At 35.7% G+C, this 72,089-nt stretch overlaps 1 protein-coding gene and 1 long non-coding RNA gene across 2 annotated transcripts; both read left to right on the top strand.

Moving 5' to 3' along the window:
- The first annotated feature begins 47,433 nt into the window (after nt 1-47,433).
- On the top strand, nt 47,434-67,077 carry LOC117980039 (uncharacterized). The gene is made up of 3 exons (XR_004671166.3): nt 47,434-47,834; nt 50,036-50,064; nt 66,962-67,077. It is a non-coding gene; the product is annotated as an uncharacterized LOC117980039 (long non-coding RNA).
- On the top strand, nt 47,829-49,697 carry TRAM1L1 (translocation associated membrane protein 1 like 1). Its single transcript, XM_003830046.5, has one exon. It carries the CDS (start codon nt 47,858-47,860, stop codon nt 48,965-48,967), a length of 1,110 nt encoding a protein of 369 aa, XP_003830094.1. The 5' UTR covers nt 47,829-47,857; the 3' UTR covers nt 48,968-49,697.
- Nucleotides 67,078-72,089: the final 5,012 nt, after the last annotated feature.

The following is a 72,089-nucleotide window of genomic DNA, read 5'->3' as shown; positions in this document are numbered from 1 at the left end:
GCTATATTTTCAGCAGTCCTGAAACTAAAATGTCCCTGTTAATAATTGATTTTTGCTAATTCCATTGTAATAAAATATGGATAGGAGAAGGAGATAATAGAAAACTTTTTGTAGTTTCTATCCATTTTTTCGGTAAATGTGAACTTCTTTTATAAAAGTCTGTTAAGTAAAAACAGGTGCTCATACAAAGCAGTAAAAGTAGAATGCAACCCAAGTATCCTTTTGTTCAAGACAATCATTTCTTATGTTATTTAGAAAATAGATATAGAAAACTGTCTGTGATTTCTGCCTTTATTTCATAAACATAAAACTTCTTTTAAAAATTATATTAATTTAAAAAGTCATATGAAATGGTAACTTCCAATTTTATCGAAAGCAGAATGTTAATTATACTTTGTTCATGACAATAATTTATGTTATTTATTTTTCTTTTTCAAAATCTTATAAAACATTAATATGTAAATAATAATAATCAGGAAATATATTTTCAACAGTCTAGGCTCTTTAAATTTATAAAAGATATGTGGCAAAGTATATTATCTGGAAGGGCAATCAGCAAGAATTGGGGAAGAAGATAGGTGTCTTAGGGAATAGGTACGCATATTAGAAACATAAGGACAGTTTGAAAATTCTTCATATCAAACAAAGCAACACGGGGTGAAAAATGCCAAAGACAGTGAAAGTCAAAGATAGGTTTGAAAAGAGACTGAGAAAGGGGACCAACTGTAAATAGTAGATTACACAAATTTGGCATTAGAAGAGACAAGTTGATAATTGGGGCCTTAATGAGTTGTCAGATAAGCAGTTTTTTTTTTTCCAATTACAAGGTTATAATAGCTATAATAGAGAAGAGAAAGATAACAATTCTAATAGCAGTCACTTATATAGTGTTTCCCATATGATGAGTACTATTATAGTTAAATACTATATATAAATTATCATAACACTGCCATGATAAATATGCTACAATAATTCTCACTTCACTGAGAAAATACAAAAGCATTAGGGGCTTAAATAAGTTGCTTAAGTCAACACATGTAGTAAGTAGCAGAAGTGGAATTTAAGTCTAAGCAAGCTAGCAATATTATTTAACACAAATTCAATGAATTCAAATTAAAATATTATAAAAGGAACTTGCTCAATCTAGTGAATATTAGAAAGTAAATACTAGCTTTGGCTGAAAAGTAAAAAATTGCCTTTCCATTAATCAGGCTGGAATTACAGAGGCAAAATATTTAAATAGGCTTTCACAAAAGAGGGCATCTAAATGACCATAAACATGAAAATATAGTCATCAGGGAAAGTGTAAAGGTAAAAATGAAAAAAATATACCACATCAAGCATTGACAAGCATGTGAAGCAGCAGAGTATCCCATGGATCGCTGTTTGGTGTACATGTTGGTAGAACCACTATGGAAAATGGGTAGTACCTACCATAGCTAAACATAGCAATCACAATTGCCAACAGTTATAGTCATAAGTATATAGCAAATAGAAATCTTTACATAGATTTATCAAAAGAACAATAATATTTTTAAAATTATGATTTGTAAATAGTCTAAACTAGAAAGAAATTGAATGGACCAATGAATTGAGGTGGACTCATACGATGGAATACTATGTGGTACAGAAATAAAAAAGAAATGTATGCTACACACACTACCAAACATAACTTTCACAAGCATAATATTGAGTGAAAAAAAATCAGATACATAAGAATACAGAAATTTGTTTTTCTTTTAAATAAAACTACAATACAAAGGGAATGCAGTGTACTAGCAATGTTCTCTGTCTTGATCTGGGGCTTGTGGACAGGATATGTTCATTTTGAAAAAATTGACCAAGATACAGATTTATAGTTTGTGCAAATATTTTCTATTTATTACACTTTAATTAAAATGTATTTAAAAATAAAAAGCAAAGATAAAATTGTATGAGAATTAAAAATGTTCTCTTATTAGAAAACTTTTAATGGGAATACAATCTAAAATTAAAGAATAAATGATACTACTATCATTTGAAGTACACTGTACAATGTCCTTCATGAGCAAAATAACTTGACAAAATTAAAATTCACTAAGTGTATGAAAGTACAGCATAGTTTATAAATAATATTATGAAATATACACTTGGATGAATATTTATTATTTTTCTCTTGTAGATGGTAACATTGCCATGAACAAGATTCATTGTGTTAATCAAATACAAATGCTTGTGATGAATACACAATTTTAAGTCAGAACTTGCACACATAAACAAACATATACCTCAATTAAATGGTGTGGCATTGAAGATAATTTAAATAAGAAGATAATGAAGCAAATCTCTTTTAAAAGTAGAAGAAATTATTCTGAAAGAATTATGAGTTCATTTTAATTAAGAAAAGTGTTTTCCATATTAATAAAAATTTTATTATGTGCAATTCAAAATGTTATACATAAATTACCCAAAAACAATTGGAAAGGGGGAGATTATGCTCTTCAGTATTTCTTTGTCCTAGGACTTAAAAAATATATTTTAATCTATTTAATATCTCCCTGATCTTAATTTATAAGGTACCTAAACACCATGAGTCTTTCATATTTAGAAGAATAACAAAACAGTCTTTGGAGGGCTACAGTAACCAAAACAGCATGGTACTGGTACCAAAACAGAGATATAGATCAATGGAACAGAACAGAGCCCTCAGAAATAATGCCGCGTATCTACAACTATCTGATCTTTGACAAACCTCAGAAAAATAAGCAATGAGGAAAGGATTCCCTATTTAATAAATGGTGCTGCGAAAACTGGCTAGCCATATGTAGAAAGCTAGAACTGGATCCCTTCCTTACACCTTATACAAAAATTAATCCAAGATGGATTAAAAACTTAAACGTTAGACCTAAAACCATAAAAACCCTAGAAGAAAACCTAGGCATTACCATTCAAGACATAGGCATGGGCAAGGACTTCATGTCTAAAACACCAAAAGCAATGGCAGCAAAAGCCAAAATTGGCAAATGGGATCTAATTAAACTCAAGAGCTTCTGCACAGCAAAAGAAACGACCATCAGAGTGAACAGGCAACCTACAAAATGGGAGAAAATTTTCACAACCTACTCATCTGACAAAGGGCTAATATCCAGAATCTACAATGAACTCAAACAAATTTACAAGAAAAAAACAAACAACCCCATCAAAAAGTGGGCAAAGGATATGAACAGACACTTCTCAAAAGAAGACATTTATGCAGCCAAAAGACACATGAAAAAATGCTCATCATCACTCGCCATCAGAGAAATCAAAACCACAATGAGATACCATCTCACACCAGTTAGAATGGCAATCATTCAAAAGTGAGGAAAAAACAGGTACTGGAGAGGATGTGGAGAAATAGGAACACTTTTACACTGTTGGTGGGACTGTAAACTAGTTCAACCATTGTGGAAGTCAGTGTGGCGATTCCTCAGGGATCTAGAACTAGAAATACCATTTGAGCCAGCCATCCTATTACTGGGTATATACCCAAAGGACTATAAATCATGCTGCTATAAAGACACATGCACACGTATGTTTATTGCGGAACTATTCACAATAGCAAAGACTTGGAACCAACCTAAATGTCCAACAATGATAGACTGGATTAAGAAAATGTGGCACATATACACCATGGAATACTATGCGCCATAAAAAATGATGAGTTCATGTCCTTTTTAGGGACATGGATGAAATTGGAAATCATCATTCTCAGTAAACTATCGCAAGGACAAAAAACCAAACACCGCATGTTCTCACTCATAGATAGGAATTGAACAATGAGAACACATGGACACAGGAAGGGGAACATCACACTCTGGGGACTGTTGTGGGGTGGGGGGAGTGGGGAGGGATAGCATTAGGAGATATACCTAATGCTAAATGACGAGTTAATGGGTGCAGCACACCAGCATGGCACATGTATACATATGTAACTAACCTGCACATTGTGCACATGTACCCTAAAACTTAAAGTATAATAATAATAAAAAAATAAAAAATAAACAAAAAAGCTTTTATAATCTGAATGCCAATTGCACTATATTATACAAAGATAATTCAGATCAAGAGCCAGTCAACTTTTTTCTGTAAAGGGCTAGTTAGTAAAGATTTTAGGTTTTGCTGGTCATACTGTTACAGTATATCAGTCCCTTCTCACACCACTATGAAGAAATACTGAAGACTCGATAATTTATAAAAGAAAGGTTTAATTCACTCACAATTCCACATTGCTGGGAGGCCTCAGGAAACTTTCAATTATGGCAGAAGGCAAAGGAAAAACAGGAACATTCTTCACATGGCAGCAGGATGGAGTGAGTGCAAGCAGGGGAAATGTCAGATGCAATAAAATGATCAGATTGCATGAGACTCACTCATTATCACGAGGAGAAGTTGGGCACAAGCACCCCATGATTTAATTACCCTACTGGGTCCCTCCCTTAACATGTGGGGATTATGATAATTACAACTCAAGGTGAGATTTAGGTGGTGACACAGAGTCAAACAATATCATTCCACTCCTGGCCCCTCCCAAATCTCATGTCTTCACATTATAAAACACAATCATATCCTTCCAACAGTCTTCCAAAGTCTTAAACTCATTCCAGCACTAACCCAAAAGTCCAACTTCAAAGTCTAATTTGAGAAAAAAATAATACCTTCCACCTATGAGCCTGTAAAATCAAAAGCAAGTTAGTTACTTCCTAGATACAATGAGGTACAGACATTGGGTAAGTAAACCCATTCCAAATGGGAGAAACTGGCCAAAACACTGGGGCTATAGGCCCTATGCAAGTCTGAAATCCAATAGGGCAGTCATTAAACCTTAAAGTTCCAAAATGATTTCCTTTGACTCCATGTCTCACATCCAGGTCATGGTGAAGCAAGAGATGGGCTCCCATGGTCTTGAGCAGCACTACACCTGTGGCTTTGCAGGATACAACCCCCCTCCTGACTGCTCTCATGGGTGGCATAGAGTGTCTGTGGCTGCTCCAGATACATGGTGCAAGCCATCAGTGAATTTAATATTTTGGGTTCTGAAGGATGGTGGTCCTCTTCTCACAGCTTCACTAGGCAGTTCCCCAGTTGAAACTCTGTGTGGGATCCCAACCCCACACTTCCCTTCTGCACTGCCCATCAGAAGTTCATGAGGGCTCCACCTCTACCACAAACTTCTGCCTGGACATCCAGGCACTTCCATACATCCTCTGCAATCTAGACAGGAGTTCTCCAATCTCAATTCTTGACTTGTGTGCACCCACAGGCCCAACACCATGGGTATGCTACCAAGGCTTGGGACTTGCACCCTCTGAAGCAATGGTCCAAGCTGTACCTTGGCCCCTTTTAGCCATGGCTGGAGCTGAAGTAGCTGGGATGCTGGACACAATGTCCCCAGGTTGCATAGAGCAGGGGGGCCCTGAGCCCAGCCCATGAAACAATTTTTCCCCTTTAGGCTTCTGGGCCTGTGATGGGAGGGGCTGCCATGAAGTTCTTTGAAATGCCCTGGAGAAATTTTCCCCATTGTCTTGCTGATTAACACTTGACACTTCGTTACTTATGCATATTATTTCTGTGGTGGGCTTGAATTTCTCCCCAGAAAATGAGTTTTTATTTTCTATATCATAATTAGGCTACACATTTTCCAAGCCTTTATGCTCTGCTTCCTATTGAATGCTTTGCCATTTAGAAATTTCTTCCACCAGATACCTTAAATCATCTCTCTCAAGTTCAAAGTTCTACAGATCTCTAGAGCAGGGGCAAAATGCCACCAGTCTCTTTGCTAAAGCATAACAAGAGTGGTGTTTACTCCAGGTCCCAAGTTTCTCATCTCCATCTGAGACTACCTCAGCCTGGCCTTCATTGTCCATGTCACTATCAGCATTTTGGTCCAAGCCATTCAGTGAGTCTCTAGGAAGTTCCAAACATTCCCACATCTTCCTGTCTTCTGAAGCCTCAAAGTCTTTAGGAAGTCCCAAACTTTCCCACATTTTTCTGTTTTCTTCTGAGCCCTCTAAACTTTTCCAACCTCTGCCTGTTACACAGTTCCAAAGTCACTTCCACATGTTTGGATATCTTTATAGCAGCACCCCACTAGCTTGGTACTGGTGCGCTAAATTACAGTATTAGTTTGTTTTCACACTGCTATGAAGAAATACTAGAGACTGGTTAATTTATAAAGGAAAGAAGTTTAATTGACTCACAGTTCCACATTGCTGGGAAGGTCTCAGGAATCTTAAATCATGGCAGGAAGCAAAAGAGAAGCAGACAGCTTCTTCACAGAGTGGTTGGACAGAGAGAGTGCAAGCTGAGGAAATGCCAGATGCTTATAAAACCATCAGATCCCTGACACTCAGTCACTATCATGAGAACATCATAGGGAAACTGCTCCTATGATCCAATTACCTCCACCTGGTCTTGATCTTGACATGTGGGGATTATGGAGATTACAATTCAAAGTAAAAATTGGGTGGTGACAGAGAGCCAAACCTTATGACCCAATTACAACTACTCAATTCTGCCACTGTAGTGAGAGAGCAGTTCCAGATAATACATAAACACATAGGTGTGTCTGTATTTTACAAAAAGCGGATTGTAGGTAAAATATTTTCTGCAAACTGTAATTTTCCAACACTTGATTTGTGAGATGAACATAATGCAAACTCTGGATTATTTTCTGTGTGTAAAATCACCTGACCAAATTTGACACAAGTTTGATTTAAACTGCAAGGGCCTTGAAGCCCTGGCTTTCACTTGAAGTCAAATCACAGCACTCTAACCTGAAAAAAAAATGTGTATTTGTTAAATTAAGAAAACAAGTGACTAAAACAACATTTTAATTATGTGTGATCTGTATTACTACACACTTGTGCTCACAGGTAGATGAGGCAAAGTAGGAAGGAATATACATCTGCTTATGCCCAAATCGATTCTGTGATAAATCAGTAAAATATTGAATTTATCTTCTTAAAATTTTTATTTGAAAATTTGGAACTAAATGACAATGTTTCTCTCCATTTAAAACATTTCAACAAGTTGTGTGCAATTCAGAATTATTCAATTATTTGTATTGCATAAAACACACCAATGTTTCAGAGTGTCAATAGTACTAAATTTGTGTTTTATATCAAGATATTATTTATAAATGTTAAACATTTATATATAGCTGCTTAATTCAACTCATATAACTTATTTTTAGAATTTTCAAATATTTTAAAACATATTTAAAAACAATGTTAATATCTGTTCCCAAGTATAAATGCTAAACTTAATAGTTTCATAATTTATTTTTAAAGACATGCTAAGTTTGTAGAAAAGCTTTTAATTCTTTTTGTTGTTGTTGGTTTAAAAAGGAAAACTTGTGAAGACAAAAGTCATTAAGAACAGTAACAAAAAGTATCTTGGAAACAACTTGCCTCCAAAGAAGCTCTTCTATTTTCATTTTTCACCATGTTGCTTGAACATTAAGGAGCCATCTGGCAGTGAAGGGGCTCTCTGCAGTCTGTATTGCAGGTACTTAATTGTCTAGGACAGTCACTTATCAGTGAAATAAGCTCCTTAGTGGCCTGCAGCTTCAGCAGTTTCCCCAAATAGTAAAAAATAATTACCACTCTTCCAGTGGTAGTTGAAGTGTATTCAGTGCTGTCATGCCAAGTGTCAAGGTTCCAGCCACTGCTGAGGTCTGGGGGAGTGGATGGATGGGTGGCAAATAGCTGAAAGAACACTCAGTGGGGGGCTGTAGGCAGGTGAAATATGGTTTTATTCAGCAGCTCTCTCAAACTGTCCATCTTTATCTTGGCTGCCTGCTCCAACTGCAGCCTCTCTTAGCAGCCAGCTCTGCAGCGCCTGCTGCTCCCACACTTAAAGTTGCATTCCCTGGCACACTTGCTGGCTATTGGCTCCCCACTGTCCACCTGCAGGATGGATAGCTCTCCCTCACATGGTCAGCAGATTAACTTTTTCTCTCTGGGCGCATGCAGCATGTACAGTATCAGCAGGGTAGTTACACCTTTTACAAACAACAGTGGCTCCAAGCCAAGTGAGGATTCTCCCCATGTTATGGCTACATAGCTGTGATTATATAATGCATGGAATTGTGCACCTGCACTCCAATCCCACTGAGTCATGCAGGATGTTTACCTTGGCCTATTCTTGACTAAAGCACATCCATTTACCTTACAAGCCCTTAATTTGGGAGGATGACATTAATTAATATCATACAATTGAAGATTACTCCCTGTGGTAGGCAGAAAAAACGGTTTCCTATAAGATATCTCTGTCAAATCACCTAAACCTGTGAGTTTTCTTATTTGGAAAAGCATTCTCTGCAGACGTGATTAAGTTAAGGATGTTGAGTTGAGACAATAATGGATTATCCAGGTGGACCAAAATATGATAGGAGTCCTTGTAAGAGAAGGCAGAGAGAAATTTAAGACAGGAAGAAGAGAAGACATAGAGGAGAAGATTATATAAAGAGGGTAGTGATTGGCCTGGTGGAGCTATGAGACAACGAATGCCAAGAATTGAAGGTAGTCACCAGAAGCTAAGCTAGGAGGGAGGAATGGGAAAGATTCTCCCTGGAGTTGCTCAAAAGAGCACAAATCTGCCAACACCTTGATCTCAGACTCTGGCCTCCAGACTGTAACGTAATAGATTTCTGCTGTTTTAAGCCACTAATTTATGATAATTTTTATAGCAGCCATATAAAACAAATAGTTCCTAAGTATTTTTAAAACAGAGCATATTTTGTTCTAATTATCAGTTATTTATCAGGGGACCTGCCCCGATAATCATGTAGGTTCTTTTCTATTTCCCTAAGTGTCAGCCAGCTTGAGAAATAAAGGGACAGAGTACAAAAGAGAGAAATTTTAAAGCTGGGTGTCCGGGGGAGACATCACACGTTGTTAGGATTCATGATGCCCCACAAGCTACAAAAACCAGCAAGTTTTTATTAGGGAGTTTCAAAAGGGGAGGGAGTGTGCGAATAGGTGTGGGTCACAGACATCAAGTACTTAACAGGGTAATAGACTATCACAAGGCAAGTGGAGGCAGGGCGAGATCACAGGACCACAGGACCGAGGCGAAATTAAAATTGCTAATGAAGTTTTGGGCACCATTGTCATTGATAACATCTTATCAGGAGACAGGGTTTTGAGATCAACCGGTTTGACCAAAATTTATTAGGTGGGAATTTCCTCTTCCTAATAAGCCTGGGAGTGCTATGGGAGACTGGAGTCTATTTCACCCCTGCAGTCTCAACCATAAGAGACAGGCCACACCCAGGTGGGCTGTTTATAAGCTGATACCTCCAGGCACTTATTCTCTTTCTCAGGGATGTTCCATGCTGAGAAAAAGAATTCAGCAATACTTCTCCCATTTGCTTTTGAAAGAAGAGAAATATGGCTCTGTTCTGCCCGGCTCACTGGTGGTCAGAGTTTAAGGTTATCTCTCTTGTTTCCTAAACATTGCTGTTATCTTGTTCTTTTTTCAAGGTGCCCAGATTTCATATTGTTTAAACACACATGCTCTACAATTTGTGCAGTTAATGCAATTATCACATGGTCCTGAGGTGACATACATCCTCCTTGGCTGACAGGATTAAGAGATTAAAGTAAAGACAGGCATAGGAAATCACAAGGGTATTGATTGGGGAAGTGATAAGTGTCCATGAAATCTTTACAATTTATGTTTAGAGACTCAGTAAAGACAGTCATAAGAAATTACACAAGTATTAATTTGGGGAACTAATAAATGTCCATAAAATCTTCACAATCCACGTTCTTCTGCCATGGCTTCAGCCGGTCCCTCTGTTTGGCATCCCTGACTTCTCGCAACAGTTAGTTAATATTTTTATCTTCTTTCCATATTATAGTTTTACTATGACTTCTGATATAGCTAATTAGGAAAGGCCTACCAGAATTGCAGAAGAAAAATAAAACTTCTAAAATGTGGTCAGTAAAAAAAAAATAGGGCCGGGCACAGTGGCTCACTCCTGTAATCCCAGCACTTTGGGAGGCTGAAGCGAGCAGATCACGAGGTCAGGAGATAGAGACCATCCTGGCTAACACCGAAACCCCATCTCTACTAAAAAACTACAAAAAATTAGCCAGGTATGGTGGCAGGTGCCTATAGTCCCAGCTACTTGGGAGGCTGAGGCAGGAGAATGGCATGAACCTGGGAGGCGGAGCTTGCAGTGAGCCGAGATTGAGCCACTGCACTCCAGCCTGGGCAACAGCATGAGACTCTTTCTCAAAAAAAAAAAAAAAAAAAAATAGAAATTCCAGGAAGCCAAGATTCTATAAGTCAAAGATTTTCAAATGCATAAACACAGTGAATTACTCATAAATAACTTTAGAAAAAAGTTGAAATTACAAAACTAGGAAAAGCCTATTTAAGATAATAAAGATAAATCTCCCTGTTTCATCCAAAGTAAAATACACTTGCCTCTATAATTTAAATAATAATTTCAAGAAATACATTTTAATATCTTATATATGGCTAAAATATTCACTGTAGGTAGGATATAGGCTACATCACTCCAAGTGTACAACAAATTAATGTTATATTTGTTTTTAATGGTACAGTTTGAGTATCCTTTACCTGAAATGCTTGAGACCAGAAGTGTTTTGTATTTCAGATTTTTTGGTTTTCAGAATATTTTCATGTACATAATGAGATATCTTAGAGGTGAGATCTAAGCCTAAATATAAAGCTCATTTATATTTCTTATGCATATAGCCTAGAGGTAATTTTATATAAAAGTTTTAGTAATTGTGTGCATGAAATAAAGCTTGTGTACATAGAACCATCAGAGAGCAAAGGTTTCACTATATTCACCACCCATGTAGACAATCTGTGGTTTTTTTAAGCATCAACATCATTCCTGACTTTGAACTTATGTGCTATTCATGAGTGATCATTTTCATATACTTATTTACAGATAAGTAATTAACAGTTAAAAAAAGGCATACAATTAATAAAGTGAAAATTTGTCTTCCGGGTAGCTAAGCAACACAGCAGCATCACCAGAATACTTAGATCAGCTGTTAACAGCAACAACAAACAAGCCAGGCTTTTAGTTCCTACGTATAATGCAGTGTTTTAATTTAAAAGGTTTATGTACATTATATATTATTTTAATTTTTTAGGTGAGAAAAAACATCAGATGAAGTGGAGGGACCAGAAAGTGAGTCTTCTAGGCATGAGGATCCGTTCTCCCGGATGGCTTTTTAAAATGTTTCTTCCAGAATCATCTGCCTCATTAATAACAGTTTTCCTTAGAAGTCTCTCTTTGATTTATAAATTGACATATTTTTGTTTTGATATGAATGCATGCAGCTCTATTTCTTAAGGAGCCCATTACACGTTTTGACGTCATTTATACTTTTACTGCAGTTTTAACAACATCGTCTTCATCATGGCTATTATCATGATCACCTTGATTCATAATCATTTTGACTATTTTTGATTAGTCAATGAATAAACCACTGGAGCTTAATTTCTAATGTTAAAAAATTTTTTGATATCCACATCTTCAAGCTTACTGATGGATTCTGAAGCTATATTTTTTGCATATATAAAAGGTCAGACATCATTTTACTCTCACTTGATGTATGAAATCCTAAAAAGTCACTACCTTGTTCATAATTATCACTGAATTTAGTCACAGGTCAGAGGTTGAGCAAGACATGAACAATTGTGTTTTTAATCACTGTGTTCTAAGCATTGCCAACAGAATATATCACATTTGTCTTGTTAAAATCATTCCAAGGCCAGGAGTGGTGGCTTACACCTATAATCCAAGCACTTTGGGAGGCCAAGGTGGGCAGATCACAAGGTCAGGAGTTCCAGTCCAGCCTGGTCAATATGGTGATACCCAGTTTCAACTGAAAATACAAAAATTAGCTGGGCGTGGTGGTGGGCGTCTGTAGTCCCGGCTACTTGGGAGGCTGAGGCAGGAGAATTGCTTGAACCTGGGAGGCGGTGGTTGCAGTGAGCCAAGATCATGCCATGGCACTCCAGCCTGGGTGACAGAGCTAGACTCTGTCTCAAAAAAAAAAAATTTTTCAAAAACTTTCCACACCATGCCTCTGTTCACTGATGCTATCATGTTGTTCAAGAAAGTGTTTCCTTATTTAATCGATCCAATGATACCCTGGTCACATGGCTGAATTAATGAAGTCACATTTGAAAGAAGGTGCATGGCATAAACATTATTTTTGATGAGAAGTAATAACAGAACCTTACAGTTGTCATTTAATCTAACTTTCCTGCAGTGAGCACAAGACTGTTATCAAATGTTTGTGAAACTAATCAGACAAAATTTCTCTAGTGATCTTGCCTTTTTGTTAGCATAACAATGGACTGTTAAGAAACTTGGCTGGGCACCTTGGCTCATGCCTGTAATCCCAGCACTTTGGGAGGCCGAGGTGGGTAGATCACCTGAGGTCAGGAGTTCAAGACCAGCCTGACCAACATGGTGAAACCCCATCACTACTAAGAATACAAAAATTAACTGGGCATGGTGCACACCTGTAATCCCAGCTACTTGGGAGGCTGAGGCAGGAGAATCTCTTGAACCTAGGAGGTGTAAAAAACAAAAAAAGAAACTTATTCTCTGAAAATTTTGAGGACCCAAGCTTTTGCCTATCACAGCATGTTTACCCTCATCCATGCCTGTTGCATTAGCACATCCCAGCATAGTTATTCTATTTTTGGCATTCTTCATTTCTGTTGGCTTTTTCTCATCAGCTGTAATCAGTATCTTTCTGAGACAATAACACCAAAAAAGTGGTGTTTCATCAGTTTTATTGACTTGTTCTAGTGTCAGATTTTCATCAGTGATGACCTTAGCAAACTCATCAATGAATTTCTCTGCTGCTTCAGGATCAGTAGATGTTTTATTATCCCAAATCTTTCAAAATTTAATGCCATGTTTTTTCTTACATTTCTTCAACCAGTCTGATGAATATTCAAATTTCTCTTCAATTAGATATTTTCTTGTTTTATAATCAGCTTACCATCAAGTGCTGGTGTCCACTGTGATGCTGACCAATTCATTCTTTCAATACACTCTCAAGATCTCCAGTTTTAGTTTTATGCAGTGTTTTTCTATTTTTCACTGACTTCTGTTCATCACTTTTAGCAAAGAAATTCAACAGTTTATCCTCTGTTTCTTCAGGTCATATATGATGGTCATTCCAACATTATACTTTTCTGTGAGATGTTTCATGCTTATACTACTGTTCAGTTTCTTCAACAGCTTGACTTTCCGTGATGTAGATAAACAAAAATGCTTTCTTTTTTTCTTATCACTGTTACCCATAGGGATATCTGCAGCCTGTTTTGACATTTTCAACCATACCTTTATACCCCAGAGCAGAGAAACAGAAAAAACAAAACACAGTGAATAGTGCATGTAGGTCTTGGACACATGTGAGGCATTATGGAAAATGCACCAATGGTACATCCAGCCTGCACATGTATCATGTTATTATACTCTGTGGGCTCACACAGGGGAGTCTGGGTATGTGCAGAGAAGATGTATTGCAAAAGAAGGGGGATGGGAAGCTGTTCTTTCTACTAGGGACACTGAATAAACGGTGTTGCATATAGTGTTGTTCAACTGCATTTTGATTGGAATTCATCATATGAGGTCAGGTGTGGAATTTTCCACTTGTATTTTCATGTCAGCACTCAAAAAGTTTTTGATTTTGGAAGACTTCAGATTTCGGATTTTCAGATTAAGAATACTCAACCTGTATTAGAATAATTACTCAATTAAATCAGATTTGTTTAATTCCTAATTATTTTATACCATTCATATTTTTTCATTTAACATTTTTTTATTGATATATAATAGTTGCACATATTAATTGAATACATTTTTAACATTCACCACTGAGTTTCATCTCATATACAAGTAGGATGCTGTCAGACATGGAGTCCACGACCTGGAGTGAGAACTTCCCTGATGCCTTTTGGCCAGCCGAATGGTGCATTTTCTGGGCCCACTCATGGACCAATCAGCATCCACGTCCTCCATTCTGAGCCCATAAAAACCCTGGACTCAGCCACACTCAGACACACGTTGGGACTACCTGCCTGCAGATAGGACCTACCCACTTCAGGTCTCCTCTCCACTGAGAGCTGTTCTATTGCTAAATAAAGTTCTTCTCTGCCTTGCTCACCCTCCACTAGTTTGTATTACTTTCTGTTTCCTGGACGTGGGACAAGAACTTGGGACCTGCTGAAAAGAGGGCATGAAAAAGGCTGTAACATTTTCCTGGCCAGCTCACTAAGCTGCAGGCGGTGACATGCTCCCATTCACTGGACTGTGGGAGTGAAGAGTGGCAACCTTTCTGGAGGTGCAGACATTGGACTTCTCTGAGCCAGAGCTGTAACACCATAGCCCTCCTGTCCTCTGCTAGCATTGGGTGGCCACCTCACATGAACAGAAGTAGCAGCAGGGCCAGGCCAGCCCAGGACCCATGGGCTGGAGCAGGATGGAATTACTAAATGAGCTGTAACACAAATAGGCTGAAACATACCCATTCACCATTTGCTGTGCTGCAGGTGGTGGGAACGAGAGAGCTGTAACATGCTGACCCTGACAGGTATATAGAGGATTTACAGAGTTCAACATAGGTGTTTGAATCTCCTGGAAGGATGTTATGTTACTTTTGAATCAAACCCTGACTACTGCTAAAGCAGGCCACCCTGCAAGCAGCAGAAAATTTTGGGGATGAGCTTTGTATATCATATTGTGCCAGGAAAGGAAATGGGCCTTATCCAGTTGGAAGAATAGCAGTACCATTGAAGGACACCCTAAATGAGACCCCAATGATAAAATGGGAGAATGGGAAAGAAAACACTTTCAGGTGTACATACTAGAGTGCATACAAAGGACTAGAACTAAGTCTCTCAATTATTCCAAACTATCCATGATAGACTGGGGATCAGATGAGAACACCATGGCCTCCTTGGGAAGGCTAAGAAGGGCTTTGGTAAACCACACCTTTCTACCTCTGGATTCAGTTGAGGGACAACTAATCCTAAAGGATACTTTTATTACTCAGGCAAACCTGGATATCAGGAGGAAGCTGCAGAAGCAAGTCATAGGACCAGATAGTGCTTTGGAGAACCTCCTGAAAGTAGCCACCTCAGTCTTTTACAATAAGGATTGGAAGGAAGCCTGAGAGAGAGGGGAGACAGAAGAAAAAGGAAGAGGCTCTAATGGCTGGCTTGCAGGCTTACAAACCCCAGAATCCCCAAGATGCACCTGTTAACTGCTACAAAGTGGCAAGCCAGGGCACTTTAGGAAGCACTGCACAGGCCACATGAGGAAGCCACCTTTAACTTGTCCAATTTGTGATAGGACCACTGGAGGGTGGACTGTCCCTGGAGATGCAGGCCGCTGGGTCCAGAGCCAGTCTCCCAAACTGCCCAGCAGAACATCAGTTCTGGGTGGATCTGGTGGTTCAGACCACCATTACCATCCAGGAGCCCTGGGTGATTCTGGAAGTTGAAGGGAGGAATGTGGACCTCCTCCTGGACACTGGAGCGGGCCTTTCAGTTCTCTTCTACAATCTGGGCCCCCCACTTCTCTCAGCATGAACATGAGGGGCATCTCCGGAAAGCCTTTAATCTGAAATTTTTCCAACCCCTTAGTTGTAGTTGAGGAGACCTCTGGTTTACTCACGCCTTTTTAATCATGCCCAAAAGCCCAACTCCTTTGCTATGCAGAGATATCTTAGCTCATGTAGGAACCACCATCTTTTTGGCTTCAGGGACGACTCTTTGTTTCCCTCTAGTGGAGACCAATATTAACCCAGAAGTTTGGGCAACTTCAGGGAAAATTGGCTGAGCCACAATCACTATACCAGTTTGGGTTCATCTTAAGGATCCTACCTCCTTAGCTAAACAGAAACATATCCCCTAAAACCAGAAGTTAAGAAAGGGCTAGGAGCTAGCATCGATAACTTGAGGTTGCAGGGCCTCCTTAAATCCTGCAACAGCCCTTATAATACCCCGATATTGGGGGTACAAAAACCCAGTGAGGACTGGAGACTGGTCTAGGACTTCTGCCTCCTTAATGAGGCTGTGGTTCCAATACACCTGGCAGTTCCCAGTCCCTATACCCTGTTAACTCAAATACACGAGGGAACTAAATCATTCACAGTCCTGGACTGAAAGGATGCCTTATTTTGAATACTGTTACACCAGACTCCTGGTATTTGTTTGCATTAGTGGATCCCTTCAACTAGACCACCCAGCTAACCTGGATGGTGTTACTTCAGGGATTCTGAGATAGCCCCCACCTGTTTGGGCAGGCATTGTCAAAAGATCTCTGTGAGTTCCTTTATCCTCAGGGTAGTTTTACAATGTGTAGATGACATTCTCCTTTGTGCCCCAACTGAGGAAGTCTCTCAGGAGCACAGTAGGGTTCTTCTTAATTTTGCAGATAACAGAGGAAATAAGGTCTTAAATCTAAGACTCAGCTCTGTCAGCCTTCAGTGAAGAACTTAGGCCTAGTCTTGTCAGAGGGGACCAGGACACTAAGCAAAGAAATGTTCAAGCCTGAGTCCTCCTTTCTCCTCCCCAAAGCCCTCAAACAACTGAGGGGATTCTTGGGCATTACAGGGTTCTACAGCTTATGGATATGGGTATCCGGGTATGGTGAAATAGCTTGTCTCTTACATCACCTAATAAACGAAACTCAGGCAGCTAAAACCCACTCCCTAATTTGGAAACCAGAAGCTAAAAGGGCCTTTGACCAATTAAAACAAGGCTTCTTTGAGGCATCAGCCCTTAGTCTTCCCATAGGGAAGATGTTCAATCTTTATGTATCGAAAGGAGATATTAGATTACCAGAAAGATGTTAATGAAACATATGGTAAACATGGTTTCTCAGAAAACTTTGTTGCCAATCATATTTCTAACATGTTATTGTCCTTTTTGCCAGTTTGGTTTATTTATAATCATAACAATAAAAGGAATAAATTGGGAAACTACCATACATTTTTTTGTTTCTGATATGGGTAGTATTTCCTAAGGGAGGAAAGGTAAAATTTTTGCATTGAATGAGTGATGGCTATCACTTATCAGATAAAACTAAATACTTTGAAGAACTATTTTGTGTATATTACTTCCATGATTTGGCTCTGTGTCCCCACCCAAATCTCATCTTTAATTGTGTTGCCATAATTCCCATGTGTTTTCAGAGGTAGGGACCCAGTGTGAGATCACTAAATCATGGGGGCACTTTCCCCCATACTGTTCTTATGGTACTGAATAAGTCTCACAAGATCTGATAGTTTTATCAGGGGTTTCTGCATTTGCCTCTCCCTCATTCTGCCTTTGCCTGCTGCCATTCATGTAAGACGGGACTTGCTGCTTCTTGCCTCCTGCCATGATTGTGAGGCTTCTCCAGCCATGTGGAACTGAAAATCCAATTACACCTCTTTCTTTTTAAAATTGCCCAGTCTTGGGTATGTCTTTATCAGCAACTTGAAAACAGACTAACACAGTAAATTGGTACCAGTAGAGTGGTGCATTGTTGAAAAGATACCCAAAATTGTGGAAGTGACTTTGGAACTGGATAAAGGGTAGAGGTTGTAACAATTTGGAGGGCTCAGAAGAAGACGGGAAAATGTTGGAAAGTTTGGAACTTCCTAGAGACTTGTTAAATGGCTTTGCCCAAAATGCTGATAGCAATATGGAAAATAAGGTCCAGGCTGAGGTGGTCTCACATAGAGATGAGCAACTTGTTGGGAACTGGAGTGATGACTCTTGCTATGTTTTAGCAAAGAGACTGGGGGCATTTTGCCCCTGCCCTAGAGACTTGTGGAACTTTGAACTTGAGAGAGATGATTTAGAGTATCTGGCATAAGAAATTTCTAAGCAGCAAAGCATGCAAGATGTGCTTTGGGTGCTGTTAAAAGCATTCATTTTTAAAAGGGAAAAAGAGCATATACGTTTGAAAAATTTGCAGCCTGACGATGTGATAGAAAAGATAATCCCATTTTCTGAGGAGAAATTCAAGCAGCCTGCAGAAATTTGCACAAGTAACGAGAAACCAAATGTTAATCCCCAAGACAATGGAGAAAATGTCACCAGGGCATGTCAGCGGTCAACACGGCATCTCCTCCCATCACAGGTCTGGAGGCCTAGGGAAAAAAAAAAAAAAAGTGCTTTCATGGGCTGGGCCCAGGGTCCCAGAGCTATGTGCAGCCTAGGGAATTGGTACACTGTGTCCCAGCCTCTCTATCCATGGCTGAAAGGGGCCAATGTAGAGCTCAGGCTGTGGCTTCAGAGGGTGGAAGCCGCGCCTTGGCAGCTTCTATGTGGTGTTGAGCCTGCAGATGCATAGAAGTCAAGAATTGAGGTTTGAGAACCTTTGCCTAGATTTCAGAGGATTTATGGAAATACCTGCAAGCCCAGGTAGAAGTTTGCTACAGGGGTGGGGCTGTCATGGAGAACCTCTGCTAGGGCAGTGCCAAAGGGAAATGTGGGGTTGGAGCCCCGACACAGAGTCCCTATGGGGCACCACCTAGTGGAGCTGTGAGAAGAGGGCCACCATCCTGCAGACCCCAGAATGGTAGATCCACTGACAGCTTGCAGCGTGCAGCTGGAAAAGCTACAGACACTCAATGCCAGCCTGTGAAAGCAGCTGGGAGGGAGGCTGTACCCTTCAAAGCCACAGGGTCAGAGTTGCCCAAGACCACAAGAACCCATCATTTGCATCAGTGTGACCTGGCTGTGAAACATGGAATCAAATGAGCTCATTTTGGAGCTTTAAGATTTGACTGCCCCATTGGATTTTGGGCTTGCATGGGCCCCATAGCCCCTTTGTTTTGGCCAATGTCTCCCATTTGGAATGGTTGTATTTACCCAATGTCTGTACCTTCATTGTATCTAGGAAATAACTAGCTTGCCTTGATTTTACAGGCTCATAGTGAGAGACAGGAGTAGCTGGATTTCCTAGGCCGACTAAGAATCCCTAAGCCTAGCTGGGAAGGTGACCTCTTCCACCTTTAAACATGGGGCTTGCAACTTAGATCATACCTGACCAATCAGATAGTAAAGAGAGCTCACTAAAATGCTAATTAGACAAAAACAGGAGGTAAAGAAATAGCCAATCATCTATTTCCTGAGAGCACAGCAGGAGGGACAATGATCGGGATATAAACCCAGGCATTTGAGCCGGCAAAGGCAACCCCCTTTGAGTCCCCTCCCTTTGTATGGGAGCTCTTTTTTCACCCTATTTCACTCTATTAAATCTTGCAACTGCACTGTTCTGGACCATGTATGTTATGGCTCAAGCTGAGCTTTCGCTTATCATCCACCACTGCTGTTTGAAGCCATCTCAGACCCGCCGCTGACTTCCATCCCTCCAGATCGGGCAGGGTGTCTGCTGTGCTCCTGATCCAGCGAGGGGCCCATTGACGCTCCTGATTAGGCTAGAGGCTTGCCATTGTTTCTGCACAGCTAAGTGCATGGGTTCGTCCTAATCGAGCTGAACACTAGTCACTGGGTTCCACAGTTCTCTTCCATGACTCACGGCTTCTAATAGAGCTATAACACTCACCGCATGGCCCAAGATTCCAGTCTTTGGAATCCGTGAGGCCAAGAACCCCAGATCAGAGAACACGAGGCCTGCCACCATCTTGGAAGTGGCCTGCTGCCATCTTGGAAGCAGCCTGCCACTATCTTGGGAGCTCTGGGAGCAAGGACCCCCCAGTAACAATAGGTGGAAAGAACTTGCCTTATATCAGATAAGACTTCGGACTGTGGTCTTTTGAGTTAATGCTGAAATGAGTTAAGTCTTTGGGGGACTGTTGGGAAGGCATGATTGTTTTTGAAATGTGAGGACATGAAATTTGGGAGGTGCCATGGGGTGGAATGATATGGTTTGGCTGTGTCCACACCCAAATCTCATATTATTTGTCCTCCCGTAATTCCTACCTGTTGTGGGAGGGACCTGGTGGGATAATTGAATCATGAGGGAGGTTTTCTCCATACTGTTGTCATGGTACTGAATAAGTCTCACAAGATCTGATGGTTTTGTCAGGTGTTTCTGCTCTTGCATCGTCCTCATTCTCTTTTTGCCTGCTGCCATCCATGTAAGATAGGACTTGCTCCTTCTGGTCTTCCAACATGATTGTGTAGCCTCCTGAGCCATATGGAACTGTTAAGTCCAATTAAACCTCTTTCTTTGGTAAATTACCCAGTCTCAGGTATGTATGTATTGGCAGCATGAAAACAGACTAATACAATTACCAAAATGTCTGCAGGACTATAAATTTTGAATTCAAAGTATGAGGCTAGATTTTATGATTTGCATGTTTATATTTAAGCTTCTTATTAATGAAATAAACATTTTCTGTAAGTGAAATGAACACCCAGAACATGTCCTTCATATTTTGCATAAAGCTGGTGTAACCATTGTATCATCAAATAAGCATATCTCCAATTCACAAAAACATGTATCGTTCATTTACTTTCTTCTGAAAACACTACTTATTCTACCCAATTTATATGGATTTCCAAGTAGCAAAAGTGATCTTCTATGTAAAATTTATGTATTATCTCTGAAATTATTGCTTTGAAGCACACAAGATTTACCCCACCCAATTTTAGCATAGAACTCAAATAAGAGGTAATAATTATCCCATAATTGTTTTTACATAGAATACTTTTAAAAATATTAAAGTCAACCATTTCCATTATTGTATTTTTTATCTTAATTTATTTCACTATTTTAAGACATATAGTTGTACTAATTGGAAGTGACATACATTTCAAATATTACCTAGTTTGTTATTATTATTATTATTAGTATTATACTTTAAGTTTTAGGGTACATGTGCACAACGTACAGGTTTGTTACATATGTATACATGTGCCAGGTTGGTGTGCTGCACCCATTAATTCATCATTTAGCATTAGGTATATCTCCTATTGCTATCCCTCCTCCCTTCCCCAACCCCACAACAGTCCCCGGTGTGTGATGTTCCCCTTCCTGTGTTCATGTGTTCTCATTGTTCAATTCCCACCTATGAGTGAGAACATGCGGTGTTTGGTTTTTTGTCCTTGTGATAGTTTGCTGAGAATGATGGTTTCCAGCTTCATCCATGTCCCTATAAAGGACATGAACTCATCCTTTTTTATGTCTGCATAGTATTCCATGGTGTATATGTGCCACATTTTCTTAATCCAGTCTATCATTGTTGGACATTTGGGTTGGTTCCAAGTCTTTGCTATTGTGAATAGTGCTGCAATAAACATACGTGTGCATGTGTCTTTATAGCAGCATGATTTACAGTCCTTTGGGTATATACCCAGTAATGGGATGGCTGGGTCAAATGGTATTTCTAGTTCTAGATCCCTGAGGAATCGCCACACCGACTTCCACAATGGTTGAACTAGTTCACAGTCCCAACAACAGTGTAAAAGTGTTCCTATTTCAAATGACAAAGGGGATATCACCACTGATCCCACAGAAATACAAACTACCATCAGAGAATACTATAAACACCTCTAAGCAAATAAACTAGAAAATCTAGAAGAAATGGATAAATTCCTTGACACATACACTCTCCCAAGACTAAACCAGGAAGAAGTTGAATCTCTGAATAGACCAATAACAGGCTCTGAAATTGAGGCAATAATTAATAGCTTACCAACCAAAAAAAGTCCAGGACCAGGTGGATTCACAGCCGATTTCCACCAGAGGTACAAGAAGGAGCTGGTACCATTCCTTCTGAAACTATTCCAATCAATAGAAAAAGAGGGAATCCTCCCTAACTCATTTTATGAGGCCAGCATCATCCTGATACCAAAGCCTGGCAGAGACACAATAAAAAAAAAAGAGAATTTTAGACCAATATCCTTGATGAACATTGATGCAAAAATCCTCAATAAAATCCTGGAAAACCAAATACAGCAACACATCAAAAAGCTTATCCACCATGATCAAGTGGGCTTCATCCCTGGGAGGCAAGGCTGGTTCAACATATGAAAATCTATACACGTAATCCAACATATAAACAAAACCAAAGACAAAAACCACATGATTATCTCAATAGATGCAGAAAAGGCCTTTGACAAAATTCAACAACTCTTCATGCTAATATTACCTAGTTTTAATTATTCTCTTTAATTTGTGAAAATTCTAAAATGTTAAGCAATTTATTAATGCTACCTGATTAATTAATAATAATTAATTAATAATAGAACCATTGTAAGACCTTTGGATTTATCTCTCAATTTAATTTTTTAAATGAACATTATGGTGATCAAATTCAGTACAATAAAAGCTAATCATTTTAAGTGAAAGCATTTTAAAATAAAAACATTTACAGCTCTAAAAAGTCTGTGGTCAGTTAAAGGTTTTGCAAATACTTGCACCACATATTTTTAACAACCACCATAGTCAAGATACAGAACATTTGTAGCACAAATAAAAATTCCCTAGTAATTCTTCCTCAATTCTCACAGCTAACCACCCCAGGCAACCCCTGTCTTGTTGAAAGACACCATGCCCATTTTTCAGAATAGATGCCTTTTCTATAGATTAATAGAAATGGAATTATGAAGTATGTATTCTCTGTCTGTGGCTTCTTATGTGCAGCATGATAATTTTAGAAATAAATCCATGTTGTTGTTTGTATTTTTTGTTAATTTTACTACTAAACAAAATTTAAACTTGTTCATATAGCACAATTTGTTTATGCATTCAACTAATAGATGTTATAGTCAATATATTGCTATTACGAATTGCTGCTATAAATATTCATATGTCAGTCCCTTTTGTGACTACATGTGTTATATCTTCTGAGTAAATGCTTGGTGAAGGAATTGCTTAATACTATGGTAACTTTCTAGTTAACTTTAATAAGAAAGCCATGAAAAGTTTTCCAAAATGGTTGTATTATTTTACAATCTCACCAGAAATGTATGAAAGTTTTCCTCTCATTATATCCTTGCCAGTGTTAGAATTTTGTTCTTTAAAATGTCTGATGTTTCATGAGGTATTTAGTGGAATCTAATCATACTTCTAATTTTGAATTATCTGCTGATTAGTGGTGTTGAGCATTTTCCCATGGACTCACGGCCCATTTCTATGTCTTTGTTTGTTTGTTTAAATCTTTTCTTTTTACACCAAATCACATTGCTTAATTTGTTTTTTTTTTGTAATTAACTTACTAGAGTTCTTTATATATTCTCAATATAATTTAATTGTCAAATATCAGTATACCATATTCTATCAGTTTTTGCCTTTTCATTTTCTTAATGGTGTTTGTTGAAGAACAGAAAATTTTGATGAAATACAACTTATTGTATTTTTTCATAGTTAATCCTATTGTGCTTTATTCACAATATTTTTCCCTAGTCTAAAACTACAAAGGTGTTCTCCTATAAATATTTTTTAATTTAGGCTGTTTATTTTAAGCTTCTAAATTAATAAGCCTATGATAAATTTTGATTCTATTTTTTCTTTGTATGGTGTGAGATAAAGGTCCAGTTTTTATTTTTATAATTTTTATTTTTCATATGGCTATCAAGTAGTCTAATACACTTTGTTAATAAACAAGGCAAAAAATATTCCTTTTAAAAAATATCTCCATGAAATATTAAAGCCACTTTTGTGGAAAATTAAATGACTATGTATATCTTCACAGTAAGCCTTGAAATCAGGTACTTTAAGGTTTCTGTTTTCTTCATTTTCAAAATTATTCTAGGTCTTTCACATATGCTAAAAAATTTATAATCAAAGGTTAAATTTCCACAAACAAAATCTAATGGGATTTTGATGGTGATTGCCTTAAATCTGTAGATCAATTTCAAGAAAAATGACACTAACAATATTGACTTTTTTGATCTATGAACATGGCATCTCCCTTTCTCACAGCAAGATTATGCAGATTACAGTTTACAGGTTTAGACATATTTTGTTAAATTTAAACCCAAGTACTTAACATTTTCTGATACCAGATTAAGTAATATTTTGTCTTAAATTTTAATTTTTAATGAATTTTATATAGGAAAAACATATATTTTTGTGCATTGAGGTTTATTCTTGCCATCTTGATACCTTTAATTATATCTAGTAGTCTTTTGCTAAATTTGGTAGAATATTTTTACAGAAATAATTATTTTATCTTCTAATAAACAACCCAAATACCCCTGAGCTGATGATAGATAAATAAAATGTGATATAGCCGTGTAATAGAATACTATGTAGCAACAAAAAGAATGAAGTATTAATAGAAGCTACAACATGGCTGAACTAAAAAACATAAATAGTGAAATAAGCCAGGCAAAAAATAATACATGTTTTATGATTTCATTTTTAAGAAATTTTCTGAAAAGCCAATTCGATAAAGACATAACATAGATACACGGTTTGAGGGTGAGGTGGGAATGATAACTGCAGATGGGCAAAAGACTTCTTTTTGGGGGTAATGGAAATGTTTTAAAATTATTTGTGGTGATGATTGCACAATTCTGTACATACAGTTTGCATAAATAAATATCATATGTTTTATATATGTTATTAATACTATTATTTTTTAAAATAAATACCCATCTTGTGTAAACACTAGCTATTCTGGTTTGAACATATATAATCCTTTTGCCTAGCTTTTGTTTGAAAATGTCCTAAGCAATCTTTGGAATTTCATATTTTATTTAGCGTGAATCGTTGTATGAACTACTAACAATTTTTCTATTTTTTATGACTTCGCTTTATTCTTCAGTTGTTATTGATAAATAATATAGCACTCACAAAAGTATAAGATTAATAGCAAACATCTTCAACTGCAGTATTTTCACATTGGCACTAGTTGGAATTGTGATGTTTGTGTAATTACCTTACTGTCATTATTGAGCTTAAGTTAATTCAATGTATCTAAATTGGCAAGGGAGCATTTGCTTGAACTGGAAAATAAGTAGAATCACCCTGATGAATACAAGGCATACAGAAAGTGTTTGCAAGTTATATCAAATCATTGTGTTTTACATCTATTGAAAGTGGATGGAGTCCAATTAAGGCATTGGGGCATCAGCATGAATCAGTAGATCTTCAACTTTCGTGTACATCACAATTACCCAGGAATTTATTTTTTCTTAGATACTTAAGTTCTACCCAAGGAGATTCTGCATCATTATATCTGCCATGGAGTCTCTTTCCTAAATTTTAAATGGTATACACAATTTTAATTAATAATAACATGAAAATTTAAAGTAAACTTACAGTAAAACACAAAAAGCTATTAATAGAATGCATGTTTGTCCCTGACTCACATTTTAAACATAGTAAAATATTTCCAGTTAGATGCACCATTAAGAAGGATTTAGAAATTGGAAGACACTATGGCACTGTACCATATTTCTTTACACAATTTCTAACAATTTAATAATTTGTTCTAAGGATATAATCAGAAACAGGTTATCCACAAAGAAAACTGTATGATGTTTAATAGAATGCAACAGCTTAACAAAAAAAAAGAAAATAGGGAAACCTAAATGCATGAAAATAAAAACATGTCAGACGAACCATCTTGCAGTCTTGAAGAGCAAATATGTTAGCCACTAAACTCTTCTTGAATTCCAAACAATTATATAATAAAATACTGCGTATGAGAATATGGAGCTGTCTTCAAATGCTGATTCAGCTTGCCTTTACTAAAACGGAAAACTTCCCAAAGCTTAATTAATTTTTCCATGGGAATAAGAGTGATGATTATTTGAGTCTTAAATAAAATGAGATTTGTAAGGAAATTAAGTTATTTTCTGGTATATAGTTACTTGTCATTACATGTTAGCTATTCTTATCTGCTTTCTTTGAGACATAATGTTTTGAGTGTGTGTTGGGAGCATATGTCTGGAGAGAGAGTGAGCTAGAGAGAGAGATGGAGAGGGGCAGAGACAATAAGGAGCTACACTGAAGATTAACTGTAGATGCATTTAAAACTTAAAATAAAAATACATATTTCTGCTTTTTATTTTTCCAGGGTCTTAAAAAGTATAAAATAATGCTGTGAGAAAATTTAAACCTTTATTTTTAGAAGAAAAATTGGAGAAAATTGTGTTTCCCTGAGAAACTTGATAATTGATGATAATATAGTAGTGAAGATAAGCTTTGTATATCTTACATATACAAGATATATATATCTTGTATATCTTATATATACAAGATATATATATAAACTTTGTATATCTTATATACAAGATATATATATATATATATCTTGTATATATAATCATTCATGCAAGGCTATGCAACATAGTTCAAGAACTGTTAGATTTCTCTTTTCTATTTATTTAGTAAGTATTACATTGCTTATTTTTAAATTCCTTCCTTGAATGGCAAGAAGTCATTTATAGTTCTACAGAGAAGCAGACTGGTATAGTAAGACCTCCAGAAGCTAAAGTAATATTATGAAAGGATTTTGGTATTTTAATAATCAATTTGTTTTGGGGACCTGAATAACTGCACACAACTCCCTAAATCCATTTATACACTCCACTGATTAGGCTAATTTGGAACTGTGTTCAAATATCAGCAATTTGAGCATGTAGAAAACAAGATATTTTTGTTTTTAAATATCCTAAGGTGTCAAAGAAGAAAACAAGCAAAAACATAATGTTGATCAAGTATTTTTGAGTTTAAATATTACATATCAGTTTGTATGTGGATGGAAGACTTAGCCATTAGCACCTGTGAGCTGTTATGAAAGTTGGTTTCAATAGTCAGGTTTAAGGCATTCCCTAGAAAGTCAGCTTTTATCTTATACAGGAACTTGGGATCAGGTTGTGAATGACTTCCACATAATTAAAAATGGGCACTTCTGGCATTAGACAAGGAAGAAGTCCTATAACATTCTAGGTTTAGGATGTGAATCATATGCTTAATTCTCTTATTACACTTAAACGTACTGGTCAACATTTATAAGAATAAAAATAAAAGATAAAGGGCTTCCATTTCTAACCATGTTAGAGTAACAGAGCCAGGACTTATATTTCTGCTATTTGCAACTAGAATGCTGGAAAAAATATGTGAGAAAAATATTTGCAGACCTTGGACAACAAGCAGCACAAGACTTCTGTAAGCCTTCTCTTACCCTGCTGGATGACACACTCCAGAGTTAGGGAGCAGAGGTGAGAATCCCCAACACAACACAGTGATCTGCATGGTGATCCCCCAGTTGAGGAGATTAGAATTCAGGGAGGCTGAGGTGGCTATAAGTTGCAAGGCAGAGCTCCGGAGAGAAAGATGCAATGGTGAAAAAATGCACAGGGATCCCTACTGAGTCAGCTGAATGCTAAGCCATATGTGTGTCAGACAAAACTCCATAAGGCAGTGCAAAGATCTCACAAGGTGTCAGGAGAGATACTTACCCAACTAGAGCAGAGAGTGCGAATTCATCACCTGGGGCATTGAAGGAAGATTCGAGAAGTTGCAAACCTCAGCAATAGGGACAAATTATCACTAGATTCAAGGCTACTTTACATCCAAACATTAAAATTGTTAAGGCAAGGCTCTAAAGCAAGGGTGGACACATTTTTCTTAAAGGATAACTCAGTAAGTATTGTAGGCTTTGTGGGCCACATGTGATATCTTTCACATTTTCTTTGTTTTTTATAAACTTTTAAAGTATGTATTTATTAGTTTCTTAGGGCTTCTGTAACAAATTGCCAAAAACTGGGTGACTTAAAACAATATAAATCTGTTCTCATACTCTTGAGGCTAAAGTCCAAATCGAGGTGTCGACTGGGCATGCTCTTTCCCAAAGCTCTAGGGAAGAACACTTCCTTGCCTCTTGCTTCTGGTGGCTGCTGGCAATTGTCATTCCTTGGCTTGTAAATACATCATTCCAATCTCTGCTTCTTCTTCACATGGACTTCTCCCATGACTCCATGCATCTGTGTCAGAAGAAGTGACCAGTGATTGGATTTAGAGCCTATGCCGATCCAGTGTGACCTCATTTTAACTCGATAATTCCATGTGCAAAGACTCTATTGTCAAATAAGGTCATATAAATAGCTATCATATAGATATGAATTTGGGGGCAACACTACTGTAATAAACATTTTTAACATAAAGGCTGTAAAAAATAGGCCACAGAGTAGAATCAGCTTACATTCTATAGTTTGCAAGTATAAATACTGTAACTTCAAACCAAACTTACAGTAAACAAAAATACTCTATTTCCTACTATTTCAGTTTACTATGAAAAGGACAAATATGAAAAAAAGTCACTTTTAGGTTTCTGCACATTGTATCATGTGGCATACCAGAGGCTGCTATCCAATTAGGGAAGCTAGGAGCAGAGGACAGCAGAGTGCACACTAATCATACCTGACTAGGCAAAAGTCACCACAGTTTCAAATGGTTAGTATTCTTATTTTTAGCGCAATACTATCAAAGTATGTTTGTATATTATAACACCTGAATTCACCGCTAAAAGATTCAACAGATAAAAACTTCTAACACCACGGTAAAATAATAAAATTTTATTCCTGCAGTTTCACTAACAGATTCAGGATTCCGAGATGATATCAAATAGCGATAATAATACAATAAAAATGAAAGCTAATACATGCTTTTCGACAACAGTCTCTAACGTTCACTGTTCTCTTCTCTCTTCCAAAAAGGCAACTGGTTCCCCAGCCACAAGTTTCCACTAATCATTTTTTTTATCCATGTTTCACACAGGTAAAATTCCAAACATAAACATTTGAGTCAACATTACCACTCTTTTTAAATAAACTCTATTATTTAAGAATATTTTTATGTTTACACAAAAGTTTCTGGAAGAGTACAGAGACAGCCAGAATATTCCACATCTAGTTTACCCTACTGTTAATATCTTACATTCCTATGTTACATTAGTCACAACTAACAAGTCAACAGTGATACAATATTATGAACTGAAGTCAGTACTTTACTTAGATTTCTTTACATTTTTGTCTAACATCCATATTTTAGTTCTATCTATAATACCAGATTATCTGTAGTCATTATGTTTCCTTAGACCCCTCTGAGCTGTCAATGTTTCTCAGGCTTCCATTGCTTGACAGCCTCAGGGTAAAAGGGGGTTGATTCCTTTCCTCCCTATCATAAGGGTCACAGCTGACACCTCTATAACAAAGAAAGGTTACCAAGAAACAAGTATAACAAATTTAATTGACCATAGTTCTACATGACATGGGAGCCTTCAAAATGAAGATCCAAAGATACAGCAGAAAATGCTCATTTTATGCTTAAGTTCAACAAAGTATGAATGGACCTGTAGAAATATGATTGAACAAAAAGTATACGGTCTAATGCTAACAGACTGAGTGAGGAAGCACAGCAAGGCTTCTCTGTTTAGAGTCTTCTTTGCCTCTCTGTGCAGCATTCCTTCCTGCTGGGTATGAGGCAGGACCCTCTCTGAAATTGGGGTTTTATGACCTACAATCAAATGAGATAGGTCAGATAATTTATTTATGGTCAATTTTTATGCAGAAAAGAGGGGCAAAGTCAGAGTAATATTTTTAGGGTTTCTGGCTTGCTTTGGGGAAATGGGTTATGGACTCTTGTCTTGGGGAAAAGAGACTCTAGTTTCTATAGTTTGCCTCAGGAAAGAATGTGGAGGTCAGGAGAAGATTAGGGAGAAACTTGCTTCTGAGGCTGCCTCTGAGACTTTCATTTTGCAGTATTATTTTCTGAGCTCCAACAAGTGTTTTTAGAAATACTAGCCAGTTTTTATGTAGAATGTCCCTCTGTTTATATTTCTCTGATATTTTTCTAAGATTAGATGGGGGATTGTGGATTTTGGGAAGGAAAACCTCAGAGGTAAATTGTAATTTCCTCACACCATTACAAGGGTACATATCCACATGACTTTTCAGTGATGATGTTCAGCTTGATCCAGTGGCTGAGGGAGTTTTTGCCACATTTCTTCAATGAAAAGTTACTCTTCGCTCCTCTTTTCATTCAGTACTTTTTTTTTTTAAAGGAAGTCACTTGTGTAGCCCACACTCCTTAAGGAGTGGAGAGTTATACTCTACCCCCTTGAGGGGAAGTATCTGCATAAATTATTTGACTTTTTCTGCATAGGGGATTTGCATATGTTCCCCATCTGTGTATTTTTTTCCCAATAAAACTGGACACAAATTTAAATTCTACATCCCACAGGGTATTCTTTTGCCCTTAACCATTTAAAAACGCAACCAACCACCTTAAAGTGTACAAAACAGGTGGCTGGAGAGGCTAGTTTGCCAGCCCCTTTTCTAGTTAACAGGGATTTTAACATTAATCCCAAGAGACTTGGCTCTCTTTATGTTGAATAAGCTGAGATAAAGTTGCTTCCAACAGAATTAGTCACTTTTTATTCCCTTATTAAATGGTTTCTTTATATCCTTTGGACTCTTGGATATTTACTTTATAATTTGGGTTATCACTATGACTTTTTTTTCTTATTCAAATTCTTCTACCTGTGGCCATTGGGATCTCTTTCATTTAGCTATGATGTTCTTTTGACATATACTCATTGTTTTTTAAATAGTTTTTTTTTGTTTTGAGCACCTGTTTACATTTGGTAAAAAATGTGCTCCATACTCATCTTGTATATTTCCTGTCCTAGTCTTAGAATCATCCATTTTTCCAAGGAGCACTGATGCTTTTTGTAAGAGAACAGTGTTGGAAACCATAATATGAGTGTTGTGTGTATTCGTTGCTACTTTGTTCTCATTGCTTCTAGGACCTTACAGCTGATACAGCCAGGAAATGTGTATATATCTTATAAACATATTTATAATGTGCATGTATACAAATTAAGTGGATTAAACACACTTATAAACATTTATAATGTACACATATACAGATTGTATATGTGTGTTTATGTTAGACATGTATGTACATATGATGTGTGGGTTACATATAATATATAGATTATATATCATCTGTGTTTGTACATCTGTGCTCCGGATTAAATGCTTGCATCCCCCAAAATTCATATGTTGAAACCTTAGCTCCCAATGTGATGGTATTTGGAGGTAGGGCTTTTGGGAAGAAACTAGGGTTAGATTAGATCATGAGTATGGAGGCTCCATGATCAGATTAGTGGACCTATAGGGAGATGAAAGGACAGAACTTTCTCTCTTTGTCAAGTGAAGGCACAGGCAGGAGGCAGCTGTTTGTGAACCAGGAGGAGGACCCTCACCAAGAAGTTGACTATAATGGCATCTTGATATTGAACTTCCAGCCTCCAGATCTGTGAGAAACAAATGTTTGTTTTGGACACTCAATCCATGATATTCTGTTATAGCAGCCCAAACTGACTATTAACCTATTTATGTTAAAGTAAATATGAGTTTATATTGATGATTCCAATTCTAATCCATTAATATATGTATCATTCCAGACTTCTCTTCTTGCTTATCTATAAATTACCAATCTAAGAGTGAAAAACCTGGCTCTCACTGTAACCCAACCACACACTTAGCTGCTAAAGCTCAGCATTCATTAGCGTGGTTTTGGAATTGTTACACTTTACTCCAATGGAAAATACTTTTAACTACTAGCATGCAGTACCCAGATACACTTCCTTTTGTCTTTATTTTTACATACCCCATGCATTTCCAAAATTACTTAGTTCAGCTCTTTTCTCACCCATCATCATCAATTATGTTATGCTATACATTCGTAGTAAATTTTTTCATCACAGTCTACATTCTAGAGTCCCCACATCTCTTAACTGATGTTTTAAAATTTGCATACATAACATTCACTCTTTGTGTTTTAAGGCTCTATGTGTTCTGACAAATACACAGTGTTGTGTATCCACTGTTATCACTATCCATCTTAACCAATGCAGTATCAAACAGAATACTTTCATAGCCTTATAAAATTCCCTGTGCTCCATATATTCAGCTCTCCTTTATCTCACAAGATTACTGGCAATCTTTGTTCTGTTTCCATAAATAGTTTAGCTTTTTCTAGAATGTCATATGAATGGAATTATAGAGTATGTTGCCTTTACAGACTTACTTTTTTCACTAATAATATCCATTCAAGATTCATCCAAGTTGTTTAGGTTGATAGCCCTAGCCCATTCCTTTTAATTGCTAAGTTATATTTTATTCTATGGATGTACCACAGTTTGTCTTTTCACCTATTAAATATCTTTGCTGTTTTCAGTTTTTGATAATTATGAAGAAGAAAACTTCTATAAACTTCAGTGTGTAGGTTTTAGTATAAAACTCAGTTTTCAAATCAGTTGGCTAAATGCTTAAGAATGCCATTGTTCGGCCGGATGCGGTGGCTCACGTCTGTAATCCCAGCACTTTGGGAGGCCAAGGCAGGCGGATCACGAGGTCAGGAGATCGAGATCATCCTGGCTAACACGATGAAACCCCGTCTCTACTAAAAATACAAAAAAATTAGCCGGGCATGGTGGCGGGCCCCTGTAGTCCCAGCTACTCGGGAGGCTGAGGCAGGACATTGGCGTGAACCCGGGAGGCGCAGCTTGCAGTGAGCCGAGATTGTGCCACTGCACTCCAGCCTGGGCGACAGAGCGAGACACCGTCAAAAAAAAAAAAAAAAGAAAAAAAAAAAAAAGAGAATGCCATTGTTGAGTATGCTAAATCTATGTTTAGCTTCATGTGCAACTGGCAAACTGTCTTCTCAAATGGTCTCACTATTTTTAATTCCAACCAGCAATGAATGAGACTTCCTATTGCTCCCACCCTTACCAGTAATTGAATCGTCAGGTTTTGGGTTTTAGCCACTCATAGACATGTAGTGGTGTCTCTTAGTTGTTTTAATTTGCATTGCCCTAATGACAAATGATATTGATTATCTTTTCATGTATTTACTTATCATTTTTATGTCTTCTTTGATAAGGTGTCTGTTCAGATTTTATTTTTTTGCACATTTTTACATTGTTAACTTAAGGGTTTTTTTTTTTTTTTTTGTATTCTAGATAAGAAGCCCTTTATCAGAAATGTCAAATATTTCCTCCTTTTTATCTTTACAGTGCCTTTTGCAGATAAGTTTTTAATTTCAATAAGCCAAATTATTACTTTTTCTTTCACAGATTGTGCTTTTAAGTTTTATCTAAAATCTCATCAACATGCTTAAAGTCATATAAATTTTCTTCTGTGTCCTCTTCCTGAGGTTTTATCCTTTTTATCTTGTATTATGTCTTAAATTCATTTTGGATTAGTTTTTGTGAAAGGTGTAAGGTCTGGTCTAGATTCTTTTTTTTTTCTTCTTCTTTGCATAAGATGTTCAAATGTCCCAGCACCACTTCTTGAAAGAATCCATTCTTCATTGAGTTTTCTCCATATATGTGTTGAAATCAATTGACTCTACTCATGTAGGTCTTTTCTTTCTGCAGTCTTTGTTCTGTCCTATTCATCAGTATGTCTTATTTCACCAATGCCATGTTTTCTGATTATACTATTTTATAGTAATTCTTAAAATTGAAAAATATATGCATTAATTTTTCCCCATCATCTAGTTCTCATATTTTTCATCTTAACCAGAAATTAAATCCTTGTTTTTGTTTATGCACCGAATCCATGTTTTAGCACATCTCTCCAGTTAAGCACCTATTGCCTTTCTCCCGCTCACAGTTGATACGCTATTGTGATCCCATGTTGAGTAAACAAAGTCTTGTACCTGCTGAAAATTTATTTCCAATATCATTACAATATTAATTGACCTTAATTGTCTATCTATTAATGTTGCCTATCATAATATATCTTTTAGAAATATTTATTTAATACTCAAATATTTTCCTTATTGGAAGCACAGTTATTCTACTTCAGGAAAAAAATTGTATCTTGTGAGTGTGGTAGAAAAGAGAGATACTTGAAAAGATCAAAATTTCAAAAATAAACTATTTAATGATCCCGTTATTTGTTATCCAAAGTTTGTGGCAAATTTAACTAGCTAGTAAATAAGAATGTGTTGGATAGAAGATTAATTAGCATTAAAATTAGATTGCACTTGTGTAATTTCACATTTACATATTACTTTAAAAAGCATGAATTAATTTAGGATAAAAGCCATAAACAGATATAATACAAGATTAAAGCACCTTCACTTGCATTATTTGCAAATTATAGGTCTGTTTTATAACAGAAAATGGTAAGGATTTCTTTTGTCTTTGGGGCCTGTATTGTAAAATATTTTTGCTTTGCTTTTACAGATTTGGTTCCTTATTATTACTTAATTATCAGATCTTGTGAAAAGCGTCTAATTCTCAGTCTGTCCATTTTGTAACATCATCAATAACTTTGGTGGCAAGTCAGAAAGACAATAACATCGAATGGGTGTGAGCCACGGAAATGGATACAGGAAATGGATTTTTGCTCTCCTGCAGTTGTAGGCTATAACCAAACTTACTTTAGGGCCTGTAAAGCAGGAGAGCTGCCAGGAAGAATACAAATCATGACTGCCACAAAAGTGACATTCATAGATTGATGCATTCTATAGAAAGGAGAAAGGTGGTATGTTAGGGACATTAGAATCATTTTTCTTGTCAGAAATAAGTGGTGCACAGTCTTCTTTGCCCTTGCCAACATTTTGCAGACTTTAGTTTTCAAGGTAGTTGTCTTTTGTGCTGCTGTATATGAGAAAAATTTTGAAAAATTTAAAAATAATTACCATCCACAGTCTGGATTTATAGAGAAAAAGTGATATGAATCAATTACTTTGGAGATCAGTAATTGATTTTTCATAAAGCCACTACATAAAAAGATTGCATTTTTCTCTGTTTCAGGCTCCAAGATTTACTGTTGGATTTAACATACTGAAAGCGGTTTTGCTTATCCTCTGTTTTAACCAGAAAAGAGGTCACAAGTCCATGTCACTTATTGCCGTGAATATTGGCATAATCAAACAGAATTCAGCAAGAGCAAAAATGTATGTAACAGCAATGGCCATTTTAATAGTTTTCCAATGGAGCTTTGTTCAATATATGAAGTTATGGAAATCAACATAAGCCAAATTCTAAAATTATATTTTGTAAATATCTAATACTCAACAAATCATAAACTTTCGTAATGTATTTGAACATACCTTCAATCAATTTCCTTTAATGACAATTTTTTTCTGTCATTGTGCTAGTATTTGTCATATAAGCCATCATTGAGAAAATACATCGACTTGCTTTTTACCTCTTCTCACCAGAAAATATACTTTATTTAACTGTTTTCTCTGCTTTATGTTCTTGGAAGTATTGAGAAATATCATATTAGTCATAAACTTTTTTCAAAATATATTAACTTGTGAAAAGAGAAATTTTATAAGGGACACAGGAGGGTATATTCTTAAAAGTACTGCATATTTATATGTTCTAAATGAACAGATTATGGTGCACAGAAAACACTATTTCCAACTTCCGAATCCCATTAATATGTGCTATTTTCGTCATTTGTAGCATAATTTTATAACACCTACATGATTCTGTCTTTATATCTGTAAAAAATAAATTGAATAAACTCTCTAGATATATAAAGCAAAACAGTGTATATCACCACATAAATTATTTGACATTAAAAATAAAAATATGGCTTTTTGAACTGTTTAAAATTAAACATGGTTAACCGGGTGTGGTGGCGTGCACCTGTGGTTCCAGCTGCTACTCCAGAGGCTGAAGAGCTCTAGTATTTGAGGTTGCAGTGAGCTATGATTGCACAACTGTGCTCCAGCCTGGGTGACAGAGTGAGATCCTATCTCTAAATTAATTAATTAATTAATTATAAAAAATTAGACATAGGACTGCAGGGAAATTAAAAGTCTTCCAAGTTTTTGAAGACAAAACATCTATTTTATGTTTTAATTTATAGATAACTGCTTCCACTTGTGATCTTCCTCCACTGTAAAGGCACAGATACACAAATGTCCTCCATTTCCATATCCTATTTCTGAATCCAGCTTTAAAAATGTGTAAAATATTTGGCATTTTGAAGTAATTTCAAACATATCTCTAAATATTTAGTATTTGTGATTGATAACTGTTGCTCTTAGTAAGATGTCTTGCTTCCTGCTTTAGCTATGTTAATTCTGTCAGATCCCTTAAGGAAACAGAGACTGTTTTCTGTGACTGGAACACTTCTCTTTGAATGATTGCTCCTCCCCAGCATGGGTGTGGCATGCAAAATAATGCCCCCACATCTAGGATGTCAGCAACCTCATCTCTCAAACCTGTGGATGTTACTTTACATAGCAAAAGAGACTGTGCAAGTGGATTAAACTAAGTTCCTTGATATGGGCAGAGTATCCTGTATTAACCTGGTGGGCCCAATGTAATCATTAGAATATTTAAAAGATGAAAGAGGGAGACAAAAGAGTCAGAGACAATGTGGCAACGAAAGCAGAGTTTAGAGTGGTATATGATTGCTGGCTTGGCAGTTGAAGGAAAAGGCCACAAACCAAGAAATTCAGGTGAACTAATCTTTAAACTGGAAAACGAAGAGGGATGGATTTTCTCCTAGAGCCTCTAGAAGGAATACAATCTTGCCACCACGTTGATTTTAGCTCGGTGAAACCTATTTTAGTTTTATGACCTCGAAAATTGTGAGATAATTTACTTTCTGTAGCTGTAAGCCACCAAGTGTGTGGTAACTTTTTTACAGCAGCAATAGGAAAAATACAATGGGTAACATCAATCCTTCAGTTAGTTCCCAGGTGAAACAGCACTTCTATCAATAACTCTCTTTTCCAAACTAGCTATTAAATAATCTTTTATCATACTCTCATTCCTTATACTATTTTCCTCAATACATAGTGATAGCGTTTGATATTCCATGACACTTACCAGAATGTAATCTCAGTATAGAAGGAGAATTTATGTCAGGATATACAGAATCTTTGGCAGAAAAAAAATTCAATAAATATGTTTGCATAGACAAAGGAATAAATAAAATAATAAAGCTAACTACTAATACTACATATTTATGAGTGTATGCTATGTATTTATGAATGAATGCACCTGTGTACCTCTGCATGTGTGTGTATATGCAGCTTTTTAACTCTAGTTATACTCATCATGTATGTCTGCCAGTAGAAATAAACTATCACATGCTCTCAAATACAAAAAGGAAGGATATAGAAAAGATCACTAAGTGAGGTAAGCATTTAAAGTTGTAGGATGTGAAAATGGAATTCTGTTATTTCTACGTTTTTCTGAGTACATTGTGATCTAATTGGTAAAACTTATTCTGATGTGAAATAAAATAAAAATGACAATGAGAAATCACTAAGTAACATCAAAGAATGGCTAAATTTTAAAATGTTTGGTTCTACTAACTACTGGTGAGAATGTGGACAAGGTAACCAAACTTTATTCTAACCACTTTGGAAAAAGGTTTTTTTTGTTGTTTTTTGTTTCGTTTTGTTTTTTTTTTTGAGATGGAGTTTCACTTTCTGCCGAGCTGGAATACAACGTTGTGATCTCGGCTCACTGCAACATCCACCTCCCGGGTTCAAGTGATTCTCCTGCCTCAGCATCCCAAATAGCTGGGATTATAGGCGTGTGCCACCACGCCTGGTTAATTTTGTATTTTTAGTAGAGAAGGGGTTTCACCAAGTTGGCCAGGCTGGTCTCGAACTCCTGACTTCAGGTGATCCACCTGCCTCAGCCTCCCAAAGTGCTGGGATTACAGGCATGAGCCACCATGCCTAGCCAGAAAATAGTTTGGCATTATCTACTAAAGCTACACAAATATATTATCTCAGATCTTACACTTCCACTCTCAGATATGCTCTTTAGAAATCTACAAGTTTAGGTTTCTCAAGATATGTGTTAAACAATGTTATAACATCATTTTTTTTTTAATAGCTAAATAATGACCACTCTCTCGGTGCTCACTCGTGCATCTGCACTCAGTTGTTATGTCAACTGAGGACTGTCTGGAGTGCTTCAGTTCTTCTCCACATGATCTCTCTCCCTCTAGTAGGCTAGATCGGGCTTGTTCACATGGAGCCACAAAATTCCAGAAGAACAAGAAGAGGCATACAAATCTTCTTGTGGTCCAGTATTAGAACTTGAATGTCATCCCGTCATTGCATTTTAGTCACCAAAGCAAGGGCGTCTCAGAATCAAGTGTTGTGAGAAGTTAACTCTGCTTCTTGATGGAAGGACATGAAGACATTTGTTGCCAATTTTGCAAGCAATCACACCCAGTAATCATGGTATATAGATGTTAGTATTCAAAATTTTATTTTCAGAGCCAAAGCTGGTAAATCTCTACTACTATCCTGCTACTTTTTCTGTATTTTTACCTATTGTCTAATCTATATTATATGATTCTATAAAGTGTCCAACATCTATATATACATAAATTATTGAATTCTTTTCCTTCCTTTGTTATTAAGATGACCAAATACCAAATGCAGCCACTCAGGATATAAATAATATGTTTATGGGTTATGATTATAAGGGGCTGATGGGAGTGGCAAATGAAGAGGACTGCCATTGTGTATGGGGTTTTGAAGGAGGTGATGATGGGGTTTTGAAGGGGATGATGATGAATATATTTTAAAATTAGGTAGTGGTGATGGTTACACACCTCTGTAATCATACTAAAATCCACTGAATTAAAGACTTTAAAGGAGAATTTTATGGCATTCGAATTGCATCTCAATTCAAGAATATATGTTGGATTTTCAAAAATTCTTTATTTTGGGGTCTTTAAAAGACTATTATTGCACATTCTAATTTAAAAATACAATTTTTTTCTTAGTTATTAAGCAATTAAAAATACAATTGTTTTCTCTGTTATTAAGCAATGTTGAATGATGCATCATTTCAGCAGTTTGGCTTGTATCTGCATGATGTGTTTATGTAGCGGACATATACTCTGTTAGACAATGATATGAATTAAAATTATGAAATCACTGCATAAGGTGCTCCTAATAATAGGAAGAAAGGCGAGGAGATGTCATAACATTTGTTGCTTTTCAATAATTTAGACTCACTAAAAATAAAAAAAAGTTAATGAATTTATCCACATTATAATTTTGGTAAAAATGTGATTTTTTCCATTATGGTTTATTATAAAAAGTGATCTATTTTTATAAGATTGTGCCTATATATGGCAACCAGGATGGGACAATATAGAAGGGACATCCATAAATGGTACATATTCAGCTATAAGTGGCATATCAGTCAGTGTCTAAAAAAAATAGAGCAAATTAAATGTTTGATTGGAACAGATTATTTGCAACAGAAATTGGAGCTTACATAAATATAGAAATATCTGGAGAACTTAAGGCATAGAGTATATAAGGGATGTGGAGGATCAGAGAAAATCACCAACAAAAACATTTGTGTAAGTTGGTTGGTTGGAACTTACAGGAAAATTCCAGACTTTTGTTGGTTTGTTTATTTTCAGTCTGACCGCCAAAATCAACAGAGAGCTCATAGGGAGATATGTGGCAGCTGTCATCACTATGAAAATTGCAGTGAAATGCTTGAGGGTTGACTCAAAAATGCTATTGGTTGGTGGGAATAGTAATTGGGAAGAAAAAAGCTGGATGTTGGATACTTCTGGACACTTCCATATTTGTCTGTCATCATGTCTGACTACTACAATATACTGAGAGGAGTGATTTCTTCTCACTCACATACATCTGTTGGCTAACTGTAACCAAACCATACAGTAAAGTGGTTTCATGGAAACAGTTGTCAATTCTTGGACTTGAAGTAATTACATACATCATATATTTCAGTTAAAATGAGAATGAACTGATATATTTTTATTTTTATAAATAAATGTTAAGAAAAATTGTAAAATATAGTATATTATATATGTGACACTTAAAAATATCAAAAACACTATTCATTGATTATGTTAGGAAGCATTCAAACTGAGTCCATGTCATAGCTCCTCAAACAAATGATCACAAATACATATCAAATGTTAAAAAAAATCTGTGAGTTGGGAACATGTGTTTATTATATATTGCCTTAGTCCATTCATGCTACTAAAACAAAATACCTTCAACTGGATAATTAATAAATAATGAACACTTATTTCTCATAGTTCTGGAGGCTGAGAAATCCAAGGTCAAGGTGCCAGCAAATGTAGTATCTGGTAAAGTCTTGTTCCTTGCTTCCAAGGTAGAGCCTTGTTGCTGTGTCCTTCAGAGGGCAAAAGCACTATAGCCTCTCATAGTTGAAGAGACAGAAGCCTCAGACAGCTCTCTAAAGACTCTTTTTTTAGGTCATTAATCCCACTCACAAAAGCAGATCCCTCATAATTTAATTATTTCCCAAAAGGCCTCACTTCTTAATACCTCCCACAATGGAAATTACATTTCTACATAAATTTTGGAGGAACACAAACATTCAAACCTTATTCTGTCCAATTTTTTGCAGGCTAGAAATATTTTACAAACATTTAAAAGAAAAGTAATCATTAATGTAGGAAAAATTCATACAGAGTTTTGCATTACAGCTCATAATAGAAAACAAGAAAATAAACATTAAATAACATGAAAAGTGTACATTCATATTATAAGTATTTTCCATTATTACAGTGTGTATGTTAACATAACAGAAAAATGTTTATTTTACAATATTAAAGTTAAGCAGAATTAAAAAGATTCAAATTTCATATTTTATTATATAGACTTATTAATATGTTATGTATATTATATATATGATTTTATTAGTGTTTATCTCTTTAGAGTACTTGAAAACTTTTAAGATATTTTCTAGATGTATGACTATAACTTTCTATAGTGAACATAAAAATAAATGGTATTTGTGAGCAAAAGATGAACTAAAATAAGATACAAACATTTTAGGGAAATGTTTATTTTATAATAATAAAGTTAAGAAGCAGTATTCAAATGATTCAAGTGTAATTATTAATGATATTAATTTATGTTACTAAAATACATGTTAATATGGGCTAAAATACATTTAAGATATGTATTTTCGGAGGATAATTTTGACACAGTGTGAGAAAGCTTCAAAATCACTAGATGTAAAGCGTAATGACCTACTAGTTAAGTAATGATTTCCTGCAATGAGAAGTAATTCAAAGCTCACTGCCTATAGCAGGGGCTATGGAGGAGATTTGCGTACTAGGCAAAAGTTTTATTAATAAGTTCCTCTATCTAATATTCCACCCAATTTATAACAGTACTACTAAAATTGTACTGACTAGCATATTCTGTTGTGCCTGTTTTGATAATTAATATGATGCCAATTAATTATATTTATTTATTCAGGGATTTTATTATAAAGACAGGTGCAAATAACATTCTTAGACACATCACTCATATATCATTTACTCAACAACATGTACTAAGGACCTTGTGCCAGGCACTATTCTATGCAATGGGGATGATGAATTCATCTATGCAAGATGAATAAATCTGACATTCAATTCAGTTGTTAATTTTGAGGAAATACAAATATGACCAGACTTTGTCAACAATCTGTTCTAAAAATTATTAATAGTTACTGAAAAGCCTAAACATAAAGAAAATTATCACTTTTTAATATGAAAAGCATTTTACTATCATACTGATAAATATCAAAGAGATAATATTATTCAGGCTTATTTCAATAAGTTGATTGGTACTATGGTATTATTCAGCTTTTATTTCCAATCAAGATACATAAGTTCTCCCTGCTGTATTCAGAATCATGGCTCCCTCCCAGTCACTTGGTACCAGAGCTCAAGGGAAATCAGCTTCCTCTGCATTCTCCTCTCTCCAGTTTTGCCTTCACGTTCACATTACACACAGAGAAGGTGCCACAGGGAAGATCACTCTCTGCTCACAGTCTGGTTTTGGCTCCAAATGATGTAGGAGATGAGTGCCTCTGCCATCTCCCCAGTAACTCTGAAGTCTCTTACTTCTAAGCAGCTTTAACCACTGACATCCTATTACCTGCCCTTTCCCATGTGATATTCTCTTCATAGTCACAGTTGGCTGACTGATATTATAGCAACAATATGTTCCATCCTCATTTAAACAGACCAAGTGGGACTCCTGCTTTGCTATCTACTTTTTCACTCTGGCTATTTGCTATCCTCGATGGGACTCAGTTTCATCATTTTTAAAAAGTGGAGTAAATAATTCCTACCTCAAAAATTGTTATGGGAATTAAGTGACTTCATACATATATAAAGACCAGAGCAGAGTAGCAGGCCAGAGTAAGCTCTTAATAATTGCTAACTCCCATTCCCTTCTATCTATAGCAAATGTATAGATACTTCCCTAAGGCTCCTTGGAGTTTGGTTTCACTTGATCATTTCCTGCTTCCTTGTCATTGGACAGAATAAGCACATAAAACTCTGTCAGCTAAATCTTGAGAAAATACAATTGAGAAATTTGTGTGAAGAGATGAGGTGTAGTCAATTCGTCCATGTGATATGCAGACAGGAATCAATTTTATTTCATAACAATACATTTTAAAAATCCAAGAATATATTAATTTTAATGTATCTTTTCATCCAAGGTCATTGATAATCCATTTGGTAATCTTGCTTGCCTTGGGAAATTTGCATGAGAAGACTTTTCCTAAATGAGTTTTTATTGCATCATACAGAAGAGTTTGTAGAGGAGAAAATTCAGTAATAGTCTACAAGTGCTAAACAAAAGAATGGAAAAGTTGAAAATAATAAGCTTCCCAGTGAATAATAAAGGTTTTGTTAAAACTTTATTTTTTATTGTGATGGGGGCTTGCTTTCTTGCCTAGGCTGGTGTCAAACTCCTGGCTTCAAGGAATCCTCCTGTCTCAGGCTCCTAAAATGCTGGGATTACACATGTGAGCCATTGCCCCCAGCCAATGATAAAGGTCTTTAACATTAAGAGAAAGGATAGTATAGGCCAGGCACTGTGGCTCATGCCTGCAATCCCAGCACTTTGGGAGGCCGAGGGGGGTGGATCACGAGATCAAGAGATCGAGACCATCCTGGCCAACATGGTGAGACCCAGTCTCTACTAAAAATACAAAAATTAGCTGAGCATGGTGGTGCACACCTGTAGTCCCAGCTCCTAGGGAGGTTGAGGCAGGAGAATCGCTGGAACTCGGGAGGCAGAGGTTGCAGTTAGCTGAGATCGCGCCACTGCACTCCAACCTGGTGACAGAGCGAGACTCTGTCACAAAAAAATAGAGAAAGGACAGTATAAAATACTCTTCTGTTTAAAGTGTGCCAAAAATATTTGGGCAATTATAATTTAATTTTTAATATTTCTAATACTTATTATTAATTTCCAAGCAATTAAAGAGAAACACATGCTTTATTTCCAGACTATCTAAATGAATCATATAAACTAGCTATGTATAAGGATTATTAGTCTCTGAGCATATGTTTTAAAGCACAGTTTCAAAGATTAAAATACAAGTATATTAGAAGTAAAAAATTTCAATGGAAGCTTACCTTTAGGGAAACACTAAAATAGCTCTGGTGTTGTGTGACCCTTAGGTAGGTCTACATCATCACACCTTGAGGGAGAATCTGTCAAGGATTCAAATAACTGTAAGAATCCTTTTTTCTCTGTAAAACTAGGGAATACAGGCATTTCCAATGAGAATTAAAATAATTTTTATCTGTATGGTTAGTTTATTAAAGTTGGATTGTTTTGGTCAGAAAGTTGATAAAAGAGTTAAAATACTATTGATGTTTTCATCTATATTAGCACTGATATATAATGATATTACAAAAATAATGCTAAAATGATCTTTTCTTTATTTTTCATTTGGTTTTCATTTTTTGTGTAAGTGTATATATACACCCTTAGAGAGTTAAGAAAAATTTGAAATTCCATATGAATCGTTAGGGAGGCAGTGATTCCATCAAGGAGGAAGTAGATTTTTTGAAGACATCATTAAGCTACAATTTAACGTTCCTACTAGACACCAAATAGAAACACAGCGGCATTGTTTTTCACATGTAAAAAAATTGTATAAGGTGGTTTTTCTGTCATATGTCATGCCATATATATTATACAACTGAAATTTTGGAAGAGTAGTAGAATCAGAGGACAATTCCACATCAGTTACTTCACAGGCAGCAACCAAAGAAATATTTTATATAAACAGAGAGAAAGAGAGAGAGAGATTGTTTTAAAAAATAGAATAAAAAATACAACAGCTCAGTGTAACGTTTGCAAATCACAATTTATACAATGGCCTTTTTGTAGTTTTGTAGCTTCCACAAATAGTATATCTCACAAAAGCTGAAGTAATCCATTAACACAATACTTACAATGTTTAGACCTTAGACCAAACTTTAAATTCCTTAACCCTGGCCTACAGGCATTATAAGAAATGCCCCCTAATGATCTCTGTTACTTTGTCAATCATCCCTCTCCCTTACTACATTCTTGTCATCCTGGCCCCTTTGCTGTTCATGCGACAATCATTCTTGCTCTTGCCTGGTAAGGTTTGAACTACGTCCTAGGATGTCTCCCTCCAGACATTTTTGTATAGTTTACTTTAACTTCATGTACATCTCTATTCAAATATCACCTATTTAGAGAGGCTGTCCCTGCCCACTCTACCTAAAATAGTTATCATCATTTATGCTTCATCTTCTTATCCACATTTTCTTCCCAGCAATTTTCACTGGCTATTTGCAAACACATATTTGTACTGTTTGTGTCCTCTAGTTCTCCCTGGTTATTATGTAAGCTCCATGAGGATGGGTATAAGGTTTATTTTCACCCATAAAAGGGGCAATTGAAAAAATAAATTACTAAATATTGATTTTAATTTTATGAATTCTTACATTTTAGTGGGAGACTGACACTATTAACCTGTTCCAGGAGTTTATCCTTAGATAGTGCTTCATAATTTTCTCGGTATGTTACTAATAAATCCATGGGCAAATAAGTATTCTAAAAGCTGTAAATATTATGTTGAGTTTTCCTTATTACGATAAATATTTAGCCATATTGCATAGGGTGTGTTCTTCTAAAAGCTCATGTTTTAACATGTCTTATCAATTACAAAAATGACTTTAAAATAATAAATATATCTTTAAATTATTTAAAACTTTAAGTCAATCAAGTCCCAAGAGACTTTGTAATTTCATGCACAAGATAAACTGTATTTTTTTGCTTAATTGAGCTAAGCATTTGGTGAGCTCAGTCAATTATAAATGTTAATTATAAACATCGATTTAAAAATCAGACTTGGGTCTGATATTTTGAAGTAGTTCAAAGCGACATTTCCTGCTTCTTCAAATGCAACTGAATTCTGGAATATTAATGTTCAATTCAAGTAATTGAATAATCCAAATTTAAGTTACTAAAAAAGGTTGGTATTATAGAGGTATACACATATATATTATTCTTAGATATAAAAATATTGAAAAGTGAGGCTACCTCTATATTACAATGTTTCTTCTGTACTTTACTATTTTAGCAAAATCAGAATCAATGTCAGTTTATATTTTAAGGTAATTATTTTAAAAGACACATAACTAAAAGAGCTTTTTATAGCTAAGCTATTCATATAAATAATATTGAGTTATAAAATACAGACATCAAAAGGTTGTATTGCATAGCTAACAGCAAGAACTAATTATTAACACCTATTTGAAATACAGTACCTTAACTATCGTGAGAACTTTTATTGATATTTTTAAATCAAATGTTTCTTATAACAAAATCAATATAGCATTTTAAATAGATAATTCGACCAATGCCTGGCAATCGTCTGAATACATGAGACCAAGAAAGATTGAGGATAATCAGAAACTGATTCATATGTTGTTCTGTTGATTCCACCTGTAAACTTGTTTATGCAATGTTAATTCCTTGAAGTATTAATGTGTAATTAATACTCCAGAATTAATTCTATAATCAATGACTATTACATGACAAAGACAAAGATAAACAGTATTACGTTAACACTATTTGGCTTCTAGTGTCTTTTATCTTTTAATATATGCAAGCCAACATACAGAAACAAATCAACTTATAATATTTAATCCATGTTTTAGGGAAAAAAATCTTTCACCATTTCCTAGAAAGGAAGATTGGACTCAAACCAAAATCTAGGAACTTTACCTGGATGTATCTTATAGTTATTATTGATTATTGACTGCTGTGTGCATCCATTTTCTCACTCGTAGATGGAAGTGTCTGTTGCATTTTTCCTACGCTTTGGGTGTGTGGGAGCCAAAAACTTTATTCTTTTAGTTCACAAGTCTTCAGACCAAGAGTAAGTGCAACAAAGGATAGGACTTTCCTTTATCTGCTCCTGGATCTGATTTAGCTTACAAAAATATCCTGTGTAAGAAGCCTGAACCTGATGCTATATTGATATGAGACTATTGTTTGCATTGGAAGGAAAAAGTGTATATTTCATGTCAGAGGAAACAAAATTTATTCCCAACGGAAAGGATGTGGCTATTTTAAAAAAATTAGCAAATACTAGGTACATTTCTCATTAAAAGTTGATGTGTATGGTCCACACCCTCCCCTCCATCCTCACCCCACCTTGAAGTAAAACAGGCTTGTGCCTACCTTGGTATTGAAAATTATATAATATAACTTCTAATACTAGGTCATAAAAGGCCATTTAGTTTCTGTCTTGCTTGCTAGAAATCCCACTTTTGGAGCATTAAGCCACCCTTTCATGCTAATGCCAACAATGCACCTAGAGGCCACAAGTAGGCATTCTGGTAGACAGTCCTAGAGTACCTTAACCTTTTCAAGGCTTCTTATATACTTTGTGTTTATAAGCATGAATTAGCTTTCTCCTTAGGGCAAGTTTAGCCTTACTTAAAACAGTGTAGCTTTCCTTGGATCTTGTCTGAATGTTGCAAGTGTTCAATGAGGATTCTACTTTCTGGCTGTTCCAATCTTGAAAGTTTCCAAGTCCTATGTGAAGTCTTGGGAAACTTCAATTCACAATTCCTCCATATATGCAAAACCTACACAAATGACATATGAGGTTCTTTTCTGTTATAATGAAGAAATTAAGTTTTGAGCTTTGTAGCCAAAAAGAGACCTTTCCATGAACTAATACATCTCTCCCTCTAAGTGCCAGTCTTTCAAAATACTGGCTAGACGTTATCATTGCAAACATTATTATTATTGCAAATAGGGGAACTAGTTTTAATATGCTATCTTGTTGACCTAGTAAATATTTCCAGGTATAATTGATTTACAGTAAGACACAATACAGCGTAATAGTGAAAAACAGGCGCTCTGGAGCCAGACTGGATTTAAATCTTTGCTCTAACCCTTACTAGGGATGTGAATTTGGCCATATTACTTAACCTCTCTGTGCCTCAGTGTTTTGTCTCTTGAAAAGGGGTGGGGGAGGGGAGATTATCACAGTATCTACCTCACTGGGTGTTTCAGGAAAGTTAAATTCATAAATATAAATAAAATGCTTAGCACAGCAACTGGTAATTAGTACTGGGAGTTTGCTGTTATTATTATGCTATTGTTGTTATAATTAATGATCTGAAGAATAACCAGAGCTCTATAGGTTTATCATGATTACTAATGAAGATGCCACTAAAAAAAAGAATTCAGGAGCATCTTGGCGGTGGCAGCGAGTTTGAAGATGCGACGATCAACGTTGAAGATCACCGCTCGCAGCCCCGGGCCTGGCGCCGGGTAGGGGCGCGGCGCTCGATTTCCTTCCCTGCCTCCGCCGTCCCCCTGGTGCGCATGCTCAGCTCAGCTCGGCCCTCGCCTTTGATTTATTTTTTTTCTGGGCGGCCGCTGCGACCCGGGACTGACTTCGGGATGGGAAGTGGAGCCCCCGGAGCTGCTACCGTGGCGGCGGCGCTGTGAGGAGCAGCCAGGGGGAGGCAGCTGCGGCTCGCCGGTGAGTATCCGGGAAGCGCCACCATGGGGCTCCGTAAGAAGAGCACCAAGAACCCCCCCGTTCTGAGCCAGGAATTCATCCTGCAGAATCATGCGGACATCGTCTCCTGCGTGGGGATGTTCTTCCTGCTGGGGCTTGTGTTCGAGGGAACAGCAGAAGCATCCATCGTGTTTCTCACTCTTCAGCACAGTGTTGCTGTCCCTGCAGCAGAGGAACAAGCCACGGGATCAAAGTCCCTCTATTATTATGGTGTCAAAGATTTGGCCACGGTTTTCTTCTACATGCTAGTGGCAATCATTATTCATGCCACAATTCAGGAATATGTGTTGGATAAAATTAACAAGAGAATGCAGTTCACCAAAGCGAAACAAAACAAGTTTAACGAATCTGGTCAGTTTAGTGTGTTCTACTTTTTTTCTTGTATTTGGGGCACATTCATTTTAATCTCTGAAAACTGCCTGTCAGACCCAACTCTTATATGGAAGGCTCGTCCCCATAGCATGATGACATTTCAAATGAAGTTTTTCTACATATCCCAGTTGGCTTACTGGTTTCATGCTTTTCCTGAACTCTACTTCCAGAAAACCAAAAAACAAGACATCCCTCGTCAACTTGTCTACATTGGTCTTCACCTCTTCCACATTACTGGAGCTTATCTCTTGTACTTGAATCATTTGGGACTTCTTCTTTTGGTACTGCATTATTTTGTTGAATTACTTTCCCACATGTGCGGCCTGTTTTACTTTAGTGATGAAAAGTACCAGAAAGGCATATCTCTGTGGGCCATTGTGTTTATCTTGGGTAGACTTGTGACTTTAATTGTTTCCGTACTCACTGTTGGGTTTCACCTGGCTGGATCGCAGAATCGGAATCCTGATGCCCTTACTGGAAATGTAAATGTGTTGGCAGCTAAAATTGCTGTTCTGTCGTCCAGTTGCACGATCCAAGCCTACGTAACATGGAACTTAATTACTCTCTGGCTTCAGAGGTGGGTAGAAGATTCTAATATTCAGGCCTCATGTATGAAGAAGAAACGGTCGAGATCTTCTAAAAAAAGAACAGAAAACGGAGTGGGAGTGGAAACTTCAAATAGAGTAGACTGTCCGCCAAAGAGGAAAGAGAAATCTTCATAATCTTTGCAAGCGCATTGATTCATGTCTGCAAAGGAATCTGCTCTTTGAGGTTTCTTTCTGCACTAGAGATTTTTCTGTTTTTGAAAATAGTTCGTGCTCTTCGGTTTTTGTTATTGAACTGTTTCATGTATTTTTTAAAGACATTTGAGGGGAGGATGATTATTATGAATGGGAAAAAAAGATTTTGGTTGAGACTAAATTACTCATCGTCAAAATAATGTCAAAATAGTTTTGGAGATCACCACTATATTTTGTTTTGATTTTTAACCTTTCAACATTTTCCTAATGATTTGCAGAGATAACTGCACAATTTTGCATATCAATGATACTAGTTCTTACTCCCACCAGTGTTTCATAATACCAACAAGATGGTCTCTCCTAGCAAGATTATGTGTTTAATGTTTGCTTTGGGGTAAAATAAAAGTACGAAAAAGGTGGAAGTCAAATCAGTATTCTGTAATTGTTAGAATTTATTTTTTAAGAACTTACAACTCAGAAAAGATTGCTAGACTCACCAAAATAATAAATGTTCTTTATTTTACAGATAGTGATTATTAGTGCTTCATCCCCATTTAAAAAAACACAGTACTAATGGGTAACACATATGGAGGTTTACTGCCATATATATTGCATCAAAATATCATTAATTAATATAAAAATATTAAAATCATTCCTGTTCATTCCACTTGTAAATGGGAATTCATGAAATTAAATATTACTTTAAAAAGGACATTGAACTTAGTCTTTTTTAAAAATATTTATTAAAAATGATTCCTAATGAGGCCTTGTAAGATCAGTAACCGCAGCATCTTAGAAAAATATTGTTTGTATACCAGGTTGAAAAATAATACTTGGCATGTGTATAAAAAAAGTCAGCTAATTACATTTGGAAAGCATGTTATGCATCAACCTTCAATAAGTTGAAAATCAGATAGTCACATGAAAGGCTTTTGAAAAATAATGTTGTGATTATTTGTTTTCATCTTTAATTGGGGAACATTTATCTGTATAAGACATATTTTGAAGATTATTTACATACACATGTATGTATAATCTGTATCTTTGCAGAATCCAATGGAAACAATGGGAATTAGTGGGTGAGTATTTATACGTATTGCCTCTCAATCCTTATTTCAGTTTTATTTCCATAATGTGTTTATATAATTTTTCAGTAAGACAGTACTTTACAAATATGCTAGGGGAAGGCCATATATTTCCTATTCCGTTATATTTTCTCCTACTATGTCTCTCATCTCTAAATATTTTATAGCCAGCCCTCTCTTTGGTTTAAGTAATTCAACTCTCCCAAGCATGGAGGGCCCTCAAAATCAAGTTTAATGCTTTTATTACAGATCACAGACAGAAGAGCCACTCTTGGTAAAACATTCCTTTCTGTCTGCTTTCAGAAGTAAATATCAAAGCAAGATTTCATTTTTTAAATATAGAATCCATCATCTTACCTATTTTTGTTTTCAGTTACTGAATACTGTAATATTGGTAGCACATGTTGTAAGGTCCAAAGTAAACCAACTTTATGCAACTGAAAAACAAAGATTTTTACCTTCTTGTATGACAGAGAGTTCTTTTTTTAAAACCATTCTAGCCCATTACCTGTAACCCCACTCCTGGTAAGAAATGCCCTATATATTGTATACTTCTTTACAAATAAGTGCAGATCTGACTCAAACTGGAAAAATAAATTACAGAAAAATTATTATGTTACATGATTAACAATGCCAAGAGTTAAATTTGGCTTAGCAATAGATGTGATTAGGATTTAGATCAGTTTCCCTAGGATTTTTCTTGGCTCTAACCCCTTAGCTTTATGTTCTTCATGGCAGCAAATAATGAAAGCTATTCTAGGCTTTGTTTCTTTAACCCTGTGATGGAGAGAAAGAGAAAAAAACTAATTTCTAAAATTCCCAAGACAATGGGAGTTACCTTTAGTAAAGTCATTTGATAAAGGAGTATACTGGGCTGATGGATGTAAGTCAGGTTTCATGCTTCACCCATGGAAAAAGGCAAAGCCTGTTTTGTGTGTGTGTGTGTGTAAGATATTAGTTCACAAGAGGAAGCAAGGTTATTGAGAAGAATAAAGGGAAAGATGCTGGCTACATCTCAACTACTCACAATGGTATTCCTACTCAATAAATATCGTCAGAAAATAAATGTATGCCAAATAAATTATGAAAGCAACATTACAAATGAAATTTAGCTCAGTACAAATTAGGTATTTTTAAAAATTTATTCTCAAAACATTCATGCCATGATATATCTCAGTGTGATGATTTGGTCTGTGTCAAAATGGACCACATGGAAACATAAATTTTCATTATGATTTGAGTTATTAAAGCAGGCATTAAATAACCCTGTGAAGGCTCAAATAGCTGATTATCTGCCCCTCCCAACACCAAAACTGCAGAAATCATAAAGGTGTATCTAATATTTATATTTAAAGATTTTCTGATTTATTGCCTTCAAAGTTTAGCCTTATATTTTAAATAAGTCTACAAGTATAGGTTTTTCCAGCATGGGGTCAAAGTATATGTTTATTTTTGAAAAATGATTCTGCTAGCATTTTATTAACAGTGTATACCATTTGTTTTTAAACAAATAGTATCAATGTGTCATGCAACCTATATATCTTTTAAGGGACAAAAAAGTTTTAGGACTTATTATTCTCTTACTGATAAGTATAATTCTCCATTGATTTTAATTAGAAAAAAACATAAAATACTTTTTCATCTATCTTTCATCAATATTTGTTTATCGGTTAGCAGAATTATGCATAACCAATACTGTATTAACTTGGAATAGATTCAAGAAGATTAGAGTTATTAAATTAATAATTTAAAGCTTGCTTGAAGACATAAAATATTCTGATATTCCTTTAAGTTGGAAAAATAAAGGTAAAGTTTAAGTTTTCACTCAACTAGACTAAGTGAGAATAATTTGTATAGAGTAACAAAATACTTTTTACCAGTGCTTTATGCAGGACTTGTCATATTGGAACAGTTGCTTCGAGGAAGTTCTTGTGGAAAGCCATGTTTGAGAACGTGGCATATGAAATAGGCTAGTACTTGGGCCTTTGCGCTATGGCAGAGAATGCCCTCCAATGGGAGAGCAGACCTTTGTAATCTGGACAAAATAGACAGCGTTGTTGAGTATACAGAGGTAATTACTTTTATTTTTATTTTTATTTTTATTTTTTTGAGATGGAGTCTCGCTCTCTCACCAGGCTGGAGTGCAGTGGCGTGATCTTGGTTCACTGCAACCTCCGCCTCCTGGGTTCAAACGATTCTCCTGCCTCAGCCTCCCATGTAGCTGGGACTACAGGCACGCGCCACCATGCCAGGCTAATTGTTGTGTTTTTAGTAGAGACTGGGTTTCACCATCTTGGCCTGGATGGTCTCAATCTCTTGACCTAGTGATTCGCCTGCCTTGGCCTCCCAAAGTGCTGGGATTACAGGCGTGAGCCACCGTGCCCGGCCAGGTAATTACTTCTTACTAACACCAAACTATCTGACCAGAGAATTCAGTAGCATTTAGTTAACAGTGTATCCCAGTTTTAAAAAAACAAATAGTATGAATGTGTCATGCAACTTACATATCTTGTAAGGGACAAACAAGTTTTAGGCTTCATTATGTTATGATAAATCTCAGTGTGATGATTTGGTCTGTGTCAAGATGGACCACATGGAAACAAGTTTTTATTATGATTTAAGGCATTATTAAAGCAGGCATTAGTTAACTCTGTGAAAGTTCAAGTAACTGATTAACTATCAAAAACAGGTTAATCAGTTAAAAACTGGTAGGAATTTCTATGGAAATAGAGAAAAAAAATTTGTTCACTGCCATCTTTCAATCAAATCTACCTTCCGTGAGAAACTACCCGCACTAAATAAGACAGAGTGGTACCTGCCAATTACTCCAATTTATGTAGAAAAAAACCTCATACATCCTTCATGCAAAAATTATACATTTCCGAAACATTGAATTGGAACATTCTTATATGGTCATGTAACTGTCAAAATTTTCTATCTAAATCCCTATTACCAAGTTCTTTTTAGGCCCTGCACCCACTCTGGCAGTTTTAAGTATTAAATAAATGTGGAATAAGCCAAACATTAAGAATTCTGCTCACGAGATTATTTACCTGGGTTTTCCTTTTTCTTGACAGGTGACCTTGCATTTTGTGTTGCAGCATTATGTCAGCTAAATTTTTCATTTTAAAATCTAAAAAAATACATTAATGTGTAAACTGACCATTCCAGTAGACACCTACATAGATGAGGAAAAGACAGTGGGTTGTGATAGGTAGTTAAAGGTTCACGTTAATTTAAAAATGAAAATGGTTAAACTAAATTCACAGTAATGATGTGTGTATCTTCTAGCCAGCCTAGAAGTGTCACTGTTAAGGGATGTGGTTACTCACTGAATCAGGAAAAATATAAATTTTAAACAAAGGGCAAGTTAACTCCTTAAGGTAAATGTAAGAAAAGGCTCAATTTCAACACCACCCGCATCATTCACCAAATCAAATCATGTCAGCATTGCAGAATCTCATGGCTTGAGGAAAGTTTGCAAAAATATAGATCATTTACTAGCGCCCATGTGGGATTTCTCGTAAGCCATCACACACTGAAAAATATTTACATCCCAAAATAAATTTAATATCTCATTCTCTTCATGCCCTTATTGCTTTAACTACAGAAAAGCAGCTGTCCTCTTAACTCAATCCTCAAATAAAAACAGCCAGTTAAATACAAGGTTGCCAGAGTCCTCAACACAAATATTGAAATATAACTTGTAAGCTTTAAGATAATTTTAAAAAGATGTTTTCAAGTATAATGACACAAATTCAGCAGAGGAAGGTAATAAGGTGATTACAAATAATGGTTAACAATAGAGATCGGGGCAAACCCCTGCTGTGGCCCTTAGAGCTAAGTGAACTTTGGCAGAGAATGTCAACATTCTGTCTTGGATTATATGCCATTAAAGTGACAAAGGTATGTATCTCAAAAAGCTGCCATGAGGATTAATAATATATACAGATACAGTGTCATAAAGTTTCTTTGTGAGTGTGTGTTTATACAAACATGTTAATATATTTATGTTTATACCACATATGTGTATATAGTCTTAATATACAATTTAACAGTTATGTGTGTCTCTGTTTATGCATAAATATATACATATCCACATATGTACACACATTTATAGGTTTTCCCCCTACATATTTGTTTCATTTTAATGGATTTTGTTTTTAGGGTAGTGTTAAGTTCACAGCAAGACTGACTGCAAAATACAGAGAGTTCTCATACCTCACACATACCTGACCTCACACATACACCACTTTCCTCACTATCAATATTCCACCTCAGAGTGGTACATTTATTGTGATTGGTGAACCTATATTTACACATCATTATCAACCAGTGTCTATAGTTTACACTAGGGTTCACATGTATTGTATTCTGTGGATTTTCACAGGTGTATAATGACATGTAACTACTATTACTGTATCATTCAGAGTCATTTACCCTAAAATTCCTCTGTGCCACATCTATTAGTCTCTTCCTCCCCTGTAGATTTTCACACATTGTACAAATGTATGACATTGATTTTTCTCTCATGTCCAGGTAGGAGGCAATAGAAAATTCAAGTATAGTGAATCTATTTTCCAAATGTATGAATTCTCAAAGACTAAATAATGTACATTACAATATATAGGACTATAATTAAAATGTACATAAATTATCTTCTGAGTAACTAAACACTTATTTTAAAGAGTTATAAAATTCATAGTAACTATGGACTACTTTTCTTACATAATTACAGAAAAAAAGACATCATATAAAAATTTTTGATATATATTAATTCCAAAGTAGGTGTTATATTTAACATATTTGAAACCATGGTCTAGGTAAATTACAGTAAGAATAAAAATTAAATTCTGATGTTCAAAATTAGATTTCAGACTAAGTAAGTGAATTAAGCATTTATTTAGGAAAATCAAAAAGCATCAACCATCACTTTAATAGTTATGGATAGTAGACTATTATCCTCTTGGTGTCAGATAATATGCATTATACATCATTACATTCTCATTACCTTGCACAATGTCTATGGATCATACTTTCTCAGAATTTGTTGAACTCAGCTGAAACAAGCAGAAAAAAACTTAGAAAAGCTTTCCTTCACATTTTAAATATTGACTTTCCTTAAATCTATCACCCTTTCCCGATTTTAAGTAGTAATTGTTAATTTATTACTTGTTTACTGCCTATCTCCTGTGTCCACTTGAGGGCTGAAGTCATGCCTTTTTAAATCACTAAGGTAAAAATATCATGAAGCACAAGTCTAGTCCAGTGGAAGCACTCAATAAAAATGTGTCGACTGATTATTTACCTTATGATTTGGGGGCAGACTATACCAGGTTTTTATTTAGAAATGGCTGCATGTCATGTGTGGCATCCTAATGACATTTGTGCTTTGTCAATTTCTTTGAAACTTGAGTGCTTTTTCTAAGAATTAAGTTAATATGTCTTCTAAATATGAAGCTACTATTATAATCTTCATTATATGAATCAGAATGCCATTTTGAATGTTACACATGAATTAAATATATACCAGTTGTTGCACATCCTTAATGGCACTTTTGTAATGCTGAAGAACAAGGGGAATGATGCTATTTGAAAAGGCACAGGAGATTGAGAGACGGACATGCTTTTTGGTGGGAATGGAAATAGGGAGTTTTTTTGGTCAGTAGTATCTGTCATGTCTTTTAGACATCCTAATATACACTTAGAGCTCAGGGGCGTGGTCAAAGCTAAGGACATAAATTTGGGAGTCATCAGTATAAATGCAATATTTAAGTAGGGGCATTGAACAAAGTAATCTAAAGAGAGGGTATACCTAGGGAGAAGAAGAAAGTCCACTGCTTAGCCTTGAAACATTCCTACAGATAGAAATGAAGGAGTAGAATAAGAGCCAACAAGGGAAACTCAGTAATGGCTGATGTAGTAGGAGAAAAACCAAGACTAAATGTATATGGGTCTCACAGAACCCAAACCTAGGTGACAGCTGGTGAGGTAGGCAAAACACAAAGGTAAACAGTGTCACAGAACCCACAAGAAAGTGTATTATGAGCCTGAAGATATAAATGCTGCCCACTATGAGCATGAAGATATAAATGCTGCCCGCTACTATTGAGAGTTCAAATTCCTTATGATTAGAAATTTTGAATGGCTGGACTGAAAAACAGGTAAGTCACTGGAGAGACGGTGAGCTCAGTTTCAGTGGAGTGATAGGGATGAACGTCCTGTTGGAATGAATTGAGGAAAAAATAGGAGGCTAGGATATGCTGTATGATATTATGAATACTTTCTCAACAAATGTCTCTGTGACAATGTAGCCGAGAAATGGAAAAGAGTAATGAATTCTCTTATGTACTAAACAAAGTTAAGCATGGAGTTAAAAGAGTTTGTTTTGTTGTTGTGACTGTTCTTAGAATGGAAGATAATAGAGAATATTTATATATTTGCATACTGAAAAAGAGATGAGATGACACAAAGGAGAGGGAGAATAACTGCAAGATCCAGGCCACATTGCATGAGCCCACTGAAGAAATGGGTATAAGACATGATTTCCTAATTTGAAAAAAGCATTTTTTTTAATTATATGAAATAAATCTTTAGTTGGCACATTTTCCCACAGCCTTTTGGACATCTGCATACAATAGATATTTGAAGGATTTTTGAACAAAGAAATCTTCCTGATTTTTTTCCCTCCATCTCTACTTTTCAAAAAATTCGAATGCTTTAATAGATTACAAAGGCACCAGGTGTTCATTAGATCTTGAGAAAACAGGAGCTCTGAGATTTTCTTTCTAGTTGAAGTTTCTATCTTTCCACTTTAATTACCATTACCATGGGACTAAACAGAACTAATGACAGTTTAAGAAATCTGATGATGTTTTTAATCAATTTAATTATCCATGCTAATAATGCTAATCCATGGTAAAACTTTTGAAAGGATTTTAAGATTCTTTAATACTGCTTAAAATGTTTGACTTCACTACATTTTGGAGGCTGAAGTTTTAATATTACTGTGTGTTAACAAAAACAAATATTTTAATGTGATTTTTAATATTTGCAAAGAGATTGAAAGTCGTCATACCTTTATCTCATACATACATAATAGAATACTCAAATAAAACAACCCAAAATTTATGCATAGCTGAGCTTCAAATATCCACAATATGCCTGATAAAATCATGTGGATTGGTGGAGAGAAGGAGAAAGGGGTCTGAAAAATAACAACATCATGGTAAGGGAAGGCTATAGTGCACCTCTGGGAAGGTTTCTTAGGTAACCAGTACCAGTGCATTCAGCTCATAAGGAGCCGTCGCTCCAGGTAAAATATATATTTCCAATCCTGGTAATAACAAAGCTTTATGTAAAGTGAAGGGACCATCCTAATAAGCTCTCTGGGTCTAAACACTTCAACTCTGATATCTCTGTAAAAGAGTATCCCATAAAGGCTGAGAGACATTGACCACCTTTAAAAGTCCCAGCAGACAAAGCAAATTAAGTTCAATTCCTTAAATATTTATTGATTGATTAGTATATCCCAGACCTGGTGATAAACACTGGGGACACAGTGATAAGTAACATGACAAGTGACAATTCGTAGTCCAATGGCCAATGACATTTACAATTTTGACTGTAAACAGCCATAGTGCAATATTGAGAAACTACTTAGAAGAGCAGAGTCAAGTAACCTTGGAAAGACAAATATGTTGATAGAGCATGCATTGGCCTCTGTAAAAGGTCCAAAGAGAGTGCAAAGTGAGCAGTTCTGGCACAAGTAACACACATCCTGACTTCATCAGATCCTTGAGTAGCTGTTCAGAAGACAGCAGTTCATGTGCTCACCATTGGCATAGTGTGAGTCCCCAGCAGCCATTAGGAAATGAATGGCAACGCTGAGGGCAGCAGATTAGCCAGAGCTCGCCACCTACCCAGAGAAGCTCATGGTCTGGGTGAAGGTGGTGGTAATGGCACAGCCTTCATTCACTCAAGGGGAACACCAAGTGACCTGCAGTGAAGTGAGAATAGTAGTGGGAAGAACTGCTGGGACCCACTTGGGAGGGCATGTGATATTGGATACTAGAGGGAGGAAGAAACTCAAAAAAATTGGTAACTCCTAAAGTTACACCTGTTGGAGTTAAATACTAATGAAATTCCTATGAGATTAATGCGGTTGATGAGGCTTAGAGAAAACAATCCACTAAATAAATTATAATAAACACAATTCAGTATGATCTATCACATGGAAACCATTTTGAAGAATATAAACAAAAGTTTAATTTATCAATATATAGGTACTTTTAAAAAACTTTAAGTTTGACAACATGTTTTGTATGACATTCTGTGACAACTGTCTGAATTAATCCAAGGTGCCCTGACGGGAACATCTCTTAACTATATTACTCGTTATCTTTCTGCATGACGGTACTTACGTGAGTAACCAAGCCCTTCAATAGGTCCTTCATCTGAGTCCCTGTTTGGAAGGTAACATTATTAAAGAAAGATATTTGATCCTAGTTTTAGATCTTGGATACAATAACCCATCCTGGGTCAAATGAAGGTGTAAAACAGGAATAGGTTCTGGCAGGGAAATCTATAGCAAAGTGCCAACTTGTTCTTTACCAGGCAATGTTATCAGGATGACCTCCGGCTTACTCAGCAGCATTTTAAATGTGCAGCACTGCTGGCCAGTAACATGTTTCTTGTGAAGTTCTTAGACATGATTTTGCTTTCTGGGGAAATACTATTTATTCACATCTGTTTTCAGGGTTGTTAAGAAGAAAATCATTGGCTTTCTCACTGCCTACCGACATGGAGAATGGCATTACCCATGTCTTTATTTTCTAAATGTTGACATTAGTGGCCTAATAATGTATTCTACATTATTCTAAAAAGAAAGATAGTTGCTATGTGTTGGGAATTGTTTTACGTAAAAGAGCAACCTCAATATTGACCCTGAAATCATTTAAACAAATTGCTCTAGTTTCAATAATAGTGGCAGAGGGGTGTCTTTTTGGTTATTCTCATACACCTTTGCTTAAATACATTTACCTAATTAAAATACTCTTAAAAAAGAAATTTTTTGCTGTATTTATATTGGGGTTACAAAATGCATGTTTTTCATTTGCAGAATATTTTCATTTCTAAACTTTAATTGCCTGTTGATTATGAGACTAACCTTAATTTCTTGAAGTTATTAAGATTTCCTTATTTTTTATTTTTCCCCACTATATTTAAAAATATTGAAAGAAAAGAGCACATAGCAAATCCTGACTGCTATATAAGGTTTTGCTGAAATTAATCTACATGTAAAGATTTATGAAATAAAATTATTCTCAAATATTAACATTTAATTGTCTCCCATTTTCACTAGTTTTCTCTAAAATCTGTTTTATCAACTCCAAAATATATAATAAAGTCATTAGACATTTTATATGCTTGAAGATCTCCAAAATCCCCACTAAATTCAAATGGCAGTATTGGACAATTAGGAATATATTTGTTATTTATCAGATTCTATACATTATTATAAGATCATCAATTTTTCCAAATATATCAAAACATATCATAGCTCTTCAAGCAAGACCTGGCCTCTGCTACTATGTTATAATTATGCCCATTCTTGCAATTACTCTAAATTACTCTGTCTTGTTTTAAATTGTATATTTTGAACACTATCTCCCTCACTAAACTGTAAACATATGACTGAAACTGAAAATGTTATAGGCTAAATATGTTTATTTTTAAAATGCCTGTTTATTTTTCAAGTTGGATAAGTCTATTCTTATTTATCATAGAAATGGTGTTATTTACAGGCAAGAAATGGTGGTTTAGAAGGAGAGTGGTGTGATAGAATTTCTGAGAATTATTAGAGTAAATGGCTCCAATGATCACCTATGTGAATTATTCTCTGCAATATCTATTGGCAACAGTAAACAGCTTATTGTTCATTATCTTTAAGGGGTTTTAATCATTTATGGCGAAATAGACTACAAACTACTTAAGTACAAGAATCTTATGCTTCATTATATGCATTACATTTCATTGCATCTAGTATGGTGATGTTTAAAATCACATATCATACATTTTATTAATTATACTGCAAATTAAAGGTTTATTCAACTCTCCATTCAGCAAATGGTAATTAAATGCCTACTGTTTCCAGCACTATGTTTAGGTCCGCAGCTAAAAGGGAAAATGGCGGTTCCTCCTCTCACTGTGTTTGTGGCCTGGGGAAGGAAAAAGACTAATTATGAAGCATATATAACGCACTATGCTAAGCAATAGGATTATTGGTTGGATTTTTCATTCTATTATTAGTTTATTATTCATTCTATGAGGGAAATCAGTCTAGCCTTATTGGTTTAAGGAAATCTTCCTCAAACAACTGACAACTGTAATAACAGTGGGAGAATTAGGGGTTAGAAAGTTTAAACGATGGATGCACATTGTCTAGATGGAGAAGTGCACACGTACAGACCAAAAATTGAGGGAGGACATGGGTTTGGGCATGAAATATTGTTAGGATATAGAGAACAAGTGAGGGAGGAAAGAACGACCTTGAATAACATACTAAAAAGTTTGCACTTTATCTAAGATCAGTAAGTATTCAGTGAAATATTTTGCCAGGAGAATGACATGATAATTTTTATTAAAAAATATTTGTAGTGGCATGGAGAATCTATTGGAAGGAGTCAGAGAAAATTAGTCTATTCAAACTCTATTTCATATAACAATGCAGGAAAAATTATTGTAATCCACACTGAGGTAACAAGAAGAAGAATGAAGAGTATAGTTGCAAAAATTATGATTAGTGTTAGTCTCAATAGAATTTGTTGCTTCTGGATATGAACAGTGAGATAAATGGGTGTTATGGATTTATGACTTACCAACTCAGCTATGAGCAAATTAGCAGCATATGGTACTGTTTCTGAGAAGAGAATACAGGGGAAGAAAAATTGTGAACTCAAATAAATTGAGTTTTTGCAGAAATACCATTTGACCCAGCCATCCTATTACTGGATATATCCCCAAAGGAATATAAATTATTCTAGTATAAAGACACATGCATGTGTATGTTCATTGCAACACTATTTACAATAGCAAAGACATGAAATCTACCTAAATGTCCATCAATGATAGACTGAATAAAGAGAATGTGGTACATATACACCAAGAAATACTATGCAGCCATAAAATAGAAAGAGATTATGTCCTTTGCAGGGACATGGATGGAGCTGGAGGTCATTATCCTTAGCAAAATAATGCAGGAACAGAAAACCAAATACCACATGTTCTTAATTAAAATTGGGAGCTAAATTATGAGAACACATGGATACCTAGAGGGGAACAACACACACCGAGACCTTTTGGAGGGTGAAGGGTGGAAGGAGGAAAATGATCAGGAAAAATAACCAATGGGCACTAGGATTAATATCTGGGTGATGAGATAGTCTGTACAGCAAACCCCTATGACACAAGTTTACCTATGTAACTAACCTGCACATGTACCCCTGAACTTAAAAGTCTAAAAAATAAATAAATAAAATTGAAATGCTTTTAAAACAACAAAAACACCACAATGATATTTATCAATGATAATAGCATATACAGGCCTTATGATTATAAGGAAGAACTCAGATGGATACATATATTTTGGAAAGTCATCAAAATATAAATAATAATTGAAGTCAAGTTGTAAGGTCAAATTTCGAAGAATGAATATGGAGAGGGAAAAATTAAAAGACCTCTCTCTAATGACAGACATTTTCTTTACAGAAAATTTTGAAAAGGCCTAGGAAAGAGTCTTTCAAATTTCTGAGAAGCATTCCTATGAATGACCTAAGTAAAGCAATAAAACCAATATTTTCTATTCATTGGAAATTTCTTCTCTGTGATACAATGCATCTGTTCTGTGACACAAAGATAACATGTATTATGAAGATATGGTGAATGACAAAAAACTTTATATATTACTAATATTAAATATTTCTTATTCTAAATGTAACTAGAAAATTTAAAACTAGTAACTAGTATATTAAAAGAAAGACCACAAACTTAAATGTATCTTCAGGAAACTAAAATGTCACCTAGCAGACTTGGATAAAAAATAGAAATTCAAGAAAAAAATATACAACTAGAAAAATGTAAAACTCAATGAACTAGTCAAAGAGCAAATTAAGAAGATTTAAAAAGAGCTTCAATACAATAGATCTGTCAGGAAAAAAAATGCCATAAGAGCACAAGGAAACAGGAAAGATCAAGGATAGAATGAGAATGTCTGATAGGTGTTTGGGATTTCAGAGAGGGAGGAGAGAAAATGGGGCAAATGCCATATTTTAAAAGATAACTGGAAGATTCCAGAAGTGTCAAACGCCACCAATCCTCATATTCAACCAATCAAATAAATCTGAAACACAATCAATCTGAAACTGGACATGTAGACATTTGTCCAGTAATATAAAAAACTAGTCAGGAAATTAAATGCAAAGAGAAAGTCTTAACAATTTATAGAGCAAAGGGAGAAATTAAGAACAGAAAATGGACAGTCTGAGAGGAGAGATGATTCTCAGCAGGGATAATGGAGGCAAGAAGGCTGTGTAATGTAAATCTGCATGCTGAAAGAATTGTCAATGTGAGAATCTACATATGGTAAAAATATTTGTAATGGAAACATAGTGCTACTATTAGGTCACTCTAAGGGAAGTGCAGCTCCAGCCGCAATCCCCTGGCTTCAGGGTCTCTTCCTGGGCTCTTCTCTAGTGTCTCCCTGACAAGTCTGAAAATCCATAGGGCGTTTGAGGTATGCCCATCAGTGCCCATGACCTATTGTCTCCTGTTATAGTCCATAGAGCTAGAATCCCAGAATTCTGTGCAGCAATAGGCTCAAGTCACTTTGAAAGACTCTACAGGAAACTTCAAGGTGTGCTTTTGCATGGGCTATACAAATATTAAGGATGGGTATATAGAAGAGATTTTTCAGAGTCTGTCTAAAGCAGAACTTTACTAAATAATTCTAAAGGCAATTATTCATTTAGAAGGAAAACTAAAGATGGAATTTAAAAAATATTCAAATACTCAAAAAAGGAAAAGATAGAAAAATAAAAATAAAACAAGAACAACCAATTGAAAGCAAAAATTAAAGCTATAAATAAAAAAAAACATCAGTTATCAGTTTAAATCTAAATGGTCTAAATGCTCCAGCTATATATGGTTTTCAAGAAACACATGTAAATATAAGAAACCAAAATGTTGAACTCCAAAGGAAAAACAATAAGTATATTATGTATATTCTACTCAATAGAAATAAGTTGTGGCTCTGTTTATATAAGGCAAAAAAGAGTTTAAGGAAACAAATTTATACTGTCTCTCTATATGAAAACTATATAATGATTAAAGCTTCAATTTACTAGAAATATATAACAGTTTTAAATTAGCATGCCCCTGTGACTATAGCTTTATAATCTGTCTTTGAGTCAGGGTTCTCCAATTGCAAGTGACAGAAAGAATCTCTAACTTAAGTAGACAAGAAAATTTTTGGTAATATCTGTATTGATTAGCTCACAATGTTGAGAGAGAAGCAGGACTACTAGAGAATAGATGAGAATTCTAGACGTTAAGATCTGAAACTAGGATGTAATCAGGTTATAGTGCCACAGTGGGCATAGCTGGCACCCACAGTGCTGCTGGACACAGGTGTTGCAGCCATCAAATGCCCCCAAGACTTTCACTAAATTTGTCCTGGTGAACAAATTATATACTTCAGTATTTACCTTTGAATTACTTGTTTAATGTTAAGAGGTTCAGAATAGGAGCACTTTGTTGTGTTCCAGCTTTTAACCAGTTCAGGGAAGGAGTATCTACTCCCTTGGGCTTCCTGATTGGGAATAATGGAATATTGTGCCTTCCATTTGTGTTTTGTTTTATTAGGGGCAGAGTGGGAAGCTTCAAACATTTACGTAAATTCCTTAATTTTTTAAGTAACTATATAATTTTCCAAGTAACACATGACCACATAGAATGAGGTTTATTGTTATTTTTTATCTCTTTTTTATTTTTATTATTATTATTTTTTCCAGACAGGGTTTTGCCCTATCATCTAGGCTGGAGTGCAGTGGGGCAATCTCGGCTCACTGCAACCTCCGCCTCCCGGGTTCAAGCAATTCTCCTGCCTCAGCCACTTGAGTAGCTGGGACCACAGGTGTATGGGACCACAGGTGTATACCACCACACCCAGATAATTTTTGTATTTTTAATAAAGACAGGGTTTTGCCATGTTGGCCAGACTGGTCTCGAACTCCTGGCCTCAAGTGACCCACCCACCTCCCAGAGTGCTGGGATTACAGACTTGAGCCATTGCACCCCGCCTTTTATCTTTATATAGCACTGAAAATAGAGCCAAAGTGTTCTGTCAATTCCTTTCTGTGTCTAGCTACACACACCCACATATATATCTAGCTGGGTATTTAGTGAAACATAAATTAAATTAGAAACAAGAAATACTGAGATAAAATATTATCCTAGCAAATAACAGAATAATAACTTCCCTTAAAGCTATAGCCTAAGGTTCAAAGACTATTTGTTTTTATGGATATGATTACTCAGAGGGATTTTTACCATGCCTTTTCATGCTTAATTCTCAATGTAATTTCTGAATTATTGATTCATCTACAAGTTCCTAAAAACAAACTTAATAATTAAGCATATAAAATTCCATTTTCCAACAATGTATAACTTGTCTCACATCTTTTCTACCCCACTCCTCTCACAAATCATATAGCATTAAGATCTTTGTGTGTGGAGCTCTGACTACCAGTAATCTCTTAGCCTAAACTGGTCATGAAGAAGCATCTGGCAATTTGACAGGGAGAGGCAAGTTGACAGCTTCTCATCAAATATCAAGCATTACAGTGTTTCCAGTGCCAATCTGGATTTGACAGTTTATGAAGTGTCTTAACACAGGCCTACACACAATAAAACAGATAGCAGCTACAAAACTGATTTTGTCTTATTTAGTGCTGAAAAAAAATTCTGTTGCCCAGAAGGTAGAAATATTTTAAGAAAGCGACACTGCTCTACCACTGGGAGTATTGACAATACTAAAAATAAGACATTTTACTAGTTTAAAACATTGTACTTGGCCCAGGAGGAGAAAATAATGGTATTTAATAAGAAAATTAGATTGATGTGAAAACAGAATTCCTATCCGCATGATTAGTTATCAACTTGAATAAAGTATATTTCACATGTGTGTGTGCATGCACACAGACAAACAAATGTGGTCACTCAGGCATATGCACATACATACATAAACAATAAATATATTATAAAAGCATTGTTGAATTGTGCCTTGTAGATTATTTCTTTTATTCAAAAGTAAAACTTTAATATATATAATATATACTTTTTATAGTATATATATACATATATACACTTATTGTATATATATACTTATAGTATATATAGTATATACAGTATATACATATACATATACATAGTATATACATACTTATAATATATATAGTATATACATATAGTGTGTATATATATACACACATATACTTATAATATATGTATATATATATCCTTTTTTTTGAGACAGAGTCTTGCTCTGTCATTTCATCTGGAGTGCAGTGGTGCAATCTTGGCTCACTGTAACCTCCGCCTCTCAGGTTCAAGGGATTCTTCTGCCTCAGCCTCCGGAGTAGCTGGGAATACAGGTGCATCCCACCACGCCTGGCTAATTTTTGTATTTTTAGTAGAGACGGGGTTTCACCATGTTGTGTAGGCAGGTCTCAAACTCCTGATCTCAGGTGATCTGCCCACCTCAGGCCCCCAAAGTGCTGGGCTTACAGTTGTGAGCCACCATGCCCTGCCTATCTACTATATTTCAGAATTAGAAATGATAATATATTATGATTTTAAAGAAAAACAAATAAATTCTTAACATATTGTAATTAGTGATAGAATCAATATATTTTCGCCCTGTTACCAGTCCGGTAAAAATGTTTTGACATTATTTAAATGTGATAAGCTGATGAAAATCATTAGATACATTGCAGATTTCAATATATCACCATCAGTATATTAGATTATATTACGAAATAAAGAAAGCAATATCTTTTATTGTTTTCTAAATTTTAAATTAGTCTGCTTGTAAGACATTATGCAAAATTTAATATATTCTCTCTCAACATTGTGAGCTCATCAAAACCGATATTACCAAAAATTTTCTTGTCTGCTTAAGTTAGAGATTCTTTCTGTCACTTGCAATTGGAGAACCCTGACTCAAAGAGAAATTATAAAGTTATAGTCACAGGGGCGTGCTAATTTAAAATTGTTATGTATTCCTAGTAAATTGAAGCTTTAATCATTATGTAGTTTTCGTATAGACAGCCAGTAAGAATTTTTCCCCTTAAAGGCTCTTTTGTCTTATATGAACAGAGCCACAACTATTTCTGTTGAGTAGAATATACATAATATACCTATTGTTTTTCCTTTCAGATTATGAAAATATCATCAGATTATTTATTAGCACAAAAAGAATGTGGGTAGCAATGTCTTAGGGTAGCAAATATAAAGTAACCACTCTTTTTTGTTAGAATGTTAGTAAACTTCGCATTATTACCGTACTGAGTACCACATCTCTTTATTTATTGGATCCAGATGAGCATTTACAAATGAATGGCCCTCATATTTGACATGACAAGCGGAAGTAAGGAGAAATCATTATACTTTGATGAGATCCCAGTGACCAACCATGGCAGCTACTCAGGATTTTCCTGCCATTTTCAGCTGTCCTGCTGCAAGTTGAGACAGTGTATAGGATATTATGAAGATAATTGGGAATTGTGACCTTTTCCAAACAAACTTTCAAAAACCATTTTCTTCTGTTTTTCAGGCTGATGTCTTCTCTGTTTCTCTGACCTTTCAGTGACAGCCATCATGACCCCCACAGCCCCTGCTCTTTCCACATGTGTGTAAGCCCTAACTCCTTATTAAACCCTTTTGTCTCCTGTTACTTAGTGTGGTTCTATTTACTTGACAATATCCATAAAGGTGACCTCACTAAAAGATGTAATGCACAGACTTTAATGACAAACACTGAAAATCTCTAACTGTTATGGGAATCAAGCAGCTATATAGCCTCTAAGTACTTGCAATCTCTGTGTGCTGTCTCAAGGCAGAGCTGACCCATTATCCTAATAAAAAAAAATCAACAAAATTACAGCAAGCTACAGGGAATAATTTCTAGTGTTTTATAGCACTATAGGATTATGATTAGCAATAATATATAGTTTTAAATAATAGTTAGATGTAGGATATTGAATATTCCCAATACAAATAAATGATAAATGTTTGTGATGATGGATGTTAATTACTCTAATCTGATCTCTATGCATTCTATGTATTTAAACATCACTATGTACTCCATAAAGTACTTTTATAAGTAAAACAAAACAGTTAACATTTCTTTAAAAAATGAAAGTTAAATAAACATAAAAAACAATTACTGAAAAGCAAACAACAAAAATGTTCCCCCTTCCTAATGATCTAAATTGTGTTCCTTGATAGCCCTCCTTGATATCCCTCCTTGGTAAATTTTGCTTTATCTTATATTGGAATACTTGAAGTAATATTGGTCTAAATGGCAGAAATCACATAGCTCTTACTGTGAATAACAAATCCAGGGCCGTATCCCCTACTCAGACAATGTGTTTTTCATGTGTTTTATTAATTTCTACTTATATCTAGTTTCAATCACTTTATCCAAGCAGAGAGGGAGGATCATTTTTTTGGCAAAGACAAAACTTTAAAAAATTATTGCAAAAAAACCCTCTAGTGTCTTCTTTTTGGAAAAGCAAATAGGAGAGGTCTGTCTCAGATAAAATTTTAGTTTTTCTCCTTTGCGTTGCCCTCATTGAGGGCAAAGATCAAGCCTTGACTGTCAACACGAACACCTTTTTCCTTCTCAACTACAGCATACAGCACAGCACTTTGCACATAAATAGGTTTTCTCTAAATGTTTTTAATTAAAATAGTAAAGTTTAATTTCAAGTAAGGTGAAAAATGGGGAGATTAGACAGAGCGCCACACTGGGAGAACTAGAAAAACTATGGTCAGATTATACTTACTGCATAAATGTGCTAGGACCAATCCATGGCATGGTAAGGATAAGAACAGAATGACAAAGATAATTTATGTTTAATATGAAACTTTAGCCTTCTATTCCATATATGTATATGATTACATATACATACATCTACATGGGAAATAGATAAGCCATTATAGTTTACCTTTTTGTAAATTATTTTGCAATAATTTTGTAAAGAGCTAGCCACTTTCATAGGCAAATGCAAACTACTCATATATCATTTCCTCTAAGAAACTTTTGATTCCAACTCAAATTGAATTACTCACTCTCGTTCTTGTGACCCCATTTTATATTACAGCAAATTTTATCACAGCTATTTTAACATTTTATTGTACTTACTATTTTTACTGAGCTGTTGTACTCTTGCACTGTGTGTGTGTTGGAGACATAAAGTAAGAATTAAAAATATCTACTTTGATATCAACTTGTATAGTCACTAGGAAATTATTTGTTGAATGAATGAATGAATGAATATTTTTCTAATGAATGGAGAAACTATTTTTCCCCCTACTGATATATATATATCAAAAAGAATGAGAAGGATAAAATGCTCATTACTCACAAATCCATCAAGAATTGTATAAAAAGAGAGACCACAGATGAGGGTAACAAAGAATATTTGGTTCACTATTTTAAAAGTGCATTAGTAAACTTGTTCCACCTAAGTACAAGCACATGTCAGCTTGTCCACAATTTTCTGTTTTATAACTAGTAATAGAGAAGACATTTTGGTTTAAGGAGGAGCTGAAGGGAAAAGAGAAACTATAGGAATAATGTATCTATTTCCTCTGTTGCACCAAAAAAGAAACTTGAGCACCTATGACTAAGGGATGAGGACCACACTTTTCAGGATTCAATAAGAAAACTTTGCAAGTCTCTGACCCTCAGTCCAGCTACTTTTGTGTTCAGATGACCACATGTGATAATAAGTTAAAAGGAAACTTTTTTTTTAACCTGTCTAGACAGTGAACTCTACATCACTGTGACACTATAAGGAAGTGAAGTACTCAGCTCTAGGTGACAGCATCCCTGGCAGTGATGCTGGCATTTCAGGATTGCAATTGGCAGTGGTGAGGCTTCCACAGGCAACTGTGCAAAGCACGAATGGGCAAGTGGTGGCTGGAGTAGGAGAAGGAGACTAGGCTAATACACTGGGGGGAATTCAGTTCATAAATTTGAAGTGGGTTTGTACAAAGGACTCCTCTGAAATGCCCAGAAATAAGCACAAGATACTGTAGAAGGGAGAGTTGTGCTCACACCATTATGTAGGTCAGGGCTATCAAACCAAAAGTCATTGAGTAAAAGGATTGACAAGCAATTTTGAGGCCCCAGCTAAAATTGGAAACTATAAATCTGTCCCACTTGTCAGAGTTATGGGATTTTTCTCCAGGGAAGCTCAGCAGCCCAGAAGCTGGAAAATGTCTGTGATTAGATAGGTCTAGCTTGGAGCTGTGTTTCGAAGAAAGTAGAAGAAAGGCAGAAGAACAGGGGCCTTGAAAATAAGAATGACAAGAAATGGCCAAACATGATGATGGATTTCATCAAGAAAGTAAAGCCAAGAAGCATGATATGAAAAACATACATATGAGGGATTAAAAGACCAAAGTGTTTGTTATTAGAGAGAAGGACTTAGTATATAGTTCAGTTCACAGGATTGTAAATCCTGCTTGTGACCTCAAGAGTGATTTACTGAAGATAAATGATGAGAAATAAGTTACAGAAAATATTAAGAAATTCTGAGTGCAATAAAGTCACTCAAAAGTAATGGGAATTGTACAAATACAGAGAAAAAAGTGAGCCATTTGTCACATTCTCCTTGAAATGTAAGACTACACCTGATATTTGGAAGATGTATTAATCAAAGCAGATAACAATTGCTATTCTTAAAATACCCAAATCCCATTCATTACAACAAAAAAGCTCTTTTTTAAATTCACATCACAGTCCAAAAGAATATGTAGCAGATTGTGTTCAAGGTGATTTAGGTACTCTGGATCCTTCCACGCTCTTGGCTTTTTGCAGGATTTGTCGCATCTGGCTGGGAGATGAGGGGAGAGACAGAGTGAGAAGGGTCAAGCAAGATGTTTTCGAGGCTAGTCCTAGGACTAGTACAATTTAGGTCTATAAATTTCCCATTGGCTGGAACTCCAATGGCCCCACACAATTATCAGAAAGCTGGGAAATATAGGTTGGTTATGTGTGTTCAAAGGAGAAGCATGAATAATGGTAAACACGAGCATTCCTTGCTACACCAGGTGATTGTGAAAACATTTCTGCATGGTATGAACCTTCAAGAAAATGATTTTACAATGAAGTACAGAAATGGCTATAATCTGGAAGGATAGTATAGATCTAGAAAAATCCTTGGCCAGATGAGTATTTGGTGAGAAAATAAGTTGCTTTCTGAGAACGTTGTCCCAGGAGCAAATATTATTCTAACTGAGGGGTCTAAGCATGGTCTTCAAAAACAATGTGAATATATTAAAACTTGATGTGTCACAGTGTCAAAAATGAGGTTTAGTGTTATGTGATTGAGGACACTCAGAAGAAGGGAAAGGCTAGATTAGGACCTGAAATTGAATAGCTGGTGGATTGGTTTTTCTCACAATTATTATTGGGTTGTATGGAAATAAGAAAAGGCATACTGACAGGGAAATAATAGAGATGTTGCATATGCAAAAGATTCAAAATACAACTTCAGTGAAATAAATTGTGAACATTACTGTTACCAGGTGGTCTCTAATGAATTCATCAACTCTTATGAAAACAAGGAGGTAAATAAATTCAAAAAGGCATCGTTGGCATTTGTGTGAAGGGATGTATTTCTATGACAGAAGAGTAAAACCATACCTTGTTTACTTTTATTCAGCAAATATTTAGATATCACATGTATTAGTCTGTTTTCATTTTGCTGATAAAGACATACCTGAGACTGGACAATTTACAAAAGAAAGAGGTTTAATGGACTTACAGTTCCATGTGGCTGGGGAGGCCTCACAATTATGGTGGAAGGCAAGGAGGATCAAGTCACATCTTACATAGATGGCAGCAGGCAAAAAGAGAGACCTTGTGCAGGGAAACTCCCATTTTAAAACCATCAGATCTCATGAGACTCATTCATTATCATGAGAATAGTGCAGAAAAGACCTGCCCCCATAATTCAATCACCTCCCACTGGGTTCCTCCCATGGCACATGGGAATTGTGAGAGTTACAATTCATAATGAGATTTGGGTGGGGACACAGCCAAACTGTATCATCATATATTGTGATAAATCTTCAGGGTTTTTTTGTGTGTGTGTGTTTGTGTGTGTGTGTGTGTGTGTGTGTAAGGTTTTACTCTTCATTCTTTTCAAATAATTTTTTGGCATCTTGTAATATACTTAACACTACTGGAGAAAAATATGTTTGCTTTCAGGGTACTTCAAATATGGTAAAGAGATAATCAGGGATATGCAGGTAAGTGCCACATGTGAAAAAAGTACACATATAAAGTATGCACATAAATATGACGGGAATAAGAGAAATATGACTTGAGTACATGCATGCACACACACACACACACGTTAGGGAGCTTGTTTGACTATCCAACAAATGTTTGTATAAGTTGTGGGGCAGAAAATAGGTAGAGAAAGAGAAGAGTAGTGAAATGTGACATGCTTTCCCAGTGGTAGTCATTCCACCAAAATAGAGAGTTTTGTGTAGCTGAAGAAGAGAAACCTGAGGAAATGGCAAATGACAACACTACAGAAGTTGGTATCTAACAGAACATGAAGTGCCTTTGGCTCCATGTTATAGTAATTGAGCTTATAGGAATTCACTGAAAAACTATAAACAGAAATAGCTTTACCAATAGACATTACAGGATGATCACC

The sequence above is a fragment of the Pan paniscus genome, chromosome 3 (assembly GCF_029289425.2).
Source record: "Pan paniscus chromosome 3, NHGRI_mPanPan1-v2.0_pri, whole genome shotgun sequence".
Taxonomy (NCBI): domain Eukaryota; kingdom Metazoa; phylum Chordata; class Mammalia; order Primates; family Hominidae; genus Pan; species Pan paniscus.
The sequence above is the reverse complement of the archived record's forward strand: the minus strand, read 5'-3'. Positions and strand labels throughout refer to the sequence as shown.

Bases quoted from the DNA above. Each gene is read 5' to 3' on its own strand.
- TRAM1L1 (XM_003830046.5), top strand. From the start codon at position 47,858: ATGGGGCTCCGTAAGAAGAGCACCAAGAACCCCCCCGTTCTGAGCCAG.